This window comes from Bidens hawaiensis, unplaced genomic scaffold, assembly GCF_021521415.1.
Source record: "Bidens hawaiensis isolate Kalapana, Puna unplaced genomic scaffold, B.hawaiensis_p1.1 tig00037285_1, whole genome shotgun sequence".
NCBI classification, from domain to species: Eukaryota; Viridiplantae; Streptophyta; class Magnoliopsida; order Asterales; family Asteraceae; genus Bidens; species Bidens hawaiensis.
The window spans coordinates 4,757-76,845 of record NW_027496516.1 but is presented as its reverse complement, the minus strand read 5'-3'; the positions used below and the strand labels follow the sequence as shown (position 1 = coordinate 76,845).

General features: G+C 36.2%; 6 protein-coding genes, 1 non-coding gene and 4 pseudogenes across 9 annotated transcripts in view; 5 read left to right on the top strand and 6 right to left on the bottom strand.

Moving 5' to 3' along the window:
• Nucleotides 1-12,024: 12,024 nt before the first annotated feature.
• On the top strand, nt 12,025-15,410 carry LOC143589246 (protein NUCLEAR FUSION DEFECTIVE 4-like; annotated as a pseudogene). Its single transcript, XR_013145239.1, has 3 exons — nt 12,025-12,392; nt 13,821-14,753; nt 15,224-15,410. The product of XR_013145239.1 is annotated as a protein NUCLEAR FUSION DEFECTIVE 4-like (transcript).
• A 3-nt stretch (nt 15,411-15,413) lies between these two features.
• On the bottom strand, nt 15,414-17,930 carry LOC143589230 (peroxidase 55-like; the record flags this gene model as incomplete). Its single annotated transcript, XM_077070062.1, has 4 exons — nt 17,715-17,930; nt 16,790-16,981; nt 15,813-15,880; nt 15,414-15,756 (listed from the first exon to the last, which is right to left on the bottom strand). Coding segments are annotated over exons 1-4 (819 nt in total), but the record flags the coding sequence as incomplete, so codon positions are not given.
• A 4,489-nt stretch (nt 17,931-22,419) lies between these two features.
• On the bottom strand, nt 22,420-22,500 carry TRNAL-AAG (transfer RNA leucine (anticodon AAG)). Its single transcript has one exon. It is a non-coding gene; the product is annotated as a tRNA-Leu (tRNA).
• A 754-nt stretch (nt 22,501-23,254) lies between these two features.
• On the bottom strand, nt 23,255-26,128 carry LOC143589231 (uncharacterized). Its single transcript, XM_077070063.1, has 7 exons — nt 25,911-26,128; nt 25,778-25,818; nt 24,561-24,618; nt 23,934-24,027; nt 23,741-23,825; nt 23,601-23,666; nt 23,255-23,444 (listed from the first exon to the last, which is right to left on the bottom strand). The coding sequence occupies exons 1-7, from the start codon at nt 25,972-25,974 to the stop codon at nt 23,355-23,357; spliced, it is 498 nt and encodes a 165-aa protein (XP_076926178.1). The 5' UTR covers nt 25,975-26,128; the 3' UTR covers nt 23,255-23,354.
• A 1,381-nt stretch (nt 26,129-27,509) lies between these two features.
• On the bottom strand, nt 27,510-31,932 carry LOC143589239 (mitochondrial import receptor subunit TOM20-like). Its single transcript, XM_077070067.1, has 6 exons — nt 31,804-31,932; nt 30,975-31,053; nt 30,726-30,895; nt 30,558-30,605; nt 27,921-28,019; nt 27,510-27,821 (listed from the first exon to the last, which is right to left on the bottom strand). The coding sequence occupies exons 1-6, from the start codon at nt 31,897-31,899 to the stop codon at nt 27,696-27,698; spliced, it is 618 nt and encodes a 205-aa protein (XP_076926182.1). The 5' UTR covers nt 31,900-31,932; the 3' UTR covers nt 27,510-27,695.
• A 1,894-nt stretch (nt 31,933-33,826) lies between these two features.
• Nucleotides 33,827-38,155, top strand: LOC143589238 (plastoglobule-localized metallopeptidase 48, chloroplastic-like). Its single transcript, XM_077070066.1, has 8 exons — nt 33,827-34,072; nt 34,485-34,542; nt 35,528-35,595; nt 35,735-35,914; nt 36,490-36,586; nt 36,662-36,771; nt 36,857-36,990; nt 37,723-38,155. Exons 1-8 carry the CDS (start codon nt 33,827-33,829, stop codon nt 37,856-37,858), a joined length of 1,029 nt encoding a protein of 342 aa, XP_076926181.1. The 3' UTR covers nt 37,859-38,155.
• A 4,640-nt stretch (nt 38,156-42,795) lies between these two features.
• Nucleotides 42,796-44,611, top strand: LOC143589236 (cytochrome P450 94B3 pseudogene; annotated as a pseudogene).
• A 2,656-nt stretch (nt 44,612-47,267) lies between these two features.
• LOC143589235 (uncharacterized protein At3g27210-like) lies at nt 47,268-50,601 on the bottom strand. The gene is made up of 3 exons (XM_077070065.1): nt 50,409-50,601; nt 47,989-48,069; nt 47,268-47,654 (listed from the first exon to the last, which is right to left on the bottom strand). Exons 1-3 carry the CDS (start codon nt 50,599-50,601, stop codon nt 47,356-47,358), a joined length of 573 nt encoding a protein of 190 aa, XP_076926180.1. The 3' UTR covers nt 47,268-47,355.
• Nucleotides 50,602-56,766: 6,165 nt separating this feature from the next.
• On the top strand, nt 56,767-58,633 carry LOC143589234 (protein LYK2-like). The gene has a single exon (XM_077070064.1). It carries the CDS (start codon nt 57,154-57,156, stop codon nt 58,510-58,512), a length of 1,359 nt encoding a protein of 452 aa, XP_076926179.1. The 5' UTR covers nt 56,767-57,153; the 3' UTR covers nt 58,513-58,633.
• A 772-nt stretch (nt 58,634-59,405) lies between these two features.
• Nucleotides 59,406-59,834, bottom strand: LOC143589244 (calcium-binding protein CML38 pseudogene; annotated as a pseudogene).
• Nucleotides 59,835-69,721: 9,887 nt separating this feature from the next.
• Nucleotides 69,722-72,089, top strand: part of LOC143589233 (uncharacterized) — a 6,146-nt pseudogene continuing 3,778 nt past the window's right edge. The window contains exons 1-3 of the transcript XR_013145236.1: nt 69,722-70,027; nt 70,968-71,246; nt 71,366-71,503. The product of XR_013145236.1 is annotated as an uncharacterized LOC143589233 (transcript). The remainder of the gene's footprint in view (nt 70,028-70,967; nt 71,247-71,365; nt 71,504-72,089) is intronic.

The following is a 72,089-nucleotide window of genomic DNA, read 5'->3' as shown; positions in this document are numbered from 1 at the left end:
GTCCTCGGAGAGGTTTAGGTCTATCAAATCATGCCTAATCCTCTCATCCCAAGTCAATTTCGGTCGTCCTCTACCCCTCCTCCCCTCTATAGTAATGTTTTCTACGGATCTAACATGATTCGTCGTCTGTCTTCTCTTTACATGTCCAAACCATCTCAATCTCCACTCTCTTATCTTGTCTGCTATGTTCGCCACCTCTAATCTCTCGCGAAACACAACGTTTTTTATTCGGTCTAGCCTTGTGTGCCCACACATCCAACGTAGCATTCTCATTTCTGCTACCTCCATCTTCCGCACTTGTGCCTTCTTGATGGCCCAACACTCTGTTCCATATAGCATTGCAGGTCTAACTGCCACCCTATAGAATTTTCCCTTTAGTTTAGTCGGGAAACTCTTGTCGCACAATATACCTGTGGCTGCTTTCCATCTACACCATCCTAACTGAACTCGGTGGGTGACATCACTGTCTAATTCCCCATCGCTCTGTACAAATGATCCTAAATACTTGAACTTCGTTACCTGCGGGGCCACCTGCCCTTCAATTGTGATCTGTGCGTCTTCATTGTCGTTTATCCCACTAAAATCACAGTGGAGGTACTCCGTCTTAGATCGGCTAATCTTTAAACCTTTTGTCTCTAAGGTTGTTCGCCACTCATCAAGCCTCATGTTTAGATCTTGTTTTTTCTCAGCAAGTAACACAATATCGTCTGCGAACATCATGCACCACGGGAGAGTCCCCTGAATCGACTTTGACAACTCATCCAAGACTACTTCAAAAAGAAATGGGCTCAACGCTGACCCCTGGTGAAGACCTACCTCTACAGGAAAGAAATCAGTATCCCCCACTGGCGCACGGACACTTGTTTCACTCCTGATATACATATCCATAATTATCTCTATGTATTTCCTGGGCACTCTTCTACCCTCCACGCACTCCCAGAGCACCTGTCGTTAGAGGTGCACAAATCGGTTTTTTTAAAAAAACCGGTTCGGTTATTAACCGGACCGGTTTTTTTTGGCCCGGAAAAAAACCGGTTCGGTTAATAACCGGACCGGTTAATAACCGGTTTTTGTATGTCAAAACCCTAACAAGTCTAACCGGTTAGGACCGGTTTAGAAACCGGTTAGAACCGGTTAATAACCGGTTAACCGGTTTTTTTTTAAAATAACCGGTTAATAACCGGTTTTTTCATAATAACCGGTTTTAAAAAAAACCGGTTTTTCCATTAACCGGTTCGTTAACCGGTTTTGGATCTAAAACTTGTAACCAAAATACGAACCGGCGGTTTGTAAACCGGTCAAACCGGTTTTTAAAAAACCGGTTTTCGTAAAAACCGGTTTCCGGTTTAAACCGGCAAACCGTGTGACATCTGACCCGATCCGACCCGACCCAGGTACCCGTTTCTCCGATCCGATCTATTTCTTTTATGATTTAATATTTATTTATACTTATACTTTATTTTTTTTTAATAATAATAATATTTTCCTTCCCGCCTCTTCCTCTCTTTTCCCTTCCGCCGTCCCGTCCCTCTTCTTTTCTCTCTCTTCTTTTCCCTCTTGTTGCCGTCCCGCCTCTTTCTCTCTCTTGTCGTTGTTCCGCCCTTTAGTCTTGACCCCCCCTTTTTCTCTTAACTCTTTGCTTGTCCTTTGTTCCTTCCCGCCTAAGGTTGTCTGCGCAGCTCCACGCGCCAGACTCCTTACAAGGAAGCCTGCGCGAAGACCAGTTGTTCCTGCGATACGCGAGGCGAACTGTTCTCGCAGCGCGCTAAGGATTGTAGTTCTTCTCGCAGCGCGCTAAGAACGGTAGTTCTTCCCGCGACGCGCTAAGAATTGTAGTTCTTCTCGCAGCGCGCTAAGAACGGAAGTTCTTCCCGCGACGTGCTAAGGATTTTAGTTCTTCCCGCGGCGCGCTGTGGACTGTTCTCTGTCTGCCTTCGCCCTCGCGCGTGTGCTCGATGCTTTCTCGCGCTATGTCTTGAGTCTTTTCTTCTGTTTAATCCAGCCGTTTACTTTTGTGTTGTCTTATCTTCTGTGCTGTTGACCTGACCTATCTTATATCTGAAAAGTTACTTTCGGCGCAGCATGCGCACCAACCCCATTGGTTGACAGAAAAAGTGACTGACATTATCTTTTGAGATCTGCTTTTCCATGCTTGACCAGTACCTTTATCTGACCCTCCCATGCCTGTTTACTGTTCCCTGTCAGCTTTCCCTTGCCCCCCTGCAGCTGCCATATCTATTGATATCTTTTGCTTTTGGAATCTTTTGCTTTTGGGAGATCTTTTCCCCTTTTCTAGGGATTGTGTTCCCTAGGGTTTCCCTATAAATAATAATGTTATTTTCTTAACACTGCACACACAAACACTTGTTATCTTCCTCTTCCTTGCTCTCTGCCGTTGATCCTCTGCCGTCTCCTTTCTCCTTGCCTTCACTTTCTATCCTGTTCTGCCCTGCTTTTCCGGTAATATATATATAATATATAATAATTTGTTTAAGTTACTTATTAATTATGCTAACTTATAATTAAGACTTAAAACCAATCGTTAAAACAATAATCTTTAATTATAGGTTAACTTGTGCTTGTTTAAAGTTGGTTCTTGCTTTATCTTTCACCGCACCGTTTATCAAGTGAGTAATCTCGTATCTAATCCCTTTTTATTTTTTTTATGTTTGGGATGTTCATGTGTTCGTACAAACTTAGAGTCTTAAACTTATTTATGAACTTTAGTCGCGCAGTATCCCATGTGTTGAGGACGTTTACTTGGCTGTTTATTTGTGTGTGTATCATTAACCGCTTTGTTCGGCCTATTCCGAAGTTTTCATGGATCCATTGGATGAACACGGGAGACCTATCGTTTACGGTTTTCTTTGTTTTACACTTGCACAGATGTTTTCTTGTTTTTGTGCTCATTTGGGAGCACGGATTGAACTATGAACTATGATCTATTTAGGCTTGATCACAATCTGATTACACCCTTGTTAAACACCAGACATACACGTGTTGCGCGCAGATTTATTGTTATCTATGTATTGTATTAAACTTGATTTCTCACCAACACGCAAGTGTTTGACGTTTTATTTTAACACATGTTCAGGTTTGCTGTAGCTACATTTGGAGCTTGTGGACACGTAGGACGTTTTTACTTTTGACCTAGATTAAAATGTAACAAGACAAGTTATTATTGTTCGAATATTTCGTCTTATAATATATTGATTTATGTTGATTTATGTTATCTTGTGTTTACGCTGCGCGTGCGCGAATGAATGTATTTATTAAATATTGACACCCAAATAGTGTCACGAGTAATGAAACAATATGTGGCGCCCCGATGTATAATCCGCCTTTGGTCGGGGTGTTACAGATTGGTATCAGAGCTCGTTGACTTTAGGATAGGTGGTTAGACGTAACGGCCTAGAATACCTAAGAGTCCCTTCTCGCGCATGAGAAATATCTCATGTTTGCGCGCTAATTGTTAATTACTCGTTATTTATAAATATGCTTGCGCAGACGCAGCGTATGGTTTTATGTTTTATTTCGCGATATTTCGATTTTTGCTGAATTTCGATTTTTATTGATTTTACTTATATATTCGTTTGTTGGGATTGAAAATCCGAAAAGTCATGGTGATACATGAATAGTTGATTTTCAAATTCCATTTACGATTATGTTCTGAGGTTGGAGACTTGCAAAGTCATGGTGATACATGAATTGTCAACCTCCAATACTCATTTTCTAGTATATTTTATATTGAGGATTGAAAAGTCATGGTGATACATGAATCGTCAATCTCCAATACTCGTTTACTCGTATATTTTAAATTGGGAATTCGGAAAGTCATGGTGATACATGAATTGTCGATTCTTGATTCGAATTTGTTACCTTTATTAAGTCTGCATTTAGGGTCATTTATTTTACTTTAACTTTTGACAGTAACTGACTCCGCGAAACATAGCTTTATAAGATTAAACTTTGCGCTAAAACCAAGATATTAACTAAAAACTAAAACTTTTATAGGATGCCTCCGCTATCTCGCCGTCATCAGAGGAGAGAAGCCTCGCGCAGACGTTCGCTGCAACGTTCCCAGGAAATGGCCGCCGCAATAGCCCAAGCTTTGAGCCAAAACAATACCTCCGGTTACAACATTAAGTCCTTTAATGCGGGTAACCCTCCGAAATTCACAGGGCTTGAAAGAGCCACCGTGATGCTCCAATGGCTCGAGAAGATTGAAAACACTTTCCTCCATACCCAATGCCCTCCTGACAGACGAACCCTATATGCTTCCAGTGTCCTGGAATCTAGAGCGCTTACATGGTGGAATGGAGTAGCTCATGCGCGTGGCGCAGAGGCTGCTTCCAGCATGCTCTGGGAGGAATTTAAGGATCTCTTGACGCGAGAATTCTGCCCTCCCAACGAAGTAAAGCGCCTGGAGGAAGAATTTTGGAACTTGAAGCAATACAGTGGCGAAGCGCGCGAGTACGCGACGCGCTTCCATGAACTAAGCCTGCTTGTCCCTCACCTTGTTACCCCTTCCCGCCGAGCCATCGAGAAATTCCTTGGGGGTCTCCCCATGGAAATTCAAGATTCTGTATGGGCCAGAAACCCAGTAACCCTCTCTGACGCCGTCGAGTTGGCCGCTGTGCTCAGCGACAACCATGTCAGAGCAGGAACCCTGTTCCTGCGGGGAACTGAGAAGACCAAACCCACCAAAACTGTCCCTGAACCCGCAGAAACCAAACCAGAACCCTCAAACCGTAACAACCTCAAGCGCAGGCGCAAAGCCTATGCGCTTACCAACCCGCCCATTGTCCAGCAACCCACCTACCAATCTCCAGTACACGCTCCTAACCCACTGTCAACCTACCCAACACCTCCTATAGTCCACAACTATGCCTTAACCAACCCCACACTCCCTGCCCCGCCAACTAAGAAACCTTACACAGGAACCCAACCCTTTTGCCCAACCTGTAGACTTCACCACCCAACCCAAACCCCGTGTCGACAATGTAACCGATGTGGCCGCGTTGGTCACTCTGCTGAGTACTGTAGAGTCCCTTCCGCCAATCCAATTGCGCCAACACCACCAGTCTACCCGCAGAACCCACAACCAACCTACCAAAACCCACGACCCAGATCGTCCTTCAACTGCGGTGATCCCAGTCATTTCCGGAACGCGTGCCCGAGACTACAAGTTCAGATTACGCAAGCGAATCCGGTAAACCAAATTTCGAACCAAGTGGCGCGTGGCCGAGCTTTTAACATAACCGCGCACCAAGCGCAAGCGAATAATGACGTAGTTAATGGTACATTTTTGCTTAACGGATTTTATGCTTCTGTACGTTTTGATACTGGCGCCGATCGAAGTTTTATTTCTCGCGCGTTTGAGCAGAAGCTTGCGCGACCGCGCAACGATTTAAAAGAAAATTTTTCAGTTGAATTGGTTAATGGCGAAACCGTTTTAATTAACTCCGTGATCAAAGATTGCACGCTTAACCTTAACGAAAACAATTTTCTGATCGACCTCATCCCCATGCCTCTTGGAAGCTTTGATGTTATTATTGGTATGGACTGGCTCTCGAAGAATCGCGCCGAAGTTATTTGCGCCAAGAAGTTGATTCGCATTCCTCGAGAAAATGGTGATCTTCACATCTATGGCGAGAAACCCTCCCGCGGTCTTAAACTTATGTCTTGCGCCGAAGCCCGAAGACTCATGCGGAAGAAGTGCATTGCATTTTTAGCCCATGTGGTTGAACCTGCTGAAGAAAAGAAGCTTCGCGATATCCCTGTTGTGCGTGAATTCCCTGAAGTTTTTCCTGATGATCTTCCTGGTATCCCTCCCGCTCGTGAAGTCGAGTTCCGTATTGATCTTGTCCCTGGTGCTTCCCCCGTAGCCAAATCTCCTTATCGTCTTGCACCCGCTGAAATGCAAGAATTGGCAAGCCAACTTCAAGAGTTGACCGCTAAAGGATTCATTCGCCCTAGCTCTTCGCCCTGGGGTGCTCCGGTGTTGTTCGTTAAAAAGAAAGATGGATCGTTTCGCATGTGTATTGATTACCGCGAGTTGAACAAACTCACCATTAAGAACCGGTATCCCTTACCGCGTATTGACGACCTCTTTGATCAACTCCAAGGTGCCTCTTGTTTCTCCAAGATCGATCTCCGCTCTGGCTATCACCAGTTGCGCATCCGCGATGAAGATATTCCCAAGACTGCTTTTCGAACTCGTTATGGCCACTTTGAATTCTTGGTCATGTCCTTCGGTTTAACCAACGCACCCGCCGTTTTCATGGATCTAATGAATCGGGTGTGTAGGCCTTTCTTGGATAAATTCGTGATTGTGTTTATCGATGACGTTCTGATTTATTCCAAAACCAAGGCCGAGCATGAGCAACATCTTCGGTTGGTGTTGCAAAAGCTTAGAGCCGAGCAGCTCTTTGCCAAGCTCTCCAAGTGTGAATTCTGGTCTGATGAAGTACAGTTCCTTGGCCATATGGTGAACAAGATGGGTATTCATGTCGACCCATCCAAAATTGAAGCAATCAAGAACTGGATTACGCCATCCACTCCTAACGAAATCCGTTCCTTTTTGGGCTTAGCTGGTTACTACCGGCGATTTATTTCGAACTTCTCAAAGATCGCATTGCCTTTAACAGCTCTAACGCACAAAGGTAAACCGTATATTTGGGGCTCGAAGCAAGAAGAAGCCTTTCTGACGCTCAAGCGTTTGTTGTGTGAAGCTCCTGTTCTTGCGCTACCTGAGGGTAATGATGATTTTGTCGTGTATTGCGATGCATCCAACCAAGGTCTCGGTTGTGTTCTTATGCAACGAGGCAAGGTTATCGCTTACGCATCAAGGCAACTCAAGGTTCACGAGAAGAATTATACAACTCACGACCTCGAACTAGGCGCAGTTGTTTTTGCCTTGAAGATCTGGAGACACTACCTTTATGGTACTAAGTGTATCCTCTACACTGACCATAAAAGCCTTCAGCATATCTTTGATCAAAAGGAACTCAACATGAGGCAACGCCGATGGAACGAACTCATCAGCGATTACGATTGTGAGATCCGGTATCATCCTGGTAAGGCTAATGTGGTAGCCGATGCGCTCAGCCGTAAACCCAGCCAGCTTAACTGCATTTTGCCGCGCACGCAGCTTCACTTTGCGCCGATTCAGAGCAATCTTGAATCACGCATTCGCGACGCGCAGCGCGCATCCATCAGTAATGGTAACCTTCGCGCCGAGTTAGCGTGTGGCGCGGAAGCGCACTTTGTCCCTAATCTGAGTGGAATTCTCTGCTATCTCAATCGCATCTGGATTCCCTTTGATGAAAATCTTCGCGCTGATATCCTGAGTGAAGCGCATAAATCTCGGTATTCTATTCATCCCGGCGCTGATAAAATGTACAAGGATTTGCGCATTTCTTATTGGTGGCCCGGTATGAAAAAGGATATTGCTGTGTTTGTAGCTAAATGCCTGACTTGTTCTAAGGTAAAAGCTGAACACCAACGCCCATCTGGTTTGCTCGAACAACCAGAAATTCCTACGTGGAAATGGGAAGGTATAGCGATGGATTTCATTACCAAGTTACCTTTGACAGCAAGCAAACATGATAGCATTTGGGTAATTGTGGATCGTTTGACTAAGTCTGCTCACTTTCTGCCCATTCGTGAAAACTACCGTGTTGAGCAACTCGCGCAGCTTTATGTCAAGGAGATTGTCTGCCATCATGGTACTCCTTTGAGCATCATATCCGATCGCGATGGCCGTTTTATATCTCGCTTTTAGAAATCTCTCCAATCTGCGCTAGGAACTCGCTTGGACATAAGTACTGCATATCATCCTCAGACTGACGGATAGTCTGAGCGAACTATTCAAACTCTTGAGGATATGCTCCGATCTTGTGTTCTTGATTTTGGAGGTAATTGGGATTCGCACCTGCCTTTGATCGAGTTCTCTTATAATAACAGCTATCATTCAAGTATTGGTATGGCCCCATTTGAAGCACTTTACGGTCGTAAGTGCCGCTCCCCGATTTGTTGGAGCGAAGTGGGTGAAGCCCAAATCACAGGACCCGAACTTGTTCAAGAGACAACCGATAAAATCGCCAAGATCCGTGATCATCTGCTGACTGCCAGAAGCCGACAGAAGAGTTACGCAGATCGTAGGCGAAAGCCTCTCGAATTTCAAGTTGGTGATCTTGTTCTCCTCAAAGTGTCGCCCTGGAAGGGTGTTGTCCGCTTTGGGAAGAAAGGTAAGCTTGCTCCTCGATATGTTGGACCATTTAAGATTCTCGCGCGTATAGGAAAAGTTGCCTACAGACTTGACCTGCCGCCCGCGCTCATTAATGTGCATCCAACGTTCCATGTATCCAATCTCAAGAAGTGTTTAGCTGACGAGAACCTTCACATCCCACTTGATGAAGTTCAAGTTGACGAATCCATGCATTTCGTTGAGAAGCCTGTTGAGATTATGGATCGCGAGGTAAAGCAAACCAAGCGCAGTCGCATCCCTATCGTGAAAGTTCGCTGGGAGTCCAAGCGGAGCCGAGTTTACATGGGAAAGGGAGGATCAAATGAAGATCAAATACCCGCACCTGTTCTCTGCGCAACCTACTTCGAGATAAATTTCGGGACGAAATTTCTTAAAGTAGGGGAGACTGTGACATCTGACCCGATCCGACCCGACCCAGGTACCCGTTTCTCCGATCCGATCTCTTTCTTTTATGATTTAATATTTATTTATACTTATACTTTATTTTTTTTTAATAATAATAATATTTTCCTTCCCGCCTCTTCCTCTCTTTTCCCTTCCGCCGTCCCGTCCCTCTTCTTCTCTCTCTCTTCTTTTCCCTCTTGTTGCCGTCCCGCCTCTTTCTCTCTCTTGTCGTTGTTCCGCCCTTTAGTCTTGACCCCCCCTTTTTCTCTTAACTCTTTGCTTGTCCTTTGTTCCTTCCCGCCTAAGGTTGTCTGCGCAGCTCCACGCGCCAGACTCCTTACAAGGAAGCCTGCGCGAAGACCAGTTGTTCCTGCGATACGCGAGGCGAACTGTTCTCGCAGCGCGCTAAGGATTGTAGTTCTTCTCGCAGCGCGCTAAGAACAATAGTTCTTCCCGCGACGCGCTAAGAATTGTAGTTCTTCTCGCAGCGCGCTAAGAACGGAAGTTCTTCCCGCGACGCGCTAAGGATTTTAGTTCTTCCCGCGGCGTGCTGTGGACTGTTCTCTGTCTGCCTTCGCCCTCGCGCGTGCGCTCGATGCTTTCTCGCGCTATGTCTTGAGTCTTTTCTTCTGTTTAATCCAGCCGTTTACTTTTGTGTTGTCTTATCTTCTGTGCTGTTGACCTGACCTATCTTATATCTGAAAAGTTACTTTCGGCGCAGCATGCGCACCAACCCCATTGGTTGACAGAAAAAGTGACTGACATTATCTTTTGAGATCTGCTTTTCCATGCTTGACCAGTACCTTTATCTGACCCTCCCATGCCTGTTTACTGTTCCCTGTCAGCTTTCCCTTGCCCCCCTGCAGCTGCCATGTCTATTGATATCTTTTGCTTTTGGAATCTTTTGCTTTTGGAGATCTTTTCCCCTTTTCTAGGAATTGTGTTCCTCAGGGTTTCCCTATAAATAATAATGTTATTTTCTTAACACTGCACACACAAACACTTGTTATCTTCCTCTTCCTTGCTCTCTGCCGTTGATCCTCTGCCGTCTCCTTTCTCCTTGCCTTCACTTTCTATCCTGTTCTGCCCTGCTTTTCCGGTAATATATATATAATATATAATAATTTGTTTAAGTTACTTATTAATTATGCTAACTTATAATTAAGACTTAAAACCAATCGTTAAAACAATAATCTTTAATTATAGGTTAACTTGTGCTTGTTTAAAGTTGGTTCTTGCTTTATCTTTCACCGCACCGTTTATCAAGTGAGTAATCTCGTATCTAATCCCTTTTTATTTTCTTTTATGTTTGGGATGTTCATGTGTTCGTACAAACTTAGAGTCTTAAACTTATTTATGAACTTTAGTCGCGCAGTATCCCATGTGTTGAGGACGTTTACTTGGCTGTTTATTTGTGTGTGTATCATTAACCGCTTTGTTCGGCCTATTCCGAAGTTTTCATGGATCCATTGGATGAACACGGGAGACCTATCGTTTACGGTTTTCTTTGTTTTACACTTGCACAGATGTTTTCTTGTTTTTGTGCTCATTTGGGAGCACGGATTGAACTATGAACTATGATCTATTTAGGCTTGATCACAATCTGATTACACCCTTGTTAAACACCAGACATACACGTGTTGCGCACAGATTTATTGTTATCTATGTATTGTATTAAACTTGATTTCTCACCAACACGCAAGTGTTTGACGTTTTATTTTAACACATGTTCAGGTTTGCTGTAGCTACATTTGGAGCTTGTGGACACGTAGGACGTTTTTACTTTTGACCTGGATTAAAATATAACAAGACAAGTTATTATTGTTCGAATATTTTGTCTTATAATATATTGATTTATGTTGATTTATGTTATCTTGTGTTTACGCTGCGCGTGCGCGAATGAATGTATTTATTAAATATTGACACCCAAATAGTGTCACGAGTAATGAAACAATATGTGGCGCCCCGATGTATAATCCGCCTTTGGTCGGGGTGTTACACACCGGTTCCCCAACCGGTTTTTTTGACCATCTCTACCTGTCGTGGCACACTGTCGTAGGCCTTTTCTAGGTCAATAAACACCAAATGTAGATCACGCTTCTTCTCCCTATACTTTTCCATTAATCTTCTTAGAAGGTGTATTGCCTCTGTGGTGGAACGCCCCGTCATGAAGCCAAATTGGTTGACCGTAACCTGAGTTTCTCGTCTAAGTCTACCCTCAATCACTCTTTCCCATAACTTCATAGTATGACTTAGTAGTTTGATTCCTCGGTAGTTACCACAACATTGGGCGTCTCCTTTGTTCTTATAGATAGGAACTACAACGCTGCTCCTTCACTGGTCTAGCATCTTACCTGATTTGAGAATACTATTGAACAGAGTAGTTAACCACATGACTCCTTCCTCCCCCAGACACTTCCACACCTCGATGGGTATGTTGTCTGGGCCAACCGCCTTAGACCTTCCCATCCTCCTAAGTGCATCCTTCACCTCTTCTCGTGTGATCCGTCGGCAGTAGCAGTTATTCGATTGTTGTCGTTGAAAGTTTGTGTTGTCATGTTCTTCTTGGAAAGCTCTCCCATTGTTAAAAAGATTGTGGATGTAGGTTTGCCATCTTAGCTTGATGTCCTGCTCCTTGACCAGTACATGCCCATCTGTATCCTTTATGAACTTCACCGGTCCTAGATCTTGTCTTCTACGCTCCCTGGCTTTGGCAATCTTAAACATAGCATGTTCCCCCTCTTTTGTTTCTAGACCTTCATACATCCGTTTAAAGGCCGCATTCTTTGCTTCCGCCACTGCCTTCTTCGCCTCTATCTTGGCCGTTTTGTAGTTGTCCCTCAATTCCACTCGCTCCTCCTCATTCGTGCACCTCATTAGCTCCCTAAAACATCCTTCTTTGTCCCTTATCTTGTCTTGCACTGCGTCATTCCACCACCAAGACTCCTTATGCCCACTTGTCTTTCCTGTTGTGACCCCGAGAGTCTCCTTTGCTACTTGGATGATCTTTGTCTCCATAGCTTCCCATATATGAGTTGAGTCCCCATTTAGTCGAGCCCGCGTATGCAGCATGAGTTTATCCTTAAACAGTAGGAGATTTTCGTCCTTCAAATTTCCCCATCGAATTCTCGGTGTACCTTTCTTCTCTCGAACAGTCAGCTTATTTCTGAAGGCTATATCTATCACTAGTAGTCGATGTTGAGTCACAACTGCCTCCCCAGGTATGACTTTACAGTCCTTAAGAATATTGTCTCTTAAGAATAATAAAGCCATTTCATCCAGCACAGCAAAGTCATCCATCCAAACTCAAAACCATCATAAACACCCCCACCGAGTGACCGAGATATTATTATTATTATTATTATTATTGTTCATCTTCTTCTTCACCACCACCAAATGGTTCGATTCAAAGATTTGCTCATCACCTTCTTCAACAACCGATGGCTCGTATTCGTAGCCGCAATGTGGGTTCAATCCTGTGCGGGTATCGGCTACTTGTTCGGCAGCATATCACCAGTTATCAAAAGCTCATTAAACTACAACCAAAAACAGGTTGCAAGGTTAGGTGTAGCTAAGGATCTTGGTGACAGTGTTGGGTTTTTAGCCGGAAGCATGTCGGACGGAGATATTGCCTCTGTGGGCCCTACTACTTGTGGGTGCTATACAGAATTTTGTTGGGTACGGGTGGGTGTGGCTGGTTGTCACGGGAAGATCTCCGGTGCTGCCATTGTGGGTTGTAAGTACTTATTTTGTATTCGTTTACCCGATCCGTTTTGTTTTTTGTTGTTGTGGTTTGGTCAACTTAAGAAACGTGCTTTAGTTGATCACTTGGTGCTCATCGGTTAATCTGATTCATTGAATATTTGCCATTGTGGGTTGTAAGTATATATATTTGTATTCGTTTACTCGATCCGTTTTGTTGTTGTGTTTTGGTCAACTTAAGAAACGTGCTTTAGCTGATCACTTGGTGTTGTTCTGTTAATCAGGTTAATAGGTTAGTTGGGTTAATTGGGTTAATCTGATCCGTTGAATATTTGTCATTGTGGGTTGTAAGTATATATTTGTATTTGTTCACCCGATCCGTTTTGTTTTTTGTTGTTGTGTTTTGGTCAACTAAAGAAACGTGCTATAGTTGATCAATTGGTGTTGATCAGGTTAATTGGGTTAATATGATCCATTGAATATTTGCCATTTGTGGGTTGTAAGTTTTGTATTTGTATTCGTTTACCCGGTCTGTTTTGTTGTTGTGCTTTGGTCAACGAAAGAAACGTGCCTGAGTTGATCACTTGCTGTTGTTAATCTGATCCGTTGATTTAGTTTGTTACTGTTATCTATCTATGCATTGAATTTTTGATATTATTTAGGAATCTGCATTTTCAGTTAATGATTGGATTCTTTTTTATTTTATCTGTGTATTCTAATCATGGGTTCGAATAAACGAGGATTGAATTCAATTTTATGAATTTTTTAAGTGATTTAGACTTCGAAGAACATGAATTTTGATCATGTATTGTGGGATATTTGAAATTAATTGATATTTTGATATTATGTAACTACTTTGATTTAGACTCATACCTACTCAAAGTAAATAAAACACAAATAAAATTCTAAATGAATAAACTTGCAAGTTGCAATATGTCTACTTTTATAGAGATTTTTTAGGTATGAGTCTACCAAGGTCAAGAGATTGTACATTTGACCAAACAGTTCCCAAAATGTCCATACGGAAACCGTTGGACTTGTCAGCTTTGTATTGTCGGACGGCGTTTGTTTTAGAAAGTTATATCACGCTACATGCCACAGAAACCGTTGATCCAACGGTGTTTGTTGTGAGACGGCGTTCTTTGTTGTGAGGCAACATTATTACCTTTTGAGGTTCGACGGTATTTATTGAGATATGACAGTATTTATTGTGAGATCCGAGATCATTTAATGAGATCCGACGGTATTTATTGTGAGATCCGACGGTTTTAAACCGTTGGTTCCGAAGGTTTTAGAATGGACATTTTGGGAACGTTTTGGTTAAACGGACAATCTCTTGACCTTAAGTGGTAACATGGGCATTTTGGGGATTTTCCCATTAATCACACCAATGCTGGGAAATGGTAATCTTGAATCTTAATAATGTATTACTATAATGTTATTAATATTTTATTATATGCAGATGTGCCTGTTAATATTCATCGGAACCAATGGTGAAACTTACTTCAACACGGTGGCATTAGTTTCATGTGTTCAAAACTTCCCCAAAAGCCGCGGGCCAATCGTGGGAATCCTAAAAGGATTCGCAGGGCTAAGTGGCGCAATCTTGACACAAATATACGCGTTAATAAAGTCACCCGACCAAGCATCACTAATATTTATGGTTGCGGTGGGTCCCACAATGGTGGCTATTGCACTTATGTTTATCGTTAGACCGGTTGGCGGTCACAGACAGCTTAAGGCTATCGGACCGGTCAAGTTTCTCCTTAATCTACTGCGTGTGTCTCGTGTTAGCCGCTTATTTAATGGGAGTTATGCTCGTTGAAGACTTGGTTGATTTAAACCGGACCATAGTTCAAATATTAACATCCATTTTATTTGTGTTGTTAGTGCTTCCAATCGGGATCCCGTTATATTTGACTTTTTCGTCTGGCTCGAGACCTTCAGAAGAAGAAGCTTTATTATCCGAACCACAAAATAAAGAGCAACCCGGATCATCACATGACCCGAATGAAATAATATTTAGTGAAGTGGAAGATGAGAAGCCCGCTGACGTGGATTTGCTTCCGCCTTCCGAGAGGCAAAAAAGAATCTTGCAGTTACAGTCAAAGTTGGCTCAGGCTGCTGCCGAGGGGGCGGTTAGGATTAAGAGGAGACGGGGCCCGCATCGAGGCGAGGATTTTGATCTTACACAGGCTTTGATCAAGGCTGACTTTTGGCTCCTGTTTTGGACCCTTTTACTTGGGTCGGGTTCGGGTTTGACCGTGATTGACAATTTGGGTCAAATGAGTGAGTCTTTGGGATATGATAATACTCACATATTTGTTTCCATGATCAGCATTTGGAACTTTTTGGGCCGTGTTGGCGGAGGCTATGTTTCGGAGATCGTTGTCAGGTAAGTAAACAAAATGGGTCGGTTTGGGTTGACCGGTCGATGTTTTTTTTTTCATTTTTTAATAATCTATCATATATACATATATCATAAAACGTATGCTACTAGCGTTTTAATACACTTTAGGCGACTTTGGACCCGATTGATCATGACATTTTGAAATAAATACGATTTTGTTCCTTGTGATACTAATATACTTTAAGTTTAAGTGGGTCCTAAAGATTTTATTTTTTTGACTAAGTAACACAAATAATCCAAGGGTATTTTGGTCTTTTAATAAAAACTTAACAAAAATTTTGGATGGGGTTAGTGGGCTGGACTTTAACTGATACGAAAACGAAACTATTGGACTAAGAAAGTCATATATATATATATATAGACTAATGGACTTAAAAGGGTTATATGGGTCAAACCAGATGGACTAAAACCGTATTTAACGCTAATTTCTTTAATTTTCTTATTTTGCTTGACAGGGACCACGCGTACCCGAGGCCCGTCGCTCTGGCGGTTTCTCAAGGATTAATGTCAATCGGGCATTTATTCTTTGCAATGGGTTGGCCCGGGGCAATGTACATTGGCACCCTTTTAATCGGGCTAGGTTATGGGGCCCACTGGGCCATCATACCCGCAGCCGCGTCCGAGTTATTTGGGGTCAAAAGGGTTGTTGGCGAAGTCGTTGACCGTTGACTGAGTCAACAAGTCGGTAAACAAAACTTGATCCGACATAAACAAACCCTTGCCCCCTACCAGATTCTGGTAATAAACATTGTCGAAGGTTCTCGGTGTCACCGGATCCATGTTGATGGCGATGCTCGGGTCCACATTTTGAGGGCAAGAATCCATTAATTGTTGAGCGTAGGTCGGGTCAAGTGACGGGTCAACCTTGGATGATGGTGAAAATGAGTATAGACGGTTAGAGAACCGGTTGCAGTGAGAAAACCCGAGCGTGTGGGCCCCGGAAAGTGCTATCATGTCAGAGTTGTGAGAGGTTGTGTTTGGCGAACATGGTGTTGAGTTGGATGACGTTGAATGTTGAATGTGGGTAACGGGAGGTTTCCTTTGACACGTGAAGCCTTTGAAATTAGCCCGTCACGCCTGCCTAGTTCAACGTTGAACAAAGGTCCCCCGGCCTACATACAAAAATAACAATTGATCATATCTGACCCAAAACTCGTTGAGTATTTGACATGTAATTATCTTTCTGTACCTATTAGTTTGTTAAAAGTTATCCGTTAGGAATTTATGGCACATTTTTCACTTCATAATTTTACATATAACTTTTCAAACTTAAGGAGATAAAAAATATAAATTCTAAAAGCTAACAAATATTTCAGATAGATTACGCTATCCAGTGACAGACAAAGAGATATTTCAGAGAATCGGATCATGTATTACCCAGTATCGGTTTGGAGTTTATTCGTTTAGAAGATTTTTTAGTTGAAACCGAAACTTGAATCGAAGCAAATTATCGCACCCAGATTGAATAAACGGAACAAGTTTTTTTTGTGTATTTTATCTTTTTATTATTATTTGTTATTGGATTGTGTTGGGCTAAAATTCTAATCAACCGGGCTAAATTCTAATTAACCGGAACATTTTTCACTTTATTAATTTACATATAACTTTTTAAACTTAAGGCGATAAGAAATATAAATTCTAAAAGCTAGCAGATATTTCAGATAGATTACTCTATTATCCAAATTCCAATGACAGACAACGAGATATTTCAAAGAATCGGATCATGTATTACCCAATATCCGTTTGAAGTTTATTCGTTTAGAATATTTTTTCAGTCCAAACCGAAAATTAAATCGAAGAGAATTATCGCACCCAAATTACCATTACTTGTCATTTGGTTTGAACCATGTTTAGATTTTGTGAAACCAAATAACCAATTCAGTTTGGGTCTAGTTTTAATTAGTTTCAGATCGAATAATGAACACCCATATGTCTCATCGGGTTAAATTAAGTTGAAATGGCCCGACCCATTTTAACATTTATTAGACCCCACATTTGGCATATATAGCATTATGTCTTACCGCAACCACAACATCACGGGCAGCAAGGGCTAAAACATCAGCACACGAAACAACACCGGGACATAGTGACTCAACCGCTTGCTTAGCTTTGATAACCGTATCAAAACCGTCACCGGCAAGTGACAAATTGTCACTCGCATCCTTTTCAGCATCATTATTTGGTGACGCTATAATAACAGAAGCATCACAACCCTGCATTTCATGCATGTAAAATAGCTTAATAATAATAATAATAATAACTAATAAAAATAACAATAATAATAATAATAATTAATAATAATAACAATAATAATAATAATAATAGACAAAAAGTACTACAGGAAATTAACTCGACCCGATGACTAATGTTTTAAAAATCTGTAATTTACTCTTACCGGATTTAGTTAAAAAAATGTTACAACCGGTTGAACCAGAATGTACCGAGAGGTTCAACCAGGTTGAATAATTTACCTTGTAATTCTATATAAATACAATTTCAACTCAATAAATAACCAAAAGTACAATAACAAACATAACACTTAAACCAAATATCACACATGAACAATGGTCGAGTCAGATATAAAGTTTATACTTCGTATACAAAATTAGTCAATTAGAAAATATAATAATAAAGCAACATTGGATTTGCATGATACAAAACTGATTAACGAATCATCGTTTACCGTGCTTACTCATTTCAGTTTTATCCGCTATGTTAAAAGTCATTTTTAAAAATATGTGCCGCAAAAAATATCAAAAACCTATTGAATTTAAAACTGGTTTGTCAGTTAAAACTGATATTAAAAAAACATTGCCGACGACTAATGTTTTAAAATAAACCTGTATTTACAACCAGGTTATTTTAAAACACTGTCGACAACACTTGTTATCAGAAAGGCCGTTGGGTCAGATAAAAATAGTACTGTAATGAAAAAAACCGAATCACCTCAACAAAACAATCATGGAAAAAGAGCCTAAGAGTAGCCGGAATTGTTGTAAACGTTTGCATGACCTTCGTGTTAACCGTCTGTCTTACAATGGCTTCAACCATGGGACACGTGGCAGCATAGAAATTCTCAACCAACTGACCGTCACCTTTTCTAGTTAGAACCGCCACCACCATCCACCAGTACATGATGGTTCTCCACCGTGGCAACACCATGTCTATATTCAATACACACACAAATATTAGTCAGCAATAACAACTTATCCACCAATGAGAAAATGTGGTGGTTTTATAGAGTGTACAAAGTTGACAAAAATATATATATATATATGTATGATTAGTTTTGTAAATTGTAAATGTTATTAATAATATATATAATATAATAAAAAATGAGATAATTAAAAACCTACCACAGGCATGCTGGCTGGTTCAGCTACTTCAGCTAGATTATTCTTCCTAGCCGTTTGTAACACGAAATGTGATTGGTAAATTATTAATATTATTAAACCAATATAAGTGTTAAGTCAGATATACTGGCTATAATATTATATGATATAGTTTGCTAAAAATATTAGTAATTCATTTTAAAATGTGGATGAAAGTCAAAAACTTATAAGAGCTAGCTATTATAATTTTTGTATGCATAATAAAAGAATTAGCATCTAAATATTGTAAAAAATAGTAAAATACACCCAACTTTAATATTTTTTAAGTTAGTGTAACTACTTATAAAAATTAAAAGAACTTGTTAAGTTGTTATTAGGGTTGTTCATAAACCGAACCGAACCGAACGAGGGCATGCTCATACTTGGTTTGGTTTGAAAGCGAGCCGAACCGAGCGGATTGAATTTAAAGAAACGAGCGATATCTTTATGCTTGAACTTGGTTTGGTTTTGAAACCGAGCGGCTTGGTTCAGTTTGGTTTTGCTTGATTTCGTACAAAGTTTCCAATTTTAAATTTCTAAATCTTCAAAATATCATTAATTCAAGACTTTTAACTCTAAATTGTCTAAACCTTCACATTTAAAATGTATAAAACTCATAGTTAACAACAAAACATATATAAAACGAGTTGCTATGGTTTAAATTTGAACTTTAAATTCAACACAAAAGAGGAAAATTTTAAAAACTTTAAAAAATAGTATACTTTTATATATATACATAAAGATTATATATAAAACTAATAAATAAAAAATAATTCGAGCAAAACGAACCGAACCAAACCGAGCGAGGCTTTGCTCGTGCTTGGATTGCTTTTAAATCGAACTGAACCGAACGGCTCACTTCCAAACCGAGCCGAAATCGAACGAGTATTTTTCGAGCAAAATTCGAGCGAACGACGAACGAGCGACGAGCGGCGAGCAGTTTGGACAGCCCTAGTTGTTATCTGATCAAATTTGATAATTAAAGTCATTCAAAAATATACAAAGTTCATATCATAATATTTTAATCAATATATAGATAATTAACCATTTTGTAATAGATATATGCATTTTAAGTTTGAGTAATTTTTTATGTAACTTTTACAAGCATATAAACTATAATATAACAAAATTATGCTAAGAGACTATGTAGGTTAGAATTTTTGGGATAAAATTTGAGTTTCATTAATTGTTTGATATTTTGGATCAATGAAAAGACGATTGTAATATGTTCGAGCTATTAAAAATATTTTTTTATTCTATTAAAAGCTTCTTTATTTGGTTTTGAATAACATTTATTTCTTAATATATATAAATCTTGTTTTCTTAACGATCAATGAATCTTTCAAATAGGTTACTGGCTAACTTCACCACATCGAGATGCACTCGTCTTCTGATCCGGGAAAAACTTTCACCTAAGGCCAACGCTTGTGAACACTCGCCCAAAATCACGAAAGTGCGGTGATATATAACATGTTCAGTTCAATGATCCAACTATTGAACGTCACTTACTCGTCTAGTCTCTCATCATCACCCGGTGCCGCCAAAACTAAATGACCGGGGGGAGGGGGTGAAGCGAACCAGCGTAAAATGACACCCCAAGTTTCTTGTTTACTACTCAACCACCGAGCTAATATCATTTCATAAAACAAAAAGGGGGGGGGGGGGGTATTTAATCCATATTTATTTCAAGTAAAATATCTTCAAATGTTGGATTTGTAAAATTTAAATCATCTTTATATTTTGTTAAGAGTTACATGCTAAATTAAAATAATAATAATATGTTAAATTTATGTGTATGGGTTGATATACAATTATACATGATTGGATGACGCAGCAAGTTGTTACGATTTCACTTTCAGGCGTGACAAAATGGATTACAAAACATAAATTAAAATAATAACTTACTTTATTTTATTTCTTTAAAAGTATAAAACATTTCCATGTACTTTTAATAAAAAGATAATAATTTCAATCTAAAAGGCCAAAATCAAGAACTTGTTGTCATCATACACAAAATTGGGGCTCAAAGATCGTCTAGGCATGAGTCAATGGGTACATTAGTTATTATATGATAATAATTCTCTATTCGTAAACGTAAACGAATAGTTTTCGTATGGTTTATATGAAACTATATTATCGCAACGCCATTATCACACATAGAAACAAAGTCGTCTGACTTATTAGATTTACACCACATATAATAAACGAAGTGAAACAAACAATAGCGGAAGTTAAAAATAAAATGGTAGAATTCCAAGTACTGGAAAGTGATTTTATTAAGAAGCTATATCTGAATCAGTCATCATTAAGTGTGTTTGGTTCATCACAATAACATCTCTAAATAGGTCAGAAAACCTCTTACCCGTTAAGCTTCAAAATGATAATGAATGAAAATTCTATCCATATATCTCGTCACATGTGTTCATAACTCTTAGTCTGCCACTCATGCAGCATATGCTCGATCCACCACCATATCAACATACTCAATGCTGACTCAGCACTAACTGGCTTAGAGTCTCTTGATCATTCAGGTCTGAACAGATTCAACACTTACGTATACAAAGATTGTCAAACATGCCCTTAACCAAACATAACGAAGATTTTAAATGTTCGTCGAGCGATAAGCTATTTTATTTTATTACTTTAAAGATATAAAGTTTCCTTGTATTATGATATTTCCATGTACTTACAATAGAAAGTTTCAAAACGGCAATAACATGAAGTTGTCATTTTTCACAAACCTGGTACTCAACAACCTTCGAGCATGAGTCAATTTTCACATTGGAAGCATTCCAAAACTAAAAAAATTCAACAATGATACGTGTATATGTTGAATTGGTATATATAATATAACATATCAATATGGTAATATTTTTAGGGAAAATTCCCAAAATAAACGTTTATGAAAACGTTTTTCAGGTTTTAAGTGTCATTTATAAGAAATTCTCAAAATAGGTATTATAATCTAGTCGTGACAAGTAGTTTGTGTAACCAATTAAAACCTGACACGTGTCTTTAAACTAACTATAACGAGCAGATTTACTAACCATTTACTCGTCACGACTAAATAAGTTGTATGCCTCGTAATCAACGCTCACGAGTAATTCATAAGTTATTTAGTCGTGACAAGTAGACTGTAAGATTAAACTAGTCGTGGCAAGCTAACTACTAATAAACCACTTGTGTAGGGAATGTAAACCAGGTAAACTAGTCGTCGCGACTAAATGACTTATGAATTACTCGTGGGATTTGATTACGAGGCATGAAACTTATTTAGTCGTGGCGAGTAAATGATTAGTAAACCTGCTTGTTGCGGTTAGTTTAAGGACACGTGGCAAGTTTTAACTGGTTCTACAAACTACTCGTGTGCAATCATAAACTACTCATCATGACTAGTTTATAATACCTATTATGAGAATTTCTTGTAAATGGCACCTAAAACCTGAAAAACGTTTTCATAAACGCTTATTTTGGGAATTATTATGGTATCTTAAACTTTTGAAGTTATCTAGATATATAATTCTTATGATTTATTAAAAAAAATACATTTTAATTTATTTATTGATCTCTTTTTATTAAAAATTGTAACACTAAACATTATGATATTAAAAGATATGTATATTCAATAGAATGGTTATAACAATATAATAAAATTTTACACAAAAAAGCTTTTGGATGTTGGTACATGATTAATCAAAAGTTTTAAGAACCGTGGTTAAATTGTGTTCCTAAAAGATATAATGTCTTTTAAATGTACATACATTCTAGTGATTATGAATATTAAAAAGTTTGAACTAAAAAACAAATTTTATTATAAAAAAGTAGTTTTGATTAAAATAGTAGGTAAACCTAAGCTTGTCATAATCAGGACTTAGGAGACGTGCATGTTAACACATGCTAAAACATAAATCATGTATCCTTACAAAAAAAATGGTTTTAACTTTTAAGTATATAAATACAATTAACCTTTTCAAAACTAGGATTTTTAGTTTTATGAAGTTACTGATAAAGAAGATAATTTAGTTCCTTATAATGATTCAATATTCTTCTATATATAGACTAATTTATCTTTGTATGCATAACTTTATCGACTAAAATTTAATACAAATTTTATTTTATACGTACCTTGAATTATTATGATAGACTAATGTATTTTCTTCAAGTTTAATATGAGAGATAAATTAACCCCTTCAATCGTTACCACTTCAAATACAATAGTGCATCTTGATGCATATGTTTGAGAAACTACAATAAAAAGATATTAAAATATAGATAATAGTTGTTGAGAGTGGGATTTGAACCCACGACCTTTCGGACCAGAACCTTAATCTGGCGCCTTAGACCAACTCAGCCATCTCGACTTTTATTGTTTTTTGCAATACATACATATAAAATAAGTGGTGCTTGGCCTAGCTTTTTTAACAAAGCTTATAGTTTTTTTTTGTTTTTTTTTTTTCACAAAATAAGCTTAATTTGGTGTTTGGTTTAACTTTTTAAGCTTAAGCTTATTAGCTTATATAGGCTAATTTGAAAAAGTTTTTTTGAAGATGGGTTTTTAACTTATTTGAATAAGCTTATTTGTGTGAAGATATAAGCATAAGCCACAAAATAAAAGCTAGTCCAAACACCCCCATAATCTATAAATCCCTTAACCAAACAGATACTTTTAGGCTATAATAAAAGTGATAGAAGATAAGAGAGAACTATGAGACCATTTAAAAAAAAAAAAATTATCATTGTTTTTTTTTCTTACCATTTTAGTCCAATTAAATTACCCAAATACCCTTGAATTTAATAAAACCTTTTGGTCCGACCTTAGTCATTTCTGCTAACTCTGTCTTCCTCTTCATAACCAGTTCAAGGCACAGCAACGGTTTCGACCAGGGGATGTTGTACTTAACTAGCGGATGTGTTCAAATCACATTCTATGCGAGCAAACCAAATCAAATTCATACCACCGGGAAGGGTAGCGGTGGCGACAGTTCGTGTGAGTGTCGGACGAAAATGGCCAAAAAAATTGTTTTCGGACGAAAATGGCAAAAGTGACCAAACCATAGAAACGGAAACGACAGTTCTCTCAAAGAAAGAAAAAATTAAATAACCACCAAAAACAGATGCTTCAAAATTTAAATCCTTAATGATTCTTAAAAGGTTAATCCTCATTAATAAGGTATTAAGCTTAAATCAACATTCAAACAATCAAAGTTATCTCTCTTTATGCTCTAGTTTCAACTATTTCCTTCATTTCATCCACCGACAATAACGCTGCGTCACCTTCAAAATCTTTCTCCATTCTCTCTCGCAGCTACAATAAACAACGCAAACGCCCAAATATTAAATCATACAAAAACTAATCTTGCAGCCCTTGCTAACCAATAGAACCAGGTAAAACACACTTCGTGTATTTCGTAAATACAAAGAAAAAAAATCGGTCATGAAATAAAAAAACGACGGGCTGTACCTTCTCTAAAATAGCAGACTGATCATCCGCACCATAATTACGCATGTGTTTCAACATCTCGAGTTGCTGTTACAAAATTCCAATTTAAAGTAAAACTTTGAAGATGTATAAGAAGTCAAGGACCACAAAAGCGCTCCTACCTGTTGCTGTAGATTCTGTTGTGCTTGGAATTTCTCGGAATATTCTTCTGGTCCGAGCTCTGCTTCTTCACACGCCATCTCTTCTCTGTCGATAGTCATAGCACGTGTTTATATAAATGATTGCAATTTTGTGGCAGTAGCGAAAACGTCACAAAACTGAAATAATTATGTGATAGAGAGAGAGAGAGATTACTTTGCTACAAATTTATAGAAACTGATCATCAAATCTTGGTCGTTTTCGTATTCCATATTTATTTTCCCCAAGCAAGCAAGGCCATAAGTTGGATCTGAAACAACCGCATTACATGCAATGTCAACATGCCGTTAATGCTACAATGTAAATAAGCAGGTGCTAGTGAGGGTGTTCAAGAGAAAAATCAGTAAGCAGAAACAGGTAAAAAACTGCCACTAGTTCTTATCATCAAAGGTTGCAATTTAGACCTGTTAACTTAGGAATGGGTCACTTTCGGGTCGTGTTTTGGACTTTTTTTCAATCGGGTCAACTGAAAACGTTAGCTTAAAGGGGTACGTGTCACCAAAGTCGGTTTTTAATGCACACAACCTCCTAAAATATTTTATTCAAGAATTCAGATTATTAGTGTAATAACATTGTTTGCAGTCATAATTAACATATTCAATAATTCAAAATATCATATAAATTGTACCTATGTAAGACCAGTATACAGTTATACATAAGTACATACACTAAATATTTGAGAACCATGTAAACCGGTGAATTAAATGGTTTCCCGAAATATTTAGCGGTTCTCATTTGAACTAATTATAACATAATGCACTTTAGTAAACTAACAAGACTTACCGATTCCCATTTCTTTAAGTATTTCCTCCTGGATAGCAGTAGTCACCGCTACAGCTTCCTGTATTCATATAAGCATCATTGGTTAAAGGTTTGCACACATTAATGCATTATCTATATTTGTATGAATGGATACATACAACACATAAAAGAATGATGACAAACAACAGATTATCAGATTATTTCAATTTTTATTTATTTTTAAGTTAAAAGACTATTTTATATAACACAAACCGAGCTACATTTGGAATAGCAAAATATCTTTGAAGATCCCCAAACTTATTGGTGTTTAATATGTAACCGAATAACGTTAGGCTAACCGCAGTGGGGTGGTTTTAACGGCATTTAATATGTAACGAAATAACGTTAGGCTAACCTTCCCAGCCAAACCATTAGGGCATCCGTAGTGGAGGGCTAACCGGGTTTTTCTTCATGTTTTATGCGTAGTAGTTGAAGCCCCTTGTAACAGTTAAATACTGTTTAAATTAATAAAAAAATAAAAATAAATAAAACAAGAGCTGTGACTGCTCAAAGACCAACCCATTTTGTCCTTGGCGCCGTCGCCATAAAAACGCGGAGACCATCTTTCCTTTTGTCAAAAATGCCAAAGGCGTAGTGGTGTGGCCGTAGAGGTGCACAGCCAACACGGTTAACCGGTTCCAACCCAAAATCCTAACCGGTTAGTAACCGGTCCACCACTAACCGGTTTATACCCGTTTCTAACCACCAGTTAGAAACATGTTTATATTATTGATCTCCGAAACCGGTTATTGTTTTTTTTTATTATTTTTGTAAAACTGATTTTTTTTCCGCTTAACCGGTTCGGAACCAGTTACATCAGGTAGGGGTTTCTTGTCTCAAAACCGGTTAGTACCCGACCCAGTTAACCTGCCTAACCGATTATTTGACTGTTGGCCACAAACCAGTTTTAAAAATAACCGGTTTTCAACTAACCGGTTTGTGCACCACTAGGTGTGGGGGCGTCATCAGTGGGTTTTGGGCGTCAGCGCAGCCCCCGCTACGGATGCCCTTACAACTATTTACATAGGGGCGAGTTTAAGCTCAAGGATGCGGGGCCCACAATTAAATCCAACCAATCAAATTCAACCCAGTCACATTTTTTATATTAAACAAATATATAATAACTAGTTAAACCATTTACTCGACAGCCCAACCGTTTTTCACTTTTTAGTTAAACCGCTAATTTCAGCTAACCACACCTGATTACCATTAACAGCATCTGCTATCCGTTTCTTCACATCTAATTACATTCATAACATTTCACATAAATACCAATTAATAATTATAATAATAATAATAATAATAAAAAATTGATTGAAATGAAATTGATACCAGGCTGAGAGGTGAGAGTAGAGAATCGATCGAATAGATGAAGCAATTGTTCTTTCGATAACATATTGAAAGATATTATTATTATTATTGTAGCCCTAACAGTAACAGTTTACACAAAAGTTAACGGTATAGCAGCTTGAAAAAACGACGTAGTTTCGACAAACAGAATATGTAGTCTTGACAGCTCCACCACTGGCTCTTATTTCGTTATACAAAGAGAGTAGATGTTGGCAAATAAACCGGATAATTGAACCGACTCGAAAACTGAACCGAAACCGAACCGGTTTGAAACAGATTATGTGGAAACAGGTTGAACCGATTGAAACCGTTGCTTTGGAACCGGCTTGTAATTTTCTCCATCAAAACCGGTTTCAAACCGGTTAACCGAACCGAAACCGGCCAAAACCCGAACTGAAACCGATCTTAACATGGTAAGAAACCGGTTTCAACCCAAACCGAAAGTCGAAACCGATCATAAACCGGTTTTGACTTTTGTTGACCAAACCGAACCGGTTTTAACCCAAACCGATTTTGAATTTTAAACTGGTCTGTGCACCTCTAAAAGAGAGTAATAAAAATAAGACAAGTTAATTAGACAGATAGAGCTTTTAATTTGTATTTAGATAACATGTGATGTGAAGAAGCATGATTAAGACAGACAAGTGAACATGGGGGGTGGCTTAATTAAAATATGAAAAAAAAATCTTTTAATATGTAGCCCAAAATCTCTTATTTTGTTGCCCTATTACGCATAGCCTTAATTAAAATGTGAAATGTTTCGTCACATTGATTGTGTGAACGGTTTAATTAAAAACAGAATTGTTATTTGAATTTTGTTTATTAAAAGGTGAAAAAGTGAATCTAATTGGTTAGAAAATAAGTTGGTCTCGCACCCCTTTGCCATACAGTCCGTTATACGGTTAGCGCCCGATACTCCAAATAGGGCTCCTACTCTTTTGGTGACCCTCTTATTCTTATGTGTAATGGTTTGGCTTAAGGTCTTAACGTCATGTGTAATGGGACATTATAGAAGACATTATATGGGTAGATAAAGCCCCTACACCATCTCTCGGGACATTACGAGGCATTATAAAGGTATTAGCGTTTTTACTTAAAGCACAGTGCTGAAATGTAATGATTGAAGGGGCATTGTTCATTACACGTGTTTTTTTTACTATAAAAAGTGATGATGATGATAATGTGGCCGATGATGTCCTATAAAAGACATTAGCCATTGCGCACGGCCTAATAAATGTGGGAGCACGTACTCTAAATAATAATAAGAAATTAAGAACCCTAGTTGTGAAATCAGAAATGCTCATACATTTTAAAAACACGAGAATATGTAATTCCAATCTAAATTCAACATCACATAAGCTTTCTAATCAGTGACAGACCCAGTATTTCTTTTTATGGGGGCAATTGGGGCATAAGTGAAATCTTATGGGGGTCATCGAGATTTAATGTATAAATAAGACCAAAATTCTATTTATGGAGGGCGGTGGCCCTCATTTTTTGACGGTAGGCACCATCGTTTATGATATTCCCCAACTCTTTTCTCGAAGAAAAAAAGACTCCTGATGACTGAAAAGTGTAGCATGAATAGCAAAATATAGTTTCTTAATCGAACTCGACTAAAAAATGTAAAATTTAAGAAAACAAGAGATCTTTAACCGATCTTTCATGCGGTGTGGTAAACATTTAATAACATTCCTCATTCCCCAAAACTTTCTCTAGTACTCCTGCCAATGCAAATATCATATCTACTTTTAAACAGGTGATTGCTTAACGTTGCGATGGTGGTGGTACGTTTGACTTGGCGAATCCGACCCACACCACAATACCAACCGCAAGAATAACCCATCCAAATATATCATACTTCAGATCACTGCTCTTTTGCGCCTTTGCACCCTGCACCTCAACAGATAAATTTTATATTTTAATCAAACCACTTGTAGCAACAAAAACAATGAATGATTTGCATGTAAACGAGAGAAGAATAAAATATACCTTCACACTTGAAGAAGTCGATGGACCTCCCCCGGCCCCGGGTGCCACAGCTTGTTGACTAAAACTTTGTTTATGGACCTCTGCATGTAATTCAGGAGCCTGAAATCACAATAATTAGTCATCCATTAAGCTGCTACAGAAACTAAGATAATTGTAATATCGAACTCAAAGAACGGACATGTCTCGATCACTAGGCTGCGTTCTGGTGTACATGTGATGTGTTTGTATGAGAGAGACTAAAAGAGAACAAAATGATTTATAGCATGCAGCTAAACGAAAAATGATAAACAAGCAAACCACAGGTACAGATAAGTGAACTCCACTGAGCAAAATATATTTCTTGCTACAGCAACTTAAAATGATGAATAATTTTGTCTATGCAGTTAATGCCCAAAAATAGCGGATATCGGTCAATGACCGATATCTGAGATATCGGTTATTGCGGTGGGATAGCGGTGGGATAGCGGTATATATATATATATATAACACCAAAAGTTATCTAATAATAATACTAAGTCTTAATACCAAAATCATAAAAGTCAATAGTTCAAAACACAAAGTAACAATATTTTTAATTTAAGACATGATTTAATCACTTAATCGAAAGCCATAAATATATAAGTATCAGCAGCGGCTGAAGTAACGGGTATCGGAGATGAGCATCAGCAGCAGCTGAAGAAACGAGTATCGGAGATGAGCATCAGCAGCGATTGAGGTATTTTTAGGGCAATAAGCTGATCGTTCAATAATAATCATAATGAAATTGGGCTATGGGCATACAGTTTGGGCCAAAAAAAGTAAAAAATTGGGTCAAAAATATTAAACTGATAATCTCACCACTATTTCTGATATATCGGTGGCGAAATATCGGCGAAATAGCGGTAAATAGCGCCGCAAATATCGGAACCGCTATTTGGACCGATATTTCGACCGCTATTTTACCGCCGGACCGATAACCGCTATAGCACCGCTATTGATAGCATAGAATTTTGTTTTATTGCGTGGAATGGAATGAAGCATTCATGAAGAAATGAGATTCTATCCAATTGATTGCTTTTTCTTTCCCGTTCTATCATGCAATATTGCAATGTAACGGAAACTTTGCCAATATAACTCAGTTTTATTTGTAATCTTCAATAACAAAAACATTTATGGAAAGTTGGAAACTATCAAAATTTCAATTCATTTACATTTTTGTTTTCCAAAGATGACTTAGAGGCTTCATTCCTTGATTCTTTTCTATTATACCTATTTGGTGGATTGTGGTTACTGACAAGAATTGGGAAGACTTAAAACGTAGAGATAGATATGAAAGACTGCTAATAATCATAGATATTAGTTAGTCAATCGACTATCAGGTTTCTTAAAAAAAATCTACAGAGCCAGAGATAGCTTCTTGTCAGTAAATTGTAGAAACTGATGAGCTGTGAACACAGTAATAACATATGACAAAGCACATCTAAAACAGGCCAGGCTTGCATCTTTCGCTATCTATATAGGCTTGGCAAACTGGACAGGTTATGAAAGCATAGTGGGTTCGGGTCAAAACAGGCTCCAAGCAAAACAAATACGGGTCAATACGGGCCGTCTTACAAACCTATCAATTTGGTTGGAGTGAAAACAAGTTTAGCCAAGATAGAATTGAGTTAAGATGAGTCGTTTGAAAAAAAAGGTAACCCCTCCCCGGGGCGGGTTAAAATGAGTTGTTTTAGAAAAGAAGTACCCAGCCCATCCGCGAGTAAAAATGAGTTGTTTTAGAAAAAAAGCACCCCAACCTACACCAGCCACCTCGAGTTAAAATGAAGCGTTTTAGGAGGGAAAAAAACACCCCAACATCCACCCCCGAGTTAAAATGAGTTGTTTTGGGTTTAAAAAAAACACCCATCCCGGTGGTGGTGGCGGCGGTTGGTGGGGAAAGTGGTAGTGGTGGCGATGGAGGTAGAGTAGCGGCGGCGGTATCAGGTGTGCTTTGTTGTATGTTATTAGATGGCACCAGTTAGTACTATTAATGACAACTCTAGTACAAAATACCATTTGCGTCATAGGAAATATGATAACAAAAGCAATCATCAGGATGATCTTGTACGCGAGCTTCGAAAAGAGTAATTTTTCAATAACTAGTAACACGTGATGGAGTTAAAGCAATAATGCAGGTTGACAAGATTCTTTGCGAAGGATTAATAACTAACGACTGATGTATAAATCACCTTCCTTAATCAGAACACAAGGGTAACAATCATCACGAGAACATAGATATCATTCTGTTTCTTAAATGCACAGGTGTCCCAAACATCCAGTAATTCATCAGGGATATCGACCTATGGGGCTACCGTGCTTTTTGAATTCCGATAATTAACGTAAAACCTAACAATGTAAAATAGTAGAGCTCTTGTTGCAAAAGTATCCTAAGCTACTTTTATTACCAAACTTGCTTACTAATTTACCCTCCTAATAAACCTTATAACACATGGGAAAAAAATGACATTATCACGCAAATAGTACGAAACAAACACAAGCTTATAACTAACTTCCTTCATGTAACATTTCTCAAGATCATACTAGGCTTCACAAAGTGATCACCACATAAAAATGCGAAAACTAACCTAGAGAATGATAAAAAAATGAACAAAACTGTACCTTTGTCGCCACTTCAAATGACTTGCGGTAAAGCTCGTTCTCTGGATCCTGAAACAAACTTACTGCATTACACATCCGACACCAACTAACGTAACTTAATCATTTAAATTCATCCCATACATGCCCTACCCATTAAACTCTTCATATACTTTAAAATATTATCATTACCTCATCAACAGCCTGCTTAAAGAAAGTATAAGCGGAATCAAAATAGCCCTTCGCTTCATCTTTATCCGGAGTCAAAAACCCATACGAAGTCTGCGCGTTGCCCATACACCACAAAGCATCATGCTTCTTCGGATCAATCGATAACGCTTCATCCAGTTTCGATATCGCCTCTACATAACCAAACCAAACCAAACATTAACCAAACAATCAATTCAAAAACAACAAACTCATAGCTAAAAATTTAACAACCTTTAATCATGGACTTTGATTCCTGAACATTCTGGAAGGTCGATAATTCGAGCAAAGCACCTCCCCATCTGGTTAGGTTCTGTGTGAATATCAAGTAACCAAGAAATTAATATATATAGTGTTTGAATAAAATACAAATGACTTTTATCGTGAGAACTGAGAAGTGTACAAATAACTAGTGTAATTATGTTAACACTAGTGTAAATACTATTACTCTATAACTTTTAAACTAGAGTAATTATTATTACACTATATTATTTTTTATAACATAATTACTCTAGTTCAAATCTATAATTAATTATTTGTATATTTAGTATCTTAATTTTATTTACACGAGATCTCACACCTATATAACTTTATAGGGTTTAGATCAAATACAAATTGATTTTTTTTAACTAATATTGTTTCATTTTTTGAAACAAATAAAAGGATCCAGTTACAATAAAGAGGCAGGTAAGCGGGCAACAACTGAAAAACAAAGTTATCGTTCTTCAGGGTCATTTAGTTAGTGTGCACGACCCGCCGAACTCTTTACAGAAACATTGCAGCATCTGGGGCAAGAGACCCAAATGTATCGAAAGCAAAAGGAATGAAGGCGTGTTGACGCACGCCTTCTCGTGCTAACTGTGAGAATCAAGTGTGTAATTATATATACAACATAGTGTAATTATAGTGTAGTGTAATTGTATATAATTAAATTGTTTGATTCGCACAGTTAACACGTTAATTTAATTTGTACGTTAGCTTTCTCCTGATTAATATAATAGTGGTGAATTACATGATTTATATATAAATGAAATTAGAAACCCTAATTAATTAATTTAAATACCTCGGTATCTAGAGGGTTTTTGGTGTAGGTGACTTCAGCAGTACGGCGAGCGTGTTCGAAGAACAGAAGACGATCGAAATCAGCTTGCATATCCATGGTTTAATCTCCGGTGGATAACCACCACCACCACCACCACCACCACCACCAGAGGGTTTAACGGTGCGATGAATTGTGTTACGCCTAGACGTTTTAAGCTAACCATGATTAGGCCCATCGACCATCGTCATGGGCTAACGAATTCAGAACCGGGTTTTTTATACCTGAGTTTTTAATACTAGACTTACCCGTACTTGGAAGTTGGGACTGTACTCAATTTATACCCGATAATACCTGAAAATCGAAACTCATTTCTGGAACTGGGTTTTTCAATTACCCGAAAAATACCCCCAAAAAGTGCAGCCTCTTAAAAACTCAATCTATACCCGAAAAATACCGAAAACATGGTTTTTTCAATACCCGAAAATAGAAATAAGGTATTCAAATACTTGGTTTTAGAACACCTTCTTTCTATACATGACCTGAACTTGGTGTACAGGGTATGGTTTTTAGAGATAATACTCGGACCCGAGCCCGACGCAGGAATGACCAATACCTGATTTTTTAATACCGGTCATACCCGAACCCAATTTCGTGTACCTGAAACCGAGTATTAAAAAAACGATGTGTGCACCTTTATCTCCGAGTCAATAAAAGTGAGGGACGTAAAACACCATGCTGAGGACACGTGAGTTGTGGTGGTCAACGTGGTAGGTGGTGGTGCCCCCCTACGTTAGCCCACAACGATATGCTTTAAGTAACATTGTGTATCCCCTTGGATTGAGTCTCAGTTGAAGGTGCAAATTCTATCTGGTTAACCTAACCGAAACCAAAACCTGTTATTCACCGGTAAAGAAAAACCGGTTACAAACCTATGGTTGGAGCTCGGTTACGGATTTTCACATAAGACTTGATTAACTGAAATCGGTTAACAGGACATTAGTTAATAAGGTTAGTCTCAATATGTTTAATTTCAGTAAGTTAAGGTTAATTAAAATATGTTGTTATCGTTAATCAACTAATAACTAAACTAAACTAGCTAAATAGGTTATGGATTTCCCTTCTAATATTGGTTAGGAATTGCTTATAGTTTTGACTGTCTGACCAAAAGTTGGTTTCGATTTATAAGTGATATCCGAAAACTGCTTAACCTCAAAACCCTCAATGTTTTAATATAATAAAATGATCTTATGTTCAAGTTCTCACATATAATGGAATTGATCAGGTGAGTAAATGGCTCGTTAACGATGCAAATTGAGGTTTAAAAGGTTTACATAAGGACATTTATAATGTTTTAAGCAATGTTTTCAGATCCGGCCCGGACGTTGACCCGGACGCCTTACCGGGTCAAATGTCGGACTGACTCGGGAGGGCGGACCGGTGTTTGACTCGGATGACGTCATAAATAATTTAAATATATAATTGCATATACATATAAAAATAATGATATCAAAAAATAATAATAATAACAAACTTTAATTATTATTTATGTTTTATACATTGCTTTATGTATGATTTATGTTTGATCAATAGAGACATCAATGACGCTTGGTTGGCTCATCGGTAGTTATTAAAGCTTCTATCTCTAAAATGCCTAAAATGACCCAAGTTCGAATCCCGGCGTGCACATTTCATTTTGAATTTAATGAAAAAATGTATTTTACCGGTTCACCCGCCGTGTCAACCAATCCAACCGGTCCGAGCCGACCGCTCACCCGTGAAACCGGCCTGGTTTTCCAAAATAGGGCCAAATACATTGGCCCGACCCGATATAGAGATCGGGTTGGGCCAGGCCAGGCTTCAAAACACTGGTTTTAAAGATTTTTTCATAATAAACTTTATAGGAGGTCAACAGAAAAAACAAGTGGCGGCAAAGACTCAACCATACGTACGGATGAAGACGAGACACATACCACACCAATACTCTAATAATAAAAATAAAACCATCCTCAGGACTCAAAACCTAATCCACCAAATTTTCAATTCAATGGCAATTGCTTCACTCTCGTCGTTGAATTTAACCGATAAATCATCACCGCTTTGTTTCCGGTTTCATATATCATCCAGAAGCAAGCCTGTATTATTCACTTCATCTAATTATCCTAAGTTAAACAGGAATCATCGAATTCAGATATCTGTTTGTAAAGCAGAAGCAACAACAACAACTTCTTCTTCATTGTTATCGTTTCGTGATCTCGATGCCGATGACTTTAGACATCCTCTTGACAAGCAGGTTTCATTACTATCATTTTATATATATATATAAGCTAAGCAGTTAATATCGGTTATCGCGGTGAGATACTAGTAATTTTATTATTATGTAAAATTCATATATATAGCAATTTAACACTAATAATTAATTAATTAATTCGGTACACGTTTCCTACCGTTAACATATTAACCTTTTGCCACTTGCAAATTAAACACCAATAATCGTAGCAGGTAGGAACTGATTAAGACTTAAAACACTAAATGATAATTTTGACTTAAAACATTGATATCCGGAATATTGCCGATATTATTGGCACCGATATTTTACGAAGGGACCGATAACCATTATATCACATATATATAGGTGAGGTGATATTGACTGCATATCATATAAGTATGTTTTCTTCAATTAAACGTTTCAATATGTTGTTCAGAATACACTGCTTTTGAAGGCAATTCCAGGTCTCAACGAGATTGGGAAAGCTTTGTTAGGTAAATAATACTTCTTTTGATATGTTATTCTGTTTCGATGCAGTGGCGGACCCAGAAATTATTTTCTTGGGGGGCGATCGGGATTTTCACATACAAATAACGCTAAAAAATAAAATTTAAGGTGGACGGCAGCCCCCCTTACTTTCCTAATAGGTCCGCCTCTGTTTCGATGTAATAACTACTTTTAAGTTGATTAATATTATCCTTATATTTTCTATATAGCTATGCTCGATGTTACTTGATTGAAAACTGTTGTTTACTTGCGTAATTGTAGCTTGCTTAGGTTAGAAATATTGTGCTTGCAGTGATATTTTTGCATCTATAGCCTACAGGTAGGGACCAAACTGAACCGAACAAGGCCTTGTTCATGTTCACACGTTATGTTTTTATTGGACAAGCGAACGATTCATGAACATTTAACCGTACGAAATTTCTTTTTCGTGGTCGTTCACAAACACGAACAAGGTTTTATTTGATTTGGCTAACCAAGAATGGTTAGTGTCAACTGTGCAGTCCGGTTACCAAGTTTGTTGTGGTGTTTTTTTTAGCATTCATATGGATATGTTAATTTTACATATACATTAGTCACATAATACTCCTATATATTTTTATTTTATAGTTAATAATTTTGCTTAATTATGTGTGATAAGATTAGAAAAAGTCATTAAAAAGTATTCAAAACCTTTAATGAAAATAAAAACAAACATTAACGGACATAAACAGACGTATATGTACACGTTATCGAACGTTTACGAACACATTTGAACAAACATGGTCTCTGTTCGTGTTCGTTCATTTTGTTATTCGAACGAAATTTCTTATTCATGCTCTTTCATTTATTAAACGAGCGAACATAAAAAACCGCCGAGGCGCCGAGCAGTTCACAAACACTTCACTGAACATTCAGTTCGTTTACAGCCTTATCGATAGGCAATATTCTTGGATATCTATATTAATAGCATTCTATGTTCACATTAAATTGCAGGGAGTATATCAGAACAGGTCATGGTACTTGAAAACATAGGGACCTCTGTTCTTGTATCTGAAAATCAGGTTAATTTATACTTTGTAAACTATTAACCTATAATACAATATATCAATGCTGTTATTTGGTCTTATACTCTTATATGTATTTTTTGAAGTAACATGCCAGTGAAAGATTATTTTTTTTTATTTTTTTAATATCTTTCAGCTCTCAGAACTTCATCACTTAATGGTCCAGTCAGCAGAAGCACTGAAAATTGAAGCACCCGACTTGTATGTACGCCAAAGCCCGGTACCTAATGCGTATACTCTAGCCATTAACGGTAAAAAACCATTTATTGTTGTTCATACAAGCCTTATAGAGCTTCTTACAAGAAAGGAGTTGCAGGTAACTTATATTATATTTTACGCAGTCTTGATTTAAGAATTTAGATAGGAGTGTGCGTGGTGCGGTTCGGTGTGGTTTTAGGTTAAAACCAAAACGAAAACTAAAACTAAAACTTCGGTTTTTGGAGTTTTTGAAACCGTTCGGTTTCGGTTTTTCGGATTTCGTTTTGGTTTCGGTTTTTGCCATTTGAGCTTGAAAATTTTAGGCCGAAAAAAAAGTTGACAAAAATAATGAATTTAGGTATAAATAATTTTGTTAATTGTAAAATAATAAACTATTATACATTTGATAAAAATGTTGGAGTAACATATTTATTAAATTCTTATAAATTACTTAATATAAAATATAAAAAAACAAAAATTTAGGAATTCGGTTCGGTTCGTTTTTTTTACATGCAAAACCAAAACCGAACCGTTAGTGCGGTTTCTACAAAAAACATAAAACCAAACCGGCAGTTTTTGTTTCGGTTCGGTTTTTTCGGTTTGAATTTTTGGGTTTCGGATTGTTTTTTTCGGTTTCCTGCACACCCCTAATTTTAGATATAGTTAAATGCTATTAATACAATTTATCAACAGGCTGTTTTGGCTCATGAGTTAGGACACCTTAAATGTGACCACGGTGTATGGCTAACCTTAGCAAATATTCTTACCGTTGGAGCCTATACTATACCTGGTACGCTTGGCCGTAAGTTATAAAAAATTAAGAAATTAAGTTATAAAAATCTGACAAATTATTTTATGTTTTCAGGGATTGGAGGTATGATAGCTCAGAATTTAGAAGAACAATTATTTCGTTGGCTTCGAGCTGCAGAGCTTACTTGTGATCGGGCTGCTCTTCTTGTAGTTCAAGACCCCAAGGTATACATTAAGCAAATTTTATTATTACTTTTTATATTTTTATTCTATTTTTCTTTAAAATTATTTATTCATGGTCTTACAAGAGGTGGTCATGTCTGTCCTAATGAAACTTGCTGGAGGTTGCCCGTCTTTGGCTGATCAATTAAACGTGGATGCGTTTTTAGAACAAGCCCGGTCTTATGAAAAGGCAGCTGCAAGTCCTGTTGGATGGTATATAAGGTAAATCATATCTCTATAATGGAATCGAGAGAGCAAAATGGGCATTTTTGGTAACGGGTCAAAATGGGTAAATAAGAAATTTCTTTGCGGGTCAAAACAAGTTTTGATCTTGAAGACTTATTGTTCAAAATAGTTATTTTTTGGTCGGTTATATTGCATAATGTGATTTAGAGGAGTTTTAGGCAACTTTCATCCCGTTTGACCCGTTTGGCCCGTTTAGAGAGATAAAGAGTAAACTGTTGTTTTCGTCCCTGTGGTTTGTCCAAATATGCGGTTTTAGTCCAATGGTTTCAAATTTGCGATTTTCATCTCTGTGGTTTCATTTCACATGCAATTAAACCCGAATTCATTAACCTTGTTAAGTCTGGTCGTTAAACCCATCAGCGTACCCGTCACGTGAGGGGCAGTTTTGTCCTTCTTTTTCCCCAAATACACCCAACCCCTCACGTGAGGAGGCTTGCGAATTACGACTGGGGTTTATATAGGGAGAAAAAGGACAAAAATGCCCCTCACGTGAGGGGCACGCTGATGGGTTTAACGACCAGACTTAACGGGGTTAATGAATTTGGGTTTAATTGCAAGTAAAATGATTACATAGGGACGAAAATCACAAATTTGAAACTATTGGATCAAAACCGCAGATTTAGACAAACCACATGGACGAAAACCGTAGTTCACTCGATGGTAAATATATAACATAACCCAAATTTCCCTTTGTTTTTTTTTCTCCAGAAATGCACAAACGAGGCAACTTTCGCATCCTCTTCCAGTACTAAGAGCCCGTGAGATTGACGAGTGGTCAAGAAGTCAAGATTATAAAACTCTTATGAAACGGGCTATTAGTACAAACCCTATCGAAAAAGTGTAGCAGATTGGGGAAAGATTAAATAGTTAACGAGGTAAAGGTTTCTCTTAGTACTCGATATCGAACTTCAATATGAAACAGTTTGATAAGCTATGGATTCTTGCCACTCTGGTGTTGATTGGATAAGCATTCATCTAGTTTTACAAAATTTTAGACCGCGTCTGGTTATACACACTCGTATATATACGACCTTTTTTATACATGTACAAATTCAAATATCATGGTTCGAAAATATGTTTATTATGTTAATATAAACTCTGGTTGTGCTATACTACGTTGCCTAATGAAATTTCATCAACTATGATTAATGAGTTGAGTGTGGCGGTGAGCCGAGAAACTTTTAATGATCTAAATATTCGCTGGCTCGTGAATTTGTTACGCACCGGTAATCACATCATGGTACGTAGATCTGCTGATTAAGGGGTGCCACCTAAACAATTAGCATCACTATAGCATCACTATTGCATTACAGATTTTGTCCCATAAAAAAAGCCAAATTACGGTTCGTGTCATTTATTTAGTTTCTTTGCAGGCGGTGTCCTTTAAACATTTTTTCCCTACACGTTATGTCCTTTACGCTAACTAGGTTAGAAAAACTCAGTTATATACCCTCACGTGAGTATTTTAATAATAATCACAATAAATTCACATACACAAACACACACACCCCTCTCCCTATCCAAATCTTCTTCACCATTCTCTTCTCTCAACAACAATGGAGGACCCTGCAACTTCCGTGACATCATCACTCTGGGCTTCACTCAACAGCTGGTTCACCTCCACTGTCTTCTTCGTCTTACTCAACCTCATGATTGCCACCATTGTTTTCACATCCAATCTACCATACAATAATAATAATAATAATAATAATAATAATAATAATAATAATAATAATAATCAGCAAGAACAACAAGATGACCAGACGGCGGAATCGACCACCAATCGCCGGAGAAGATTACGCCAATCGCCGGAGAAGAACAACAATCATAATAATAATAATCGACCAACAATCGTCGGAGAAGATAACGCCGGAGAAGAACCCACAAACCCAGATCCAGACGGCTACGAACCCACAAACCCAGATCCGACGAACGTTTACGAACCCACAAACCCAGATCCAAACTCCGACAGCGGAATCCAGATTTCCGGTCAAACTCGCCGGAGAAGACCGGACGAAATCCGACGGCGGACACGACCGGCTGAAGAGTGGTGTGTGTGTGTGTTGATGGGCGGCGGTGGTGGTTTCTGGAGGTTGGTGGGCGACGGTGGTGGTTGCTGGAGCTTGATGGTGGGTTGAATGGTGGTGTGAAGGTGGGTGTTGTTTGGTGGTGGTGGATGAATTCTGGAAGAAAAAGAAAGAGATTTATATGAACTTTTTTTTTTCGGGTGTAGACGAAAAGACCAATATGCCCTCACATGTGCCTCACGTGAGGGTATTTAACTAAGTTTTTCTAACTCAGTTAGCGTAAAGGACATAATGTGTAGGAAAAAAATGTTTAAAGGACACCGCCTGCAATGAAACTAAAAAAAGGACACGAACCGTAATTTGGCTTTTTTAAATGATAAAATTTGTAATTTTGTCTGTATTGTTTGGCTTTTTTTGATGATTCTGATCCATACATAAAGCCCTGTTTGCTGTGTGTATATATGTGTGGGCCATCGGGGGGCAAAAGTGAAATTGCGCTAATTTTGATTTTATTTTACTAATTTCGTGAAAATAACGTAGCCTAACACCATGGTTGCAAAAGTCGTTAAGTGGACCCTAGACGGCCGACTGAAAAGTTTGAGTACTCGGAGAGCACTCGAAAATGATAATATAAAGAAAATTAAGTTTTCGATATTATATATATGTCAATATCAAAAGTTTACCAATATTTATAACAAAATAAGTGAATATCAATATAGATAAGATAAATATAAATTTAAATACTAAATTATTCAAAAATTTGCTAATCATTAGTTAAAAAGGTGATATTCCTATTTTAATATTATAAAAATATGAATTATGTTTTATTTTTTAAGTCAAAATCGGATGAAGTTGACCAAATGGATATGATTATGGCTGAAGTTGACCACTTATGATCGTTCATTAACAACTAGGCGGGGTTAAAGAAACTCCCCTCGTCACCATAACTTGTAGCGAGTACTCAGGGAATACTCAGCCTTGTAAACCTACTTTTACAACATTGACTAACACATGAAAAAGTTACTATTCTAAAAAAAATTAAGTAATAGAACATCCATGTAAATCTGGTTGTTACACTAACTTAACACACCAAAACAGACAAATAAATAGTCAGACAAAAGGTTCAAACATAAATGTGAACACTCTAGTTCACACATCACACAAGCTCACCAACATATCTAACTAGACATTCACACTGGAATTTGGCGAGTCCCAAATAACCATTTTGATTTTAATCCCGTTAGACCACCCGTAGTGACAAGTTTTGGGAGGCGTTATGGCCTAAAACGCCGGGGGCACACCGCCCCCTGGCATTATAGCTTATTTTTTTGGGCGTTTTGTACAAAACATAGCTGTAGGCAAAAAAATAATAATAAAATAATATAATTTGAGGCATTATGGAGGCTTTATGACTACACTTTATTTTTGTATAAAACCATAACTCTGATTAGGCATCACGTGTCGCATAATGCCTGAAGGTGAGACTTTATGACTATTCATGGTCTTAGCACACAGGTTTCCAACCTAGCTAATAAATAAATCTTCTCTAGTTTACTAAACATTTATTATCTTATGATTACAAGCAAGACAAAGTCCACAAAAATATAACATCATGTAATCAACTCGTCGTATATTCATCATCACAATTGTTGCCACCATTGCTATTGTCACCACCATTATTATTATTATTATTATTATTATTATTATTATTATTTTGATAAATTTTCTTTATTTTGAGGCTGAGGTATTTTTGTCATTTGTATATTTCTATATTTTTTCATGTCTATCAAATAACATTATAAAGTAACGATTTATTTCATTTTCATATGTTAATTTAACAAGACAATGGAATAGTAATTATCTGTTTTATTTCTTTCCCTCATCCATTTCATTATCTCATACATACCAAAAAGACTGAAGGTTAAGTAAACTTGTAGGTTAGGTAAACAATTTAGATAAACAAATAGTTTGGTCAAAGTAAAACAACAAGGTTTTTCAAATTGAAGAGTGTAGTACTGGCCTAAAAAAATAAAAAATAAAATAAAAATCGACGTTCTACAAAAATAAAATTATATGCAGGTCAAGAATTGGTCCATTTATAACCAACATATATTATCCACTTGCAAGATGGCAAAGATCAATTTCACACTTCACAAAATGCCAAAATTAGTTCCATCTTCTTTTCCCAAAGTCTAAAACGTGAAAACGATAATGAAAATGGACCATCTATTAGTTGGACCAATATGAAAAAAATGATATTATTGTGACCAAGTTGGATACAGAGAAAATACAATAAAAAAATCCAAAGGCTAAGGTGATTTAAAAAAAAAAAATAAGTGGACTCGAACCTCCATGCTTTTTAGCACCGTATTTTGAATATTGTGTGTCTACCATTTTATCACAAAGGCATCTAGAAAATGAATCGTATTCCATGAATTATGATATCTATCCATTGATCGGTCAAGTTTATGGGTTCAAATTGGATAACCAGTCGTTAAGAACGATTTTGGTCTAGTTTGTGGTCTATTAGAAGCGGAAAGTGCCCTGGTGGGATCCTCACGGACATGTGGTCAATTTTATCATGATCTAGCGACAGTGCTTCTAAGACTCGAAGCAATGAATCCTGTAGATATGATGCAAAAAGTACTTTGTGATGTACTTGATTAGAGATTTATAATTGAAAACGACGCATCAGAGTTTGAAAAGGAGCTATGCATGTGTGAATGTAATATGTTGATGAACTATCAACTCATATATGTGTGTGTGTGAGAGAGAGAGAGAGAGAGGGGGGGGGGGGGGTTGCCCCCCACTTTCCCGTCCGTCCTCGAGTTTGCAGAAACAGCCTTTGAAATTTCTTTTTAGTGTTATATATCTATGTATTTTGATATCTCATATGTAGAAATTTCGATATCGAACCCGTAAAAAAACCAAACTTAAATGATAAACAAGCAGTCGTTCATTTACCAAAATTTTCCAACCCCATATAAAAATTTTCTGCCTACGTCACTGCAACCCACGTCACTTGAACGACCATCCACAAACCTCACATTATTTGTACCGGGAATCATTGTTTGGCTTTTTTAAGTCTTCCACCAATCACAACTATATTGCTCTAATGGTATAAACGCCAAGGATGCGCAGTCTACCTTTAATCGTCATTTTTTATTCAAAACATCTAGCTTTTTAGTTAGTAGTCATTATAAATTCAAAACATATAGTTTTTTAAGAGTAAACTGTGGTTTTTGTCCTTGTGGTTAGTCCAAATATGCGGTTTTAGTCAAATAGTTTCACATTTGCGATTTTCGTCCCTGTGGTTTCATTTCATTTGCAATTAAACCCGAATTCATTAACCCTGTTAAGTCTGGCCGTTAAACTCATCAGTGTGGCCCTCACGTGAGGGGCATTTTTGTTCTTTTTCTCCCCAAATAAACCTCAGCCCCTCACGTGAGGGGCTTGCGAATTACGACCGGGGTTTATTTGGGGAGAAAAAGGACAAAAATGCCCCTCACGTGAGGGCCACACTAATGCGTTTAACGGCCATACTTAATGGGGTTAATGAATTCGGGTTTAATTGCAGATGAAATGAAACCACAGGGACGAAAATCGCAAATTTAAAACTGTTGGACTAAAACCGTAAATTTAGACAAATCACATGAACGAAAACCGCAATTCACTCGCTTTTTAACCAGTACTCATCAACTTTTATTCAAAAGAAAACTTTAATAAAAAAATATACCTACAATCGAACTTTCAATCTACGACAACCAGATCCAGAGACCCGGTCTAAATCATAAATATACAACTTATGATATTAAGTTATTAACTTATTAACTATTAAGCCACTTCAAATTATTAAATATCCACTATAGTACATCTTTGAACAAAACTTATATTAATATTATATTACATGTAGCATTAAACATACATTATTTAGTCTCCTTGATCTCTTCTATGCCATACCATGATACCAAAATGGAACCATTACTCTTATTATTCTATATCTTGTTACTATCTATTATTATCATTATTATTCCGGCCATTCTACACAACAAATTCAGGCTAATAATCCTATTTTCGGGCGAAAACGCACCGCCTACTTACCCCTTCATTGGCTGCTTGATCTCCTTCTACAAAAACCGCAACCGGCTGCTATCGTGGTACACCGAGCTACTCTCGACATCACCAACTCAAACGGTGGTGATTCGACGGCTCGGTGCACGTAAAACCATTATTACAGCCAACCCACAAAATGTGGAATACATGCTTAAGACAAATTTTATTAATTTCCCTAAAGGGAAACCTTTTACTGAGATTTTAAATGATTTTTTAGGGTTTGGGATATTTAATGTTGATGGAGAGTTATGGCATGCTCAAAGGAAACTAGCTAGCCACCAATTTACTTCTAGGTTATTGAAACAACATGTGGAGATCAATGTGAAGAAAGTGGTGAAATCGAAGCTGTTTCCGTTACTCGATTCGTTTGCGAATGAGGGTAACATGGTTGTGGATTTACAAGAGGTGTTTAGAAGGCTAGGGTTTGATATTGTGTGTAAGTTGGCATTAGGGTTTGATCCATTTTGTTTGGGAGATCAACATTCTTTGTTAGGTGAAGTATCAATTTTGAAAGCGTTTGATAGCGCGGCGGAGATAAGCGCTAGACGCGCTGCTACGCCTGTCTCTGCCGTGTGGAAGTTGAAGAAATTTTTTGGAGTTGGGTCCGAGAAAGTTTTGAAAGATTGTGTTAAGGAGATTCATGAATATGTAATGCAAGTTATTCATGAAAGAAAGAAGAAATTGATTAATATTAATATTAATAATAATATTAATATTAGTAATAATAAATCTAATCAAAACCAAGATTTATTAAGTAAAATGATAATGGATGGGATGAGTGATGAGTTAATAAGAGATATGATGATAAGTTTTATTATGGCAGGAAGAGACACTACCTCCGCGGCGATGACGTGGCTCTTTTACACACTAACCCAAAACCGCCACATGGAAGAAACACTTTTTAATGAAGTAGGGTTACTATTTAAGGACAATGAGTTTGATGACTTTAAGGAAATGAAGTACTTACAAGCTTGTCTATATGAAACCATGAGGTTATACCCTCCGGTTTCTTGGGACTCGAAACATGCGGTAAATGATGACGTGTTGCCTGATGGGACTCGGGTGATTGCGGGTGATAGGGTGACTTATTTCCCGTACGGTATGGGGAGGATGGAGAGTATATGGGGGTTGGACCGGTTTGAGTTTAGACCGGACCGGTGGTTTGAGGGAAAAACCGGTTTGTTGAAGGAGGTGTCGGTTTACAAGAACCCGGTTTTTCAAGCCGGTCCGAGGGTTTGTTTAGGGAAGAGTATGGCTAATGTACAAATGAGTTATGTTGTGAGTTCGATTTTGAAGAGGTATGAGGTTAGACCGGTGGGGTCCGGTGAAGCGGTGTATTTACCGGCGTTGACGGCGCGGATGTACGATGGGTTTAAGGTGTTTGTGCGGCAGCGACGGTGGTGACACGTGGTAAGATAAGAAAAATAGAAGATTGAGAGTGGACATGAAAGTACAAGTTTGAGTTTAGAATTTAAATAGTCAATTGTTCAACACTTGTGTGTGAATTTTGTCTTTTGGGTCATGTGTATAAACATATATTATTTATATTTATATTTATATTATATTGTTTTTCTTATTTATTTAAATTTTTATAGTTTGAAATTTCTCAATCTCATGTTGTTCTTGTCATGTAACATCTTTGTTTATGTTCTTTTCAATAGTATGGTAGTTTTGTCTAGTTTACATAATTCCAAATTATAACTAACATGTCGGCATCAATTCTATTTTTGTATAAGAAAATAAAAGAAATTAAGTTGAATTAGCTATGATACTAAAGTATTACACATATGCATACCGAATCACAACATATACTTTTTTTCGTTATAAATCATCACTTTTTGTAAGAAAACTTTTATCTAGGGTGTCCATACCATTGCTTATCATTTATTGATGTGACCTAGAGACAACGCATGTGGTAGGTCATAAGTTTGGCACCCCACGCACCTTATGACATTCGGGAAGATGTGAATTTTCACTTATGGCCGGCTTTATAATTCAATGGTGTATTTGTCATCGCTTTGTTGATGTGGATATGAACTCTAGTTATCGGCCTTCATAGTGTTAGTGTTATTGGTCTAAGTTACATTATGTATTTGGGATCTATCTGTTAAGAGACTCAAATGAACCTTTATTTCAACCAAACCATAACTAAATATATGACAAACAACTCGGGTAATATAAAAGTCAGAACCCTAGAAAGATTCACCAAAGTGATAATTTCATAATCTATACACAAAACGTACCATATGATCACTTGAACAATACAAGCTATACACAAAAATTTACATTTTTAACTTTATCATCAAATATTGAAGTTTAAAACATTTTGAATTTGGAAAAATTACACAAGTTTATGTATTATAGGGGAATGCACATGTTGATCCTTAAGCTTTTGTATGTTTCTTATGTATAGAGATGTATTTTGTATAATTAATAATATCCGTTTCTAAAAAAATATAATTTATAATACATTAAGGATAAAATATAAAAATACAAACCTCTACATTAGCAGTAGTAGTACACTTTAATACATAGTAGGCTGCTCGAGATGAGAACACGCACATCAATAGTTATTCTATGTTCATTAAACAAATAGGACATCAATCTCTATGTGTATAAGAAAATATACATACAAAAAGTCCAATTCCCATTTATTAAGAGTAATTGTTATTAATTTGTAAATCATTTACAAGGCCAATTACGGAAGCTCGTGATAGAGCCCTTTGATGCGGAAGTCTCACGTACGGTTCCCTAAGAAGGAAATGGCTTAAGACGATGAAGAAAGCATTTTGACATCATAAAGATTAATTAGTTATTGGGAGTATCTCATACAACAGTAACCAAGTTTCAAAAGTGTTTCAATTAGGTCACTCATGCATATTTTTCCCAAATCGGGTCACTAAATATTCAAATAGAGTCTCACCGATTTTTTTGTGCGTAAAAAAAGAAATGGAGGATAAGATGTGGGGGTCGGATTTGCAATATATATAATTAAATATAGAAAATTTTAAAAAACGTTAATTATATTAAAATTTAAAAATAAAAAATAAAATTCCACTCAACGTCAACATAAAAAAAAGATTTCCCATGTGAAACAAAAAAAAAGACTAAAAAACATGTTAAAACCTTTAATTTAATAAAATATGAAAGTTGAGTGACTTAATTAAAACACTTTTTAAAGTTGAGTAACTTAATTTGAACACTTTTTGAAACTTGATTACTATTTTATGAAATTTTATTGTTTAATTTTTTAATTAACATTTTATGACGATATTGGATTTATAAGAGATAGAAGATATAAATGTAGGCATTTAGGCATTTAGTACCTTCGTCTAGAAATTATAACCATTAGAAGAAATAGATACCTTAATATATATGTATTGTATTTTATGTGATTATTTCTGTAAGCAGGAGCTCGGGTGATGTATTATTCATTTATTTCTCTGTAATATAATTTAGAATTTTGGCCACTCACAAATGTCACTGTGAGTTTGTGAATTCAAATCATTGTAAGTTCAAGGTAAAGACGGAATTTTGTGGTTAAAAAAATGAAACTGGAATGAAAATAACGCATATTGGCGCATAACCACATGCTTGAAATTGAAAGTATTTAATACCACGGAAACCTACATGCTACAACCATTTTTTTTCGTTTTAATAGCGTTTATAACTACTATAATATTTGAGTGAACCTTTCATAGATGGAATACAAACTGTTTATATTGATTTCGATGTTTCAGGTCTGATTCACCCATAAACATAAAAAGAAAACTCGTCACTGTAGGAAATCTCACTAAGTCGGATTTCAACCTGAGACTGTAAGATCCCTGTTAAGCCTTAATTACTATCACAATTATGTCATTGGATCAGAAGGTCAAACAAAAACCTACAACCATCTACTGTTGACTCCCTATACATAAGAAAGATTACATCTACCGTTGAATTCGGGTTGTATAAAAAATCATATCTTAACTATTATAGGTTCTTTCCAAATTACCTTTCCATTGATCAAGATATATTAGCTGACCCATATGATTAAAAGATTTTTAATATTGCAAAAGAAAACTGATATTTGAAAACCATATACTTGTTACATAATCCAATCATAGACCAAAGAGAAGTTATTTTGGCTATACATAATATCCATTATCCACAAAAAGTGTATCGCTTTCGTCACGAACAAAGTCAAAGACGAGCTACCTTATGAACACCCAACCGAGCTCTTTTTCTGACTTCCCGTGCCACGAACATAAAGCAAACTCGTAAAACAACCGTGCATAGAACCCGTGTGCCTCTCCTTCTTGAGGGTCAACCCACATTTGTTAAGTGGTTCATCATAATTAGAAGAACTATGGTTGTTCTCTCTTATGCTTTCTTTAAAAAGGTCCAAAAGTTTTTTCCTCTTCACTATTGGAGTTGGTAGTGGCTGAGCCAAACCATTGGCTCTTGATGGAATCAAACTATGGTGCACCGGTGTATTGCCTCTTGATGGAGTAAATTCTAACACAAATATATAAACACATATTTTTAGTTTTTTATTTGAGTTGTCATAACAAGAACAGTAAATTGCGATTTTCATCATTGTTGTTTGTCTAAATCTGCTGTTTTATCCAATAGTTATGGATCTAGAATACCACAAGGTTAACGACCAAACTTAACGGAGTTAGTGGGGTCAGGCTTAATTGCAAGTAAAATGAAACCACAAGGATGAAAATCGCAAATTTGAAACTATTTGACTAAAACCGCATATTTAAATAAACCACAAGGACGAAATCTGCAGTTTACTCTAACAAGAATCAAAACTCAAGAACATGAAAGTGATGATGTTTCTTACCGCCATTAACGCTCATAAACTCGTCTTCACAATCTGAATCTAACCATGCTTGGGAATCATAAAAAGTCTCCTCCTTACTACCTGTGTAGTGTAAAACAACACATCAGAATCACATAAACACTTGTACATATTGTTTTGACTACATACAAATACTTACATGGTTCTTGCGGTTTTGAATGTATATGAGTAGCAATGTAGCATAAAATGTTACTCATTTCACAAATAGATTTATGGTCACTATGCAATGTTTTTCATTCTTCATGTGTCATATATATTCACATGTGTGTTTTATTGTTTGCTAGCAAAGTACTTCAAAACCAAAAGACAAAGCCAGCAAAGCATCACACACCTACCTACCTATTGTATGTCCTAGATGAAAACATAATTTAAAAGAAATCAAGCAATTTAACATATACACATGAAGACCATGTGAAAAAGTACATGATCATGATGTCTTAATAAATTTAAGAATCATGTTTCAACCCACATGTCTCATGCTTTCCTTTTATTGTAGAATAATTATGTGAGGTAAATGCAGTTTTGAACACAAAACTGCACTTTAAGTTTAATTAATGTATTAAGCATGAAGAATCATAGGTTCTTATTTACTCACGCCCACAATAGCAAACATCACTTACTCAGCTAGCCACCAATTCCAAGGGAAACCCAACGTTTTGTTCACGAACAAGATTCGAAGCAATAACCTCCTCTAGAGAAAGTCACAGGTCATCAATAAAGCACTGCTCCTTTGATAGAACGTAGCCACTTTAATCTCCAAACTTTGTATTTGGATATACAATTCCATATCCATTAATATAAATCGAAAGTTCTAAATTAGATTATCACTGATTCTTGATTGTAAAATTGTGTCTCGTACCTAACCAAATACCCATCAGGTAATTACTCGTCATGTATGGGATCCCATACCCACCAAAAATATTATAACTAATCTGATACTCGTCCCAGTACACATCAGGATATAGATGTCCCGAATGTTTTGAATTTCAGATGTACCCGATGGACTACTTTTGTTGTCATGTGGAATTATCATTTAATCCATTCTTAAATTAAAGTAGTTAATTCAATAAAAATCTTAAAATAATGAAATCATACTCAACTACTTTAATATAATACAAGTAAAATGAAGGATCATACTACCACATCAAAACACCCCTAATCTTCAAGAAAACCCCCCCAATAACATGTTAACATATGAAAAACATTAACACGTACAACATGACAAATCAGACACAAACAAAGCAGCTCATGTAATCATAACTCATTAAGATTCAGAAAAGTTTTAATAACTCATAATTAAACTTCAACAACACAATTATCCAAATCAAAATATTAGATAAAGCAAAAACAATAAAATAACAACATGTCGTCGGTATATCCTTTTAAAATTTCATCCCGGAAACTGGACACGATAGGTCAAATCTAATTCTCGCTGCTAAACTCTGGTCTATAGCAACGACATGTCGTCGTTAAAAGATTCGTCAGACAATTTTTCAAAATTAAAAATTTTAAAATAAATATTTAATGAAAAACAATACCCTAGAACATAATTAGTTCAAACAGGGAAGACATATACGTAAAGAAACAAGGGTTTTTATGCCTATCGAAGATACTTATGTCGTCGGGACAGGGTCGGGATAGAGTCAAAACAAGCTTCTTGTAGTGAAACATTCAACAACCACCATCATATCCAGTAAATCTCATCCAAAGCAAAGCTACGGGTAGGTATGAGAAAGGTGGTATGTAGGCAAACAGTACCTCCAGTGGCGAAGTGGCGAAGCTTGGACATATACGTCGAGGGAGCCGGACTCAATACGTATACAAAAAATTCATAATCTAGAGGGGGGCAGGCTCAGAATTTCGGTTAGAAACGGCTAAATTTACACTATGCATAAAAAATTTCGGCGCGAAAAAGGATAAATTTACACTACTGAGCGAAAATAAATAGAGAGGCCGAGCTCAAAATTTCGGTCGGAAACGAGTAAATTTAAACTATGTATAAAAATTTTCCGCCAAAAAATGATATTTTTACACTGCCGAGCAAAAAACGGAGGGGACCGGGCTCAAATTTTCGGTCGGAAACGGGTAAATTGAAACAGTGTATAAAAGTTTTCGACCGAAAAAGGATATATCTACACCACCGAATGATAAAACAGAGGGGGCCGGGGCCACCCCTGACCCCAACTAATCTACGCCACCGAGTACCTCCATATATCCTAGAGGATATTAAAAGACTAGAGCCTAGAGGATATAGAAAGACCGCTTCTAGTAAAATCCCTGACTCCATGAATAAGAAACCAAACAATCGAACAAACAAACAAACAAACCTGAAACACATAAAGCAAACAAAAGCTATGAATCAAACAACATCTAAAGAACACATAAAGTGATAAAACTCATACCATAATCAGAATAAGTGGGCAGCGATTGAGAAGGAGGCAATTGAGGTTTAACAGCAACAAGACCATCCATGACCGGAAGTTTTCGGTTACTATAAGTCGAATGAATCACCGCCGGCTTATGATCAAGTGAACCTTGAACAACCTTCATAGCAGAACTAGCTTTATGATCATGAACTGAAATGCATGCACCCATTGGACAGTGATTCTTCTTCTACGTACACAGCAAAAACTTGGATGGTTTGTATGGTTTTAATAATAAATAGTTTGAGTTATATTAATGATATTTGTAATCATGAAAACCTCATTGATCGATATATATTCCCATCGAATCATAACTACTACTTATAGCCACTAATTGGAATGTCATACCGACATGTTGTGCATGACAAGTATTTATTATTAAAATATTTTCTTTATTTGTTTATTTTTATAAAAAGAGTGAGAACCTTTAAGCGAAAATAAACGGAATTCCACAAATACTCTGCTAACCAATATTTGATGTAAACCCAGGTTAGATCAATGGTTGGTAAAGTGTAGTTTAGAATTTAGAAATATTGGTGAGTAATAATGGCTATTTTGGTTCTTGTGGTTTGTTGATTTTAACTAGTTTGGTTGAACTATTAAACTCCTTTAACAATTTGAGTTATTAAAGTTCAATTTGAAAGATTTAGTCCAACTGAAAAACGGCATCCAACTTCTCCATTAAAACCCCCCACGTGGGCCACACGTGCATGCAAACCGATTTAGGGGCCTTACAACAAGAAAACGAGTCCCGCGCGAAGTTATATTACTCTCAGGACCAGCTCGCTGGAAAGCTCTCTAGATCGCTGGGAATCGTGATTGAATAATCTAGGTCATCGGAAAGCTATTGGTTCGTCGGAACTCTTATGTGGAAAGACGTATTTCGCTGGTAAACGGTGTCTGATACCTAGCGGTTACATGAATTGTTCGATACACCATCATAAATTTGTCAATCAAATCTAGGGAATGAGGTGCACGACTATGACACCCCGCAATGCCATAAGGCCCCCAAAACGCTTTTCGACTGGTGGCTAGATTTAATGGTGGTGATGATGGTAGGATTTGATAGTTCTAGGGATTTAATAAGCTGAGAATGATCATATGAACAAAAAGTGAATGTGGATGGACGAAAATACCCCTTGCGTGGGGCTTTAACGGATTAGTTGGATGACTTTTGTCAATTGGACTAAAATTGTTATAAAATGAAATTTTAGTGACTGAAGTTGTTAGGGGTTTGGTGATTGGACAAAAATAGTTATAATCAACAAATCACATGGACAAAAATAGTTAAAATCTCTAAAGAAAATTATAACAAACTAACCAGTACTTCATAAAAAGGTTGGCGTTCAAATTGGCCGTCTTACATATTCACTAGAATGACTGGTTTAACCAGTTGGGTATTTTCAAAAACTAGACTACATCGTTAATAACTGTCTAACTTATAATAAACTTAGTAAAGTATGATTTGTTTTTTTTTTTAACCCAAGGAAAAACAAATAGTTAGTGGGTAGAGCAAGGTAAAACAGTTACAATGGAAAACAAGAATACACAAAATTACCTCAACTCGACGAATCTAACGATGAAATTCGCATGCGTTCCCCCCCCCCCCCCCCCCCCCTTAAAAAATGGGCAAGATTTGATCTCCTCCACCACTTTATCTTGAGAGCTAGGTCGGTTTTTGAAAACTTTGTTGTTTTGAGTTTTCCATATGAACTATACAATGGCCAGAAAAAAAAAAGGCAATGCATCCCTATTTTGTTGGGTTTAATGTTAATCTATGGCTCTTCTTTAATATCACTCGTAAAAAAATAGTATTTACATTGAAATGAAAGATAAATCGGTAAGAAGCTATGCTGCTAGCTTGCTTTGAATAACACCTCCTACATATATAAACGACCAAATGAAGTCCGCGAAAGGCATGACAAGAAGGTGATCAGTAGACTTCATGGGGTAAGAGACATCATGCAACCCGGGTTTGATTCTCCGGGTCTTGAGAGAGCCTTCTTTGAAGGTATCTTATTTAAAGCCGATCAGCCACCAACAATTTCTTTTACTTCACGTGACTCGGACACGGAGCCTTTGAGTGATTAAAAGACTTTGTCTCTGTCACCAGACCACCAACCCTTATTTGCAGGCTTGCCGTCTCTATTTAATTTCCTGTTGGGCCTATGGTCATTTAACGTAGTAGCCCAATTAGCTTAGCCCAACAATCTGTTTCTTTATAATGGCCTAACTAAAATACACATTTATGGATAAAGTGATCAACTGAAAATTAGCCCAGTTTAGAATTTTAATTCTTACCTCATATTAACCCAAAACAGTTATCCTATATATTAAACAAAGTGTCGAGGCTACTGTAGCAATCTAGAGTAAAGAATTAGTCTTTCTCAGTTTAATCCTTGAAGTTTGCTGCTTCTTTCTTTTTTACATATTGGAATCTTATTTATTTAATTATTTTAATGTAAGTGACGATACATACACAACTACTTTAATGTAGGTGAAGATGCATACATAAAAGAAGTAGGGAACAAAAGTACACGTTTGGCCACTTTGTTTTATATACTAGTCTATAATGTTTTCAGACCCGGCCCGAATATCGACCCAGACGCCTTATCGGGTCAAAGGTCGGATTAACCCGGGAGGGCGGATCAGTGTTTAACCCGGATGACATCATAAATAATTTAAATATATATTTACACACACACACATATATATATATAATTCATATACATATAAAAATAATATTAACCAATAATAATAATAATAATAATAATAATAATAATAATAATAAACTGTAATTTTTATTTATGTTTTATACATTGTTTTTTAAATATATATGATATATGTTTGATCAATGGAAACATTAATAAAGCTTGGTTGGTTCATGGGTAATTATTAAAGTTTCTATCTCCGAAATGTCCCAAGTTCGAATCTCGGCATGCACATTTCATTTTGAATTTAATGAAAAAATTGGTTTTACCGGTTCATCCGCCGGGTCAACCGGTCGGACCGGTCCAGGCCGAGCGTCCACCCGCAAAACCGGCCGGGTTTTTCAAAATGGCCCAAATACACCGACCCGATCCGGTATAGGGACCGGGTCCCGGTCGGACCGGTCCGACTGGCCGGGCCGGGCCAGGTTTCAAAACATTTCTTTCCTGAATTTGTATTGAGTGTATCTCTAATATATATAAACGAAAACATAAAAATCCTACTTGATTTTTGGAGTCATCAGATTTACTTGATTTTTAAATGGAGGTTTCTCATGCATTTGACCCGAATTCACGGGTATGGATCTTACCAAACCTATATATTCCTTAGGCTGGCTATAACATCTCATTAAATTAAAAATTATTCTCACCAAATTATTGATGTGAAAATCCTATAAAATAGGATATATGAAAAATTATTATATGATTTAAAAAAAATATTATTTATAATTAAGAAACAATTTTATAGTACAAAAAATAAACGGGTCTTGGGTCTTATCAAACTCAAATAACTTTTAAAAGGGGTTATAACATCTTAGTTATTTGTGAAACATTTTTATTATCAAACTCTAAGTATATTATAAATTTCATTATAATAAATAAAATTAATCTCAAAAAAGTATATAAATATTAAAAACGAGTAATGTAAAAACCTCTCGTAATACGGGGAATAAAAACTAGTGTTTTATATGTTTATGGCGATCCTATATGCAAATTCATTCGCATACACATTTATTTTTACATCGTTACTTTTGTTAAGGTTTGATGTACCGCCACAACGCGGCGTATAAAACTAATTAGTTAATAATTCACCATTTTAATTATTTGATCATGCTTCCAGAATTAATTAATCTTAATTGGCAATTTTTTCCCACTATTGATTCTATATAATTCCTCCATGTATTACGTCAAAACTCAATTTATCATATGATTTCTATGAAAGCAATTCAACTTAATGTAAATCCATCTTTAGATCATTTTATATTTCAACCTACAAATATTAACAACTAAAAATAATATACTTACTAAAACATTAATGCATTTTGTAGTTAATTAACAAGCATATGCGAGTACGATCATTAAGTTAGGAGTTTCTAGTATGATGGTTATGAAAGAACATAAGTTGTTAAAAGCATGCATTAAAGAAGGTTATAAACAAGATTGCCAGTCCATTTTTTAACAATTTTTTCCGCTTGCCAGTCCATTTTTTAACATCAAATTTTTCCACTAAAACGTTATAACCTTGTACTGCAAGGATTTGAACTCACCATCTTACTTTTTGAGGGACAAACACCATACCACAAAACCACCAGATCATGGGTCTGTTTGCCAGTGTTGAATATGATCTCGCCTCATGTATTATAGAAGTGTATAAGCAAGTTTAGGAGTTAGGTTGATATTGCAAAATCTAGAAATTGGGAAGCATTGTAAGTTATATAAAAATCGGTATCAAACCTAAGCGGTTAGGATAGGTTAGATTTTTCATTTTACAAACCGATCTCTAACCTGAATTAGTTCACCAACACTGGGATTTGAAGTTTGTTGACACAACTCAAACCAGCTTCAACCCGAACCAATTAAATAAAAAAATGTGCAAATGTATGCCATACACTTCCCTTCAAATCTTAGGATGATATATATCTCCAGATATATTAACATGTAGCGTCGTCATTGAAAATGGGTTCTCTAATAGTTGTAGAACAATTTTACAGGGCCTTCCCAGCTCGGTCACCAAGACTTGCTCGACGTCATTGGCTAAGTATACTTAGGGCCCATGGTGGCCCCAAGCCTTTGTTTTTTTCGCAGTGTTGTAAATTTACCCGTTTTCGTTTGAAAATTTTTATACGTAGTGTAAATTTAGTCGTCTTCGACTGAAAATTTGATCTCGGCCCCCCTTGTTTGTGAATTTGTTTAGTACATTTTTAGTCCCCCACCCCCAATCTTAGTACAAGCTTTGTCACTCTCAACGTACCCAATGGCTTAACATACATCAAGTTTGAGGGCCGCTCGATCCACTCGTTATGTCGTTTATAGTGGTGACCAAATTAAAGGCTTAGTAAACAGTTTAATGATCATATTCTAAGTTATATTTTGCATTTGTGCATTTGTAGTTTACAAACATATTCCTAGAAGTATTATCGTTTTCTTTATAGTTCTCTCATGTACTTGTCTTTGGGATCTGTTAGCTTTAAGCCAGATCAATGAGCAGCATGTGTAGTCACGTGCAGATTCAAACACCCACCAACCTCGGATGTTTGTCCATTCACAAACTTAAGTGTTGAGATATGAGCCAACTTTTTTTTATACATGACTTGTATATTATTTTACATTTATCTCTTTGTGCTATAATATCGTATTATAGTACTTAATGTATATTTTTATACATGGAGTCAAATATTAAACATATAACATAAAAAATAAAAATAGAACATTATATCCTATATTTTGTGCAGTGCCGTCTCTAAGAATCGCTAAAAAATTTTCAGCCGAAGACAAGTATAAAATCGGGTCTTAAGTAAAATATAATTCGATAACTCGTATACATATATAGGAGAAAGTTAACGTACAAATGAAATTAACGTGCTAAACATGAGAATCAAGTAGAGTAATTATCAAGGTTGCAAAAGTCGCTAGACAGACCCTAGACGGACGACTGGAGAGTTGGGAGTACTCGGAGTACTCGGGGAGTACTCGGAAATGGTAAATATAAAGAAAATCAACTTTTGGATATTATATATATGTCAAATATCATAAGTTTACTAATATTTATAATAATATATATGAATATAAATAAATAAGTTTTTAAACACAAAATTATTCTAAAGTTTGCTAATCATTAGTTATAAAAAGTGATATTCATGTTTAAATATTATAGAAATGTGAATTATGTTTTATTTTTTAAGTCAAAATTGGGCTGAGTTGACCAACTAGATGTGATTATGGCTGATGTTGACCACCTTTGATCGATTCTTAGTAACTAAGCAGAATTAAAGAAACCCCCCTCGGTGCCAGACCTTGTAGCGAGTACTCCGGAAGTACTCGGCCTTACAGACCTACTTTTACAACATTGGTAATTATATATATAAGTAGAGTAATTATGTAATTACATAATTACTCTAATTGTATATATAATTATTCTACTTGATTATCACGTTTAACACATTAATTTCATTTATATTTGATCCAAACCTATAATAAATAAATGATAGGATGATAATTGGGCTATAAAATTGATAATTTGGACCTAATGCAGGCATATATCTTTTTGTGGCACTTACATATTTGGATACACTTATTTGATACTTTTAATTGTTTTTATATCATTAGTTACAAATTAACATCATACAAATCACTAGCATATTTTTCAAATGAATTACACATCTCATTTGGTCCCAAATTCCAACTTTTTCTCTGGATTCCACTTATCAATCAAAATGCTATGCATGTGGACTATTCGTCACTTTTTTCAATTCGAGTGGTTTGGCCGGTGTCACCATATACTAGTTCATTTCATCCTTTCTATCTATCTTAAATCTTTATGGAAAACAAAACCCATGATCAATCTTGATCTTGTTCTTGGCCCTTTAAAACTTGGGATTAGGGTTTGTCACACTATATTATTATTACATACATAACATTGCAAGTGCATTCAAACTCACTTATCTTTAAGTAGATACAAAGTTTTCACCTTTCTATTAAGTTTTTCTTTACTTTCGAGTCGTGTATACCATTTCGAAATGAGTCATTCCAAGTCGAGAAAGCATGAGATTCGGGTTTATATCGCGATTAGTGTGGCTGCTTTAGGTATATGCATTTTAGTTTTAGCATCGGCATTTTATGTTATCGTATGCATGAAGAGGAAGAAGAACACGAAGGAAGGTTATTCATCATGCAATAAAAGTGTCAATTTGGAGCTTCAACAATTGAATTTAAGTGTGAGAACCGCAAGCGAGAAGAAAGTTTCTTTTGAATCACAGATAGAATCTTTAGATGGTCATGTCCTCCTCACCACCCCTGCAGCGAATAAGCCTGCTGCAGGGGTGGTGGAGAGTTACACGGTGGATGAGATAAACATAGCCACTGCTGATTTCTCATCCACTAACCTTATCGAGGGATCTGTATATCATGGTCGCCTCAAAGGAAAAAACGTGGCGGTCAAGTTCACAGATCATGGCACCATTTCCAAGATCCGGTTCGATCTCCTCCAAGGCATGACCCGCTTTCACCCTAATATAATCAGACTCTTGGGTGTTTGTTCGGGTACGGATAACCATGGATCCATCACCACAACTAGTGATTTATTCTTGGTATTCGAGTATGCGAAAAACGGATCTTTAAAAGATTGGATTCATGGAGGTTTAGCAATGAAAAGCCATTTCATTGCCTCATGTTCTTGTTTCTTGACATGGAACCAAAGACTAAAGATATGTTTGGATGTTGCCACTGCCTTACAATACATGCATCAAATAATTAATCCGAGTTACGTTCATAATAACATCAAGAGTCGGAATATTTTTCTAGACGAAGAATTTCATGCCAAAGTTGGTAACTTTGGGATGGACGCGTGTGTCAAGGATGTAATTCATCCAGAGAAAGTACCTTTCTCGGGAAACTTAAATTCCAATTATCCCATTATGTGGGATAAAGGGTACATAGCACCTGAACTTGAACATTCAAGTCCAGATGCTACCAGTACCCCAAGTATGGATATTTACGCATATGGAATTGTTTTGCTTGAAATATTATCGGGAAAGCCACCAATTAGGTGGGTTAAATCCGACAATAACGACGTTGAATCTCGTTTATCTGATGAAATCAAGGCTATACTTGAATCTTGTAACATCGAAGACAAGCTAAAGGAATGGATGGATACTGCATTGGGTGAGAGTTATTCGTTTGATGTAGTGATGGTGTTGGCGAACCTTGCTAGAGCATGTGTGGATGATGACCCGCTTAAGCGGCCAAATGCCGCAGATGTGGTGGTGAAGTTGTCGGAGTTGGTGGCAGAGAGGGAGGAGCAAGTGGTCGTACGAGAAAGTTCTTGCAGGCCGCTTGTAGCGCAGCCGTTTCCTATAAAAGATGTAAATGATTTTTAGTTATTTTGTTTGCGACATTTAGTTGCTTGTTGCATAAATATCATAGGATGAGTATTAGCTTGTTTCGCTTGGAGTTATGTTGTATAATGATAATGACAAAACAATAATCTTAAATTCTTAATTGCTTAGATAACAATGGGTCAAAAGTCAAAACATAAGCACTTAGATAGCAGATTAAGGAAACATACTATGCATTAATAACTTTTTAATACAAAAGTGCTTATGTTTTATGGTACATATTTACACATGATTATACAAAGAAAAGTAACATAACAAATATTACATAGACCGGTAAATCATACATGATAAAGGAAACTACCATCCTGAAGTCTACACAGCATGACCGTCTTTGAATTTTTAAATACATCGACCGAGCAAAAATAAAAAGACCTAGAGGCCTTAAGAAAAAGTTTTTATTCACTAATGTACATTGATAAAAATTTTATCGACTGATTTATTATAAGCAAAAACCATTCTGAGCATGTAATTATCTCATAAATCATTGCAAATAACCTTATTTTTAACATCAAAAAACATATATATATATATATATCAAAAAACATATATATGTAATATGTATAAAAAAGTTTTTGCCCCCAAAACTTATGTGTCCCAGACGTTGGTGTGACTCGGACACCCTCCGAGCCTCCCGCTGCTACACAGACTCATACAAACGATTGTGCAAATGACAATAAAATAAATAAAATGAATGTTTCGTTTCAAATGAATTAGATTATGATTTATATACTATCAAATTGATTTTGACACGCTACAAATTACAATGTATAGAGTAAAGTTTGCTAGTATATACCAATCAAAGAATAAAAACAATATGTACACACACCATAATCATATAATCATATATATATATATATATATATATATATATATAACTACAACACCATCATTTCCCGAAATTCCTCAAAACTGAGGACACCATCACCATTGACATCAAACTTAGCAATCATCATCTTACAATCATCAACGGTTCTCGACTCGCCTAACTTGCTAAGCATCCTTCTCAAGCTTTTAGGTGTTATGCACCCGCTCCCCTCGGTTTCTCCATACATCTTATAAGCCATCTTCAAATCATTAATCGTTTCCTCCTCGTTCGCACTTTCCACAACTTTAACCAAATCCTCCATGCTCAACAACCCGTCACCATCCGAATCCATCAACTCTGCTGCCATCTCCGCCTCCTCAATTGACAACTCGCCCCCAATCTTTCCTATGCAAGTTTGTAGCTCGGGTGGGGATATTTTCCCGTCTCCATTTATGTCAATGTGTCCAAATACGCGTTTAAATTGTTGTTGTTTATCCATCTTTGTAAGTGTTCTAGTGAAGAATTTTAAGAAGTGAAGTTGCATGAAATGATGGTACATTTAGATATATATAGAGTTGTATATGATGTATGTATATATGTCACCCGCGTTTTGTACACAGGTTGTGTGTTGACTAGGAATATTAAGAAGATTAGACTAAAGGAAACATCTTCGAAAGAGACACCGACATCAAAGTACAATATTGGTGCAACTCGTGACATTAAAAATGACAACGTGGGTATATGTATATAATCCTAAATTTTAATATCTTTAATATTTTTTTTAAAACGACAAATTTTTTATGTGCTAGGTTATCGTATTCCTCGGATTTGAAGAGCTCAGTTGCCCATGTTCATTATACTATGTTGTATTAATGGGCTCACATTGGCTTTAAAGTTTGACTTTGTCGTTCCCACGAAAAACCATATCGTCATATGTCGTTTGACAGTTATTGTGCCGCCACAAGAACATGAATATCCAGCGTAACACACACTGGACTAAAACCTGGGTGGGCTCGGGATTCGAATTAACAAACTCGCAAGGCTAGTTAAAATCTTTTATTGTCATAATCCACTAAAAGTGACATAAATGAAATTTAAACTTGGGTCTCTATTAGAGAACCTAAACATTTTATCACTAGACCACAAATGAGGGTTATGTGCTTATGTTTATTAACTACATGGTGTTTTAAGTTATTATCCAAAATAATAAATAAATAAATGTGTTACTTGTACCATTAAAACCATGACCATCGACCTAGTATTTGTCAAAATAATTTAAAAAACGGATAAAAATGACGTCTTTTATGTTTTATAAATTTTAGCCGTCAACAATTTCTCTCTTTTTTAAAAGCGTTTTGACTTTGTTGTAAGTCACTGGTCTATCAATCATCAATACTCAAGTTCGGATAATAATTAAGACGAAATTTCAACAGTTCATTATTAGTTTGACATTTCAAAAATACGAATCCGATAACACGCAAGGAGAAAAACCACGTGCCATCATACCAGAGAGATGATGGCTCGCAATTTGTTTCTTGGTAAATGATTTTAAGTTTTATACGCTTCAACAAAAATTACAAACTTTTATTGATTATTTTTATATATTATCCACTTGTTATTTATTTATTAACGTACAATATAAATACAATAATATTCATAAGCAGCATTTAGGTTTCATAAATTGGTCAAATATCGTAGCGACCAATTATCCAGTTGAGCAACGAATGTCTATGGACAAGATTGCGCCGCCTTTTCGTATTTGTCGACACATGGATCTTCCTCTTAACTTTTTAGGGGTTGTTTGTTTACATATGAATGGAACAATTTAGATGTAAACATCTGATTCATTCAGACTTCAGACTGTTAGGTTTCAAACAGAAAAACATCTGAATGATTAAAATTATGTCTGAATCATTCAAACTTGATGTTGTTGTTGAATGGGACAGATGTTCATTCAGATCTGACTCATTCAGATCTGAATGAACCAAACAGCCCCTTAGTAACAATTTTTCTTAAAGTTTACTAATAATATCCGAAGAAAAGTCTAATAACTATTTTTTATAAATTCTGATAATTAATTAATTTGTTGAAATCTAAGGGAAGATACAATTATTTATGAATTACAAATATGATAATTATTTGATTTAACTTCCTACTGTTTAATTAAATAAAAGGATATTGTTTATCTATGATTATCTTAAATTATACGTTAAATGGACTATGGTACGCAATGAGTTAGTCGTCGATCTTTTTTCCTGTATAATATACGACCTTTAATTTTGCCTGCCTTCTAGAATTTTCTCTATACACGAATGAAGCATACGTAATAAAGAAAAAGATAATGGCGCATCTATTAAATTTTGCACATAAAGAGTATATCATGACAAAAATGCACTCTGTATAAAATGTGTATTCTAGTAAAAAAAATAGCAAAATAAATTCATGCATTGTATTTTTGTCTAAAAAACTTATTTTTTTTGGTAAAAAACAAGTTTATTAATTAAAATACATGAAATTGGGGGCTTGTGTTACTTGTCAACCCGTCGTATGATCTTATTTTCCAAGTATCATCCAGACTCTCAAGTTACTTTAAAATAGTGATGATTTGGAATGTATTCATACCTCTTCAAAACTTCTAATAGTTATCATAGTTATACCGTCCAAAATACCCGAACCCGATTAACCCAACCCGACCCGAACCCGAATAAGCTAATTAGGGTCGGATTAAATAGGGTCAAAAAGTATTAATCGGGTTATTCGGGTTGACCCGAATAACCCGAATTGCTAATAGGGTCGGGTTTCGGGTTTATTTTTGAAAAATAATCGGGTTTCGGGTTAACCCGAATAACCCGATTAGTGATGATACTTTACTTAAAATACAATAATAAAAGTGTGAAATAAGCACTAAAAAGTCAATACTAAAAGTTTTATAGATGAGTTAATTATTTTTCTACTTGTTTATGAACCATTAGACCGGAAGTTCTTTTAAAATAAACGAACGAACATGAACAAATGTTTCACTCGTTCATCTATGTTCGTGAACACTCGTTTATGATCATTCATTAAGTTTGTTTACATTCTTTCATGTTCGTCCACATATCAATAAAAAAATAGTAAATATTATTTGCCTTTAGAAATTATATCACCATAATATGTTTATATTTTTGTTTATTTAAATGCGTTCATTTATGTTCGTTTATGTATGTTTGCGTTCGTTAATGTATGTACATGTTCCTTCAAGTTCGTTTATCCTTGTTTAATTGTGTTCATTAAAGTTCGTGAACTGTTCATTTAGATTTTAAATGAACGATCATAAAAAAACACGAACATGTTCATTTTTTAACGGACGAACATGGGCACAAATAATTGTTTGATTAAGTGTTCGTGATCGTATCCATTTAAAGTTAAACGAACAAACACGTGCATGCCTTTGTTCATGTCTGTTCGGTTCGTTTACAAGCCTATATGTAATCATAAGATAATTACTTGTGAAATAAATTGAAAATTGAGTGGAGTGAGAAATTTTGCAACCCATGAGTTACAAACATAGAAAATAAACTTAAAATTATAAAGTAACATGTTCAACCCGATTAACCCGACTAACCCGGCCCGACTAACCCGAAACCCGAATAACCCGAACCTTAATAGGGTCGGGTTTCGGGTTAGATATTTTTTAAGAAAAACCCAACTAACCCGACCCGATTAACCCGAAACCCGATCGGGTTGACCCGATTAACACCCCTAGTTATAACGTTTCCATTAGGATGAAGGGAGTCCCGAACCCCGCTCATCTTTCCTAGGCACCTAGATGGGCGGGGTGGTGTTCCTCCTCTTTCCCGACCAAAAATCCAACCTCCATCCTGATCTTCCTTAACGCTCCATCTTTTTCTTTGTTCGGCATGGCATCAGGCAACTACACCCTGTGGTGACTTTATTTCTCTCGGTACCACGGGAAGTGGGCTGTGTTCTCGCTCATACCGATCAGTACCGGCTTCTATGTTCCTGCCCACTCCCACCACCCTTATCTTAAATCTCAAATATATATAAACGAAACATTTAAAAGATCTCTGATTGTTCTCTACATTCTCTCAATTCACCGGATTGTTTTATTTGTAAATGAAAGTTTCTCATGTATTTGACTCGAATTCACGGATATGGGTCTCGACAAACCCAGATAGCCCTTAAACGGGTTATAATATCTCATTATATTAAAAAATAATCTTACCAAATATTTGGTATGAAAATCCTATAAAATAGGGATATACTAAAAATTGATATTCATTTTTTTTTAAAAAATATTATTAATTAATAAACAATTTTATAGTAAAAGATAAATAAATAAACGGGTCATGAGTCTTACAGAACCCAAATAACTTTCAAACCGAGTTATAATATCACATTTATTTGTGAAACTCTTTCATCATCTAATTCTACGTATATTATTATATTCCTTAAAATAAATAAAATTAAAATCCAAAAACATATATAAATAATATAAACAAATAATGTAAAATAACCCCTAAATATGAGGGCTAAGAGCTAGTAAGCTATAACTGAATCTTACATAATTCTCACCATGTCCCTACATCACGTGAGTTGAACCACACTAGTTAGTTATGAATATCAATGATTATAAACGTGTGTTCAAGTGTTGTTTAGAAAAGCCCATAGAATATAAGATGGTGAAATGGTAAGTAGAAAAAACAGATGGAAGCCCCCTAAGAAATTTACAAAAATTATAATGAAATACTTTTTGGGCCGTCTTATTCCGACAGTTATAGATTTGGACTTTACAATAACCCATAATTAAACTTTAGCAGGCCCATTTTAAAGTAAAACATGATGGTCATGGCCCATTTCTATATCTTATGTAATATATGTAGTCCTTGATTATAGCTAACACTTATGTCGAACACAAAAGTTGTATACAAGATCTATGTATTGTTGCAACTGTGATGGGTAGTGCCGTTCAAACTGCTTGCCACTCGAACTCGCTTGCACTCGCTCAGAAATTGCTCAAAAATTCTCGCTAGTTTTACGCTCGACTGTAAACGAGCCGCGCTGCTTGGTTCGGTTTGTAAACGAGCAAAGGTCAGCTTGGTTCGACTCGAATATTTTAATTTTATTTTATATATAATCATATATGAACAAATACATAAATATATAGACTACATACATAAAATATAAGTATACAACTTTTTAAACCCTTTTAAATTTTTCATGTTCCGTCAATTTTATAATTTAATTAGTTTCATTCAAGTTCTCAGAGGTCAGAATATTAGAAGTTTGTTTACATGTTCATTATATCTCACTTTAAACTTCTTTCTCCTAAAAATTTACAACATATTACACGTTTTTCTAAAAACTACTAATTTGTTTACGAATTATATTATTTACAACATTCAAACTTTTTTCCTATTGAAAATTTTAGAGTGAAAACTGAAAAGAAATAAATAATGTCCGATATCGCTCGATGTTCGATCAAAAAATGGTCGACTCGATTTTCGCTGAGTTCAAATTCTAGCCGTTTAGTTCGGTTCGATTATAAACAAGCCAAGTAAAGAGCAAACATTCGCTCGATTCAGCGAGCTCGTGAACAACCCTAGTGATAGGATGCTTCAAGTCATATCTTTTTCTGAATAAATAATAAAGAAATAATAATAATAATAATAATAATAATAATAATATTTTATGTAAAGTTCTCTATAAATGGTGGTAGTTATCATTAAAAAAAAGTACCAAAATGCATGGTCCAATAACATGGAGATGATAATTAAATATTGAGATTTTATAGTCTTAAGTTCGACATCTTTATCAAGAGGGTTTTCTCATAGTAGTGGCTTATTTGGATTACACATGTGCTTTTTACGACTCGTATAGGGGCTATATGTATAAGTGCAAAACTTTGTTCTTTTGTGTTGGAAAGTGTCATGTGTTTAAAGCCTATACAACTCGTATAGAGGCTAAGCGACCCGTATAGACTTGAAAATCCGTCATCCGTATATTAGTTAGTCATGTGAGGATTATATGACTCGTGTAGCCTCTATACAACCGTATAGAGTTGTTAACACACATGGGAGTAGTGTTTGAATATAACAAACGTTTATAATAATAGTACATTGTAATTGTAATATTTGACTCGTTTAATTGGATAGGTCTTTTATGTGAATAAATATTGTTAACACATTACACACTGATGTTTGAATAGTAATAACAGTACATTGTAATTGTAATATTTGACTCATTTAATTGGATGGGTCTTTTATGTGAATAAATATTGTGATACACTAAATCACGACTGAAATAAGTTCAATAACTTAAAGATCACGTGACAAAGTAAATAAGAGCAGGAAAGGTGGTAGTGGTACCCCTTGAACATGCACTGTGGCTGGTCAAAGTGTTGACCTTTGACTATTTGACTTCAAATCACTTTGATGCCAACAATCTTATAACATACGATTGTCTTTGGATACACTCATATTGCTTTTATATTTTTTCTTCACTTTTAGTCAAGATCTATATATTTAATTAAGGTCTTGTTAAATATAGTTATACATAACTTGACCAAAAGAAAACGAGTTTGATATCTAATTCGATAGAGCAACCTCAAGTGTTAAACCGCTTCGTGTATAATTTATACTAGTTTTAAAAATGCCATAGAGCCCGACAGTTTAGTAAAATACCGACGTGTATTATATAAAAACAAAATAAAAAAAAATAAACAGAGTTCAGAAAGTCGTGCATAGTATTGTATCGGCCCATAAGAACCGAAACTTTGTTTCTAGTAGGATTGAGTTTGATATCCAAAAGGGGATTGCGGCATAACTTGTTGTCCGTTTACCTGTCACTTCATTATAAATCGTTTGGATTTTTTTTCAATTAATAAAAAACGGATATTGAGTTTTTGTGGGTTTAAAAAAATTTGTAATAGCGTAAGTTGTTTTAATATGAATCGAACTATGTAACAATGTATTTTTAGGATCTTTTACCATGCAAAGGGAACTTATTACATTTTATAAAAGTTAAATGTAACATAATCCGATTTTTGTCAGGAAATCATGCTGCAATGCCTTAATATGAGCATACAACGTTGTTAACGAACACATGTACTTCCTTGCATAAGTTTATATTCTAATATTGTTGCTACACCGAAATCGAACCAAAGGATTTACAGGGATTGAATAAGGTTCTTCGGATGGTTAAGAAACTGCTAAGAACAAGAACACCGTTAGTTTCACCATATGGTTACCATCCTTGTTTATATTTAACTTACTAATTATATGACTTTAAACGAGACAAACACTTTTTGTTGCTAGTTTGATTATAGTCATTCATAACGTACACACGTACATGTATGATTAGCGTATCACTATTTTGCACTCAACTTTAAGATCTTGAGATAAACTGATCGCATGTTTAACCTCAACGCGTGTATCATCGAAACACATTTTTTAAATTGCATCGTCCTACCAAATCTTGTGTACCTCTAGCATGCGTTTTTTGGATCTTAGTCCGAGAAAACTAAAGAATAAAGATATCTTGGGATTGCCTAAGCCAAGATCCCCGATTAGCACATAAAAGGATCCCATGGAGATTCGAAAACATCACATAGTATTATGGTACGCTTCATACCTAAACTTTTAGAGGATCCACATCTTGATATTAACAACTTATTAGTAATTCTTTTTTTTTACAACTTATTAGTAATTCAAGAGGTTTGACTAAACCTTAAATGATACATATATTGGGTGAGGTTGATGTACAATAATTACTTAACATACGATAGGTACGCAAGACGCTCAAAGGCAAAAACAAAAACGCTCAAAGACAAAAATATTAAAACGCTCAGCCAACAAACTAAAACGTTTAGCCAAAAACCTAAACACTCATAAACGGTTTTCGTGAAGAAAAGTAAAAAAGTTGATCGATTAACGATCCAAAACTGTTTATTTCGGTGAACCAATGATTAATTGGATATGTATTGACGATTTCGAGATCTTGTTATGTTATTTTATAGATCGATGTGTGTTAAACAATTATTGTATTTTATCTTTTCTCTACATATAATATATTGCTATATCACTATATGAAACTTTTGTCACTTTTTTAGAAGGAAACAAGATGTATATTAAATTAATACCATAGGCCATAGTTCTAGTAAGGTCCAAAACAAAATCGCACCTAAATTATAAGGGACTCATTGCAATAATTGAATTATATGATTGATGAAACTTCATGTAATTAGAATTTAGACATGTAATTTTGATCAAGATTTCTCACAAACTTATACATTTTGGTAACACAATATTGTTTTATAATTTGTAGGATTGGATAAACGTAGGTTTAGTTATTAACGTGTTACACAAACATGAATTGCTAGTTTTTTTATAATAATAGATGACTTATTAGTAATCGCTAGTTAGGTCACCTTTCGCCTTCGTAAATTTCCTGATGCACGCATGATGATTATGGTGTTAGAACAGGAACACAAGGAATGTTTTCATTGGTCACTATTGATGGGCCTTTTCAAATTAGAGGATGAATGGTCCATAACCTATTACATTGTTCATTGTTCACGGGTGATAGGACAATGGTAGAAATTTGAAATGCGATTCCAAATGTGTGCCGCAGGAGGTGTCACAATTGGCAGATAATGAATCAAGCTGACAAACCAATGTTGGAATCGTAAAGGTTTATATAACTTTCATAATAAGTTTTTGCTACATTTGTACCTTACGATTTCATTTGATCATTCTATGTGCGCATGAATGTTCATTCTACAGGTCTACACTTTTATTTTCAACTATACAGAAAAATCACTATATTTTATATTAAAAAATTTTGTATATAGTATTCTTGAAATATTAAACCAGACATGTCACCTAGACAATACAAATTTATACCATGAAGAACCATATCGATACTGACCAAGTTTTCATTATATTCCCATTGCAACCCACTCGTTTTTTTAGATACACCACTCTGACCAGACTATGTTGTCTTACCGGACTCACGTGGGCTTCAGAGTTTAGCTGGGCGTACCCTGGGAAACTATGCCGCCGGCTGCCACTTGACAGTCGTTGTGCCGCCATAAGAGCATATCTATGTGGCGTAACACACTGTGGGGTGAAAACTCGTGTGGGTTCGGCAATTGTGTGGCTTAGTTGGGGCCATGGGTGGCCCTAGCCCCCTTCATTTTTTGGCTCGGTGGTGTAATTTATCATTTTTCGGCCGAAAATCTTTATACATAGTGTATAATTTACCTGTTTCCGATCAAAATTTTCAGGATGCCCCCTCAAGTTTATGAAAATTTTTATATATATTAAGTACGACTCCGTGACTTGTATGTCCAAGCTTCGACACTAACAATGTGTTCCCGAGTTTTATTTAACTGATGAAAGGGAAGGAAAAGGAGGGATGGTAAAAATATGTTGTGTTTCCGGGTTTCATTTAAGAAAGGAAAAGGAAGGAAAATTTAAAAGAGGTGTTCCCGAGTTTCATTTAAAGAAATAAAAGGAGGGGAGAGAAGAGAAATAACGAGTAAAATAAAAGAATTTGTATATTTTCAAATTGGAAAGATTATGAAGGAAAATAAGTTAAAGCAAAAGAGGAGATACCAAAAGAAAAGATAAGAAGAGAAAATTTTCTTTTCCATGCCTTTTTTTCTTAAATGAACTCGGAAACACAGCGTAAGACTCGAAATATGAACCGACAGTTTTAAATAAGAACTAACTTAAATCATTCATTACTAATATTCACTCAAAACTAATTGAACTTAAAAAAAAATTGTCTTCTTTTAAAGAAGAAAAAGAAAAAGATGCTGCTAGTGCTTTATAACCGTGATTTTTTTTTTTTGGGTCAAACTACCGGTGTTATGACTTTGAAATTGATTTGAATTTAGAAACATAGATATTACATCAATATAGCAGGTAGGCGGGCAATAAGCTGCGCCGCCATCCCTTTCTGAATTGCAAACCCTAACCTGCTAAAGACATACTCCTGCCCCTTTGGAGTCGACACATTGCTATGCACAACCTGTTGGACCCTGGTTAGGAAACGGATAACTTCCGGTGCCAAGGAGCCAAATGTATCAAAAGCCAGAGGGACAAAAACATGTTGGTTCTCTTCGCAGGCTTTAGCATGTTTCTCCACCTTCTTCGTTTGAGCCCTTTTCCCGGCTATAAACCCATTATCCCTCAAACATTAAATTATAGTTAATCACACCTTCGCCCATTCTCTGGCGCTCACATTATTCAATTTTTATAAAGAGAAAGAACCTTCCTCCCATATAATAATAATAATAATAATAATAATAATAATAATAATCTACTGAAGAGCAAGTAGAGGTATCACTCAACCAGTGTGACCGTGTGTATATTTCCAGATATGATTACAAAGCAACAGATATTTCCGGTCAACTACGAGGCCGAAGTCTCGCAACGCCTCATTGAGTCCATAGCCTCCACCATAACCGATCTCACATATTCCGCATTTGACATCATTAACGATCCTTACGTCGACGTTAACTTCGTCGGTACTGTTTCCGTCAAGCTCCGTACGCCGGAGGTTATCTGCAGCATTGATGAGTCGGAGAATGTAGTACGGTTTCAGTACCACGAGTTAATGTCTGACGTCGCTGCTTTGTTCGTTGCTGTACTTACCGGAAATGTGAAGCTCGTGAGGATGTTACTGGTATTATTATCGTACTAGTTCTATCAGTATAACGTACAATTAATTCTTAGTTGTTAGCTGTTATTAGCCTCAACCAAATTAATCAATCGGTTTTCGGTTAATCGGTTCGGTTTATTCGGTTAATACGTGAAATGGATGCATATAAAATATGAATGAATAAATACATGAAATGGAGGTATAAATGCTGGAAATATACGAAAATATGAATAGTTCAGTTCGGTTAATTTCAGTTTTCGGTTGAGTATATAACGTAAAATTAATTCCATCGTTCGGTTATTAGCCTCAACCAAATTAAACAATCGGTTCGGTTTATTCGGTTACTTTTTCGGTTTTCGGTGCGGTTTGTTAAAAACATGAAATGGTGGTATAAAACATAAAATTAATGAAATGGAGGTATAAAAGCTAGAAATATATGAAATGTGAACAGTTTAGTTCGGTTAATTTTGGTTCGGTTCGGTTCGGTTATTGCTCACTCCTAAATGTGAACAGTTGTGGCTAGTAAGTCGATTTAGGGCTGGAAATTATGCTTATTATGCATCAACTGTTTGTATGACTTGTGAAGAACAATGCCTGCTGTAGGTTTATGGTTTCATTGATGTTTTGAGTTGATTATTCTTATATTATGATAACATTAATCCTGTATTAGTTCAAAGTTTGATATTATATATTATTAATGCAACAGTTGACTTATTGCTTAATAGTTCACATTTAAACTAGTAAGGAGTAGTAGTTTAATAAGCAATACAGGACCGATAACTTGATAAGAATGTGTTCACAAGATTCAATTTACTACATGGAAATCCTTGTGATTTGTAACTGTTGATCTGGTTTATAAAGAATGATTAAAAATAATACTATGAGTCTATGATCCTAAATTCCAATTTAGTTTTTGTCTGTTTTGCAAAATGACACTTTTTTGTTGCTATTTTGGTAATAATAGAGCCGTGGAGCCGATGTGAATCAGAAGCTTTTTAGAGGATATTCAATGACAGCGGCTGTAAGAGAGGGCCACCTTGAGATCTTTGAGATCTTACTCAAAGCCGGTGCCTCTCAACCGTGTTGTGAGGAAGCTCTATTAGAGGCCAGTTGTCACGGGCGCGGTGGCAGTTTTATCGAGTCGCTAATGGCTTCTGATCTTATAAGGCCCCATATTGCTGTGCATGCTCTTGTCAATGCATGTTGCAGAGGATTTATCGATGTGGTTGATGCTCTCTTGAAGGTACGTAAACATCAATATGTCGGTTGGTTGGTTGGATATTAATTTATTACTATAATTCGCGTTATTAACAAACATTAACATGATATATATGATTGTGAATTTGTGATTTGTAATGACAGTGTGGTGTGGATATAAATGCATCTGCTAGAGTGCTGCTTTGCTCATCTAAACCTTCACTACATACAAATACCAACTGCACGCTGCTCGTTGCAGCCGTTGTCAGTAGACAAGTTGCGGTTGTTAATCTGCTGTTGCAGGTAACACTTCTCAATCTAGTTGGGGGGTCTAATTGTCTAAAGTCTAATCAATTACATCTTATTAAAAAGTGCTTAATAATTTCATATAAAACCATTAACTTATATTTGGATTATTGAGAAAACCAAGTCCAAGTTTACCCCACTGTTAGATACAACTCCTTTTGACACTATCTTTTCAAGATTCTGGGGCCATTTAGTATCTTTGTTACAAGTTACAACAACTATTCAACAGCTGGAGTTTTGTAGCCATTGATGATGCTTATATAATATCATATGGTACTTGCATCATCGTGGTTCAGCATATATCACAAAAAAAATCAGAAACTGCATTTGTCAAGTAATGGATAATAATACATCTTATCCATTACCACTGTATATCTTATTCTATTTCACTACTATAGAACATGTCACCCATGTCCCTACTAAATCTGTCAGAGTTCTTCCTAAAATATTTATTCACTTGATCATTTTATGTCCCTGCTGGTTTGAGACATGTGTATTAAACGGGTAGTTCTTGAAAAATACAATATTTAATAAATAATCATTATACAAGAAACCATAAACTCCTTAACACTATTAATACAGT

Coding starts and splice junctions, on each gene's coding strand:
- LOC143589231 (XM_077070063.1), bottom strand. CDS start 25,974: ATGTTATCGAAAGAACAATTGCTTCATCTATTCGATCGATTCTCTACT. Junction 23,826..23,933: donor TTCTATAAATTTGTAGCAAA/GTAATCTCTCTC, acceptor GACTATCGACAG/AGAAGAGATGGCGTGTGAAG. Junction 23,445..23,600: donor AGTCTGCTATTTTAGAGAAG/GTACAGCCCGTC, acceptor TGTTTATTGTAG/CTGCGAGAGAGAATGGAGAA.
- LOC143589239 (XM_077070067.1), bottom strand. CDS start 31,899: ATGGATATGCAAGCTGATTTCGATCGTCTTCTGTTCTTCGAACACGCT. Junction 30,896..30,974: donor ATCAAAGTCCATGATTAAAG/GTTGTTAAATTT, acceptor TTGGTTATGTAG/AGGCGATATCGAAACTGGAT. Junction 28,020..30,557: donor CATTTGAAGTGGCGACAAAG/GTACAGTTTTGT, acceptor TTGTGATTTCAG/GCTCCTGAATTACATGCAGA.
- LOC143589234 (XM_077070064.1), top strand. CDS start 57,154: ATGAGTCATTCCAAGTCGAGAAAGCATGAGATTCGGGTTTATATCGCG.
- LOC143589238 (XM_077070066.1), top strand. CDS start 33,827: ATGGCAATTGCTTCACTCTCGTCGTTGAATTTAACCGATAAATCATCA. Junction 34,543..35,527: donor GATTGGGAAAGCTTTGTTAG/GTAAATAATACT, acceptor ATTAAATTGCAG/GGAGTATATCAGAACAGGTC. Junction 36,587..36,661: donor TGGAGCCTATACTATACCTG/GTACGCTTGGCC, acceptor TTATGTTTTCAG/GGATTGGAGGTATGATAGCT.
- LOC143589235 (XM_077070065.1), bottom strand. CDS start 50,601: ATGGGTGCATGCATTTCAGTTCATGATCATAAAGCTAGTTCTGCTATG. Junction 48,070..50,408: donor GCCCACTTATTCTGATTATG/GTATGAGTTTTA, acceptor TACACTACACAG/GTAGTAAGGAGGAGACTTTT. Junction 47,655..47,988: donor GTTTATGAGCGTTAATGGCG/GTAAGAAACATC, acceptor TATTTGTGTTAG/AATTTACTCCATCAAGAGGC.